Genomic DNA, 72,089 nt, shown 5'->3' with positions numbered 1-72,089 from the left:
AAATCCCTGACATTGATAACAGACATTTGAGAAGTTCCCCCTAGCCAGACCAAGCCTGGGCTCACAAGCACAATTCCATTATTTCATCTGGATTTTATTACTGCAAGCAGCTTACCCAGCTGCATAGCAGGAATGTTTAACCAGGAACAAGACAAACTTCCATAAGCTGCTTAATTCAGACTTGGGACTGTTCCTTCAAATCAATTGATATTGAAATAATTACTTCTCAGAATCTGTAGAGGAAAAGGATGTAAAAAGAAAATTAAAATCTAATTACATGGAGGTAGGAAGCAGTGTCTGAGCAGACAAATCTTAAGCTTTAGCAAATTTTCAAAGGTTACATTATTCTTTTTGTCCCTAGAAGTCTTTTTACTTTTCTCTCCTCCTCTTGCATTTTTATCACTGTTTTTTTGAGCAACAAGGAAAGTTTTTTTTAAAAAAAATTAATTTATTTCCAGATTAAATTCATGTAAAATTATTTACATATAACATTTTCTTTTATTGGTATGTACAAAGAAAACATCATCCAACAGAATTGACTGAGCTACCCTGACAGTGTCAATGTCCTGAACAGAAGAATATAACACTGTTTTCCCAAGAGCAAGGGAAAATTTGTTTGTAGTGTTTGCAGCTAAATTTCAGCTTAGGCAACTGTTCTGCTTCCTCTAATTCCCTCTTTATAAACTGTGTAGTTGTTCTGCTCTTCACTATTAAACTGAAGGTAGCATTATAAATTCACTGTGGTGGATGAAGTAATTCATGTATAGCATGGGCTAAACTCCCTTCTTCTTTTCAATGATTTTATACTAATTTAACTGCCCACCTCAAAGGAATTTAAATGACAGAGCAGAGCTCATGATAATTTAGTGAGGCAAAAGAAGAAAAACAGCCATGTTGAAAGTGTATGTATGTAATATAAAAGTAAAAATACTAAAAGAGTTTGCTTTGTCTTGGCAGGGGGAGTTAAAGTAAAACTGATGCATTTTTAAGGGAAATGACACTGGAAATGTGGAAACTTGTTTGTTTGTTTCAGCACAAGTCTAGATTGAAAGCAGAGATATTGAAGTGCATAGGGTAGGAAATGGGGGTTGAACTTCCCCAAGGGAAAGTATTACAGGACAGAGGCAGAGGACCAGTTTATATTGGGGTCAGAGTGTTCAAAAGCAGTTTTCTGAAGTGAAGCACCTAATCACTAAGCCAACAAAAAATGAACAGGGGCCATGTACAAATACATGAGGAAGACTAAAAATGGGGCAAGCATATACAAGGCTTAACACACGTGTGCATGCTCTCTGAACCTCCCTCCTGCTTTATTCAGTACAGGGGATTTGCGAGTTCTGGTGTAGTTTTTCTGGTTATTCCAAATGTACCTATCCCCTAAACATTTGTCCCTTTTTTTCTTTGAACCCATATAAACGTTTTTGTATTCACAACTTTCTCCAACAAGATATTACAGGTTTACGCTACCCTGTGCCTTCCTTGCTACTTTGAACATGGCTCCCTGTAGGTTCATTTACTGGACTTCCTTGAAAAGATCATCTATCCCTGTCCAGCCTTTCCATGTCTTTTATGATTTTGCACACCTCTTATATTCTGCCTAAATCCCTGCCACTGCCTGAAATATTTTGCGTACCAATTGCCTACTTCATAGGGAAGCCACTCATTTTTTTTACTGTTTTGACATTTTTTTATCCTTGTTCCCCCTTCTGGTTTTTGGTTTTCTAATAGCAGATTATTTGCAAGCCAAGGGTTTCAACCCTACACACACCATTCTTATATATTTATGTTCAGTAAGATGAATTGGTGATTTAAACAGTGGCATAGTGACCTGTTCTGTTTATCCTTCTTTTGCTAATTCCAAACGTTTCCTTATTCATTTCACTGCTATTGAGTGCCTATTTGTTGCTTTGTGGAACCAGCTACTGGTACCTCCAATTCTTTCTCTGCTAATGGCCATGTATAAGATTAGGAGTAATTTTCTTTGCTTTGTGCTTATTTCGAATGGGTTTCACCTGCCAGGTGAGGTCCTTCAGGTTTCACAGTCCTTTCCCATCCTCACTCCTTTGAATGATCTTTCTATCAGTGGCACATTTCCTTGCCTTACCACTAACACTGCTTTCGAGGTTAAGTTGCAAAAAAATGAATAGCACAAACTCAAGAGTTTCCACTAATTACTTTCCTCCACTGCAATACTGAGCAATTATTCATATCATACCTCCTCCACCTTCCATCTTTTAGCCATTTGCTTCCTCATTCCTAAACATTGCTGACTGATTTCACTGCTACTTAGTTGTTTTAAAAACCTGGCAAGAGAGATTATAGAGAAAAAAAAACAAAAAACAAGAAAACAACAATTCAAAACTTTTGGTTCTATAACTGTTTTTCTGTTCAAGATTTCTTCCAATACTTCAATAATTTGATGAAATACAAGACTTCCCTCTGCAGAGCCTGTGCTGGTAACCATATCTGATACACAGCTCTAAGGAAGTCATGTCTTTGTAGTTGCCCACTAATTACATCTAGTGCAAATTGCTTTCTGTTTCTCATTTGATTTTCATCCTTTGTCCTATGATTCACATAAGGTAAAGAATTTTTGCATTTGCATAATAAGAAACACTATTCTGAAAGCGTGTTCTTTGCATTCATTCTGCTTTTTCTAACTCATTAGTTTCAAAGTTCACTCATAGTCTTTGTTTAAAGTATTGCAGCTTGGTCCCCCCGTAGTTCAGATGAAGTCCATCCCTCTTCTGCAGGCTTTTTTCAGATGTGTACCTAGGTATTGTTACAAATTGTAGAAAATAGACTTTTGGAGCTTCATGCTTCAGATAAATTTGTACTGGCTTCACACTGCAGCTATATCAAATACACATCTTGAAGGAAAAGATACATTTTAATCACAAAAGGATGACTTTTGTTTTAACACTAGGAAGAGAAGTTGTCCCAGTGAAAAACATTTGAAAGTGGGTTTTGCATTTAATGGTTTGATGGAGAGATCTCATACAGCAAATATATCCTAAATTCTGTTAATTTGTTTGTGGAAACATTGGGGTTTTTTTCTTCTCAAAAACAGCATTATAATGGACCAGCAAATTTATCCAACTTCTGCTTGTGAATATTCCAAATATTAATGAATATATTGAGCTGATGATGGGGTTAGTGATGCATTGTAGAAATGTTAAAGTTTCATATAGTTCTGCTTCATTCCTATAGCTATAATGAAGAAGGCTGTATTGTGGATAATTTAGATAATCTGCAGGGGAACTAAAGCAATGACTGTGAAGGAGAATGTGGCATGTCATCCCCCTAGGCCATGGAGCACTCCATTTGCTGGAATAGCTTCTAACTGCTATTTAGTGGGCAGCTAGTGGAAAATAAAATTGCTTCAGGCAAGTGCGAATCTTATTCTGTATTATTAATGTTTGCAGTCTGGGTGAGGAATAGGATAAACTAACTCCATTTCTAATAGGGGGAGAAAACTGGAGGCTAAAGGAAAGGGAGGAGAAGATCAATATCTTCTTTTAGCAAGATTTCTTTTGAAGGATTGTTTGTGTTGTGCTGAGTTTTTGCTGAGGGTGGAGGGAGGTAGGAGTAGTAGGTTAGACACCTGTAGCTTCTTCTGGAGGCAGTGATTTCTCTTATCTAATGGTTATCCACAAGTGACTTGTTGACGAAGTTGGTAATCTCTGGTTTGCAAGAGCTCAGACATTTCTGAAAAACTGCAAGTAAGAGAGGCGCATTATGTGAGAGAATCATTTCACACCCTGAAAGCTGGGTGAGTTCACTATAGTGTGCTGAAATCCTCAGGGGAAATGAGAATGTAGATTAGGGGTGCTAACAAGTGTTGAGATTTCCACTAAGAAAATCTGAAAAATTTCAAATTCTCCAAGTCTGTGTTTTGGTTGTTTAATTGGTTTTGGTTTGTTTAGTTTTTTTTTTGTTTTGGTTTGGTTTTGAGTAAATCAGCTAAAGTAAAGCCAGCTTTATGGTATTGAGATGATGAAATATTACTAATCTATATAAATTGGCTCCAGTGGAGCTTGTTCCTCTGGGAATCTGTGTATCCATTTATACCAAAAACTATTGAAGTCTAGGAGGATTGTGGAAAGAGCCCATCAGAAAACCTTCCAAGTTTTCCACATACTAGCCCTAGAGGAGACTTTCATCTTTATAAAGTAGATTTCCCAGAATGGTGTCATCTGTGAACTGGCTGCCCTCAGGATACAGAGAAGAATGCTTCAGAGATGATACAATGTTTTCAGCAGGATGGTATGATGATCTCACCTCAGGCAAGATTTACTTTTCCTTCCCACTTAGATTTTCTGTCAACTCTTTTCTCAGTGCGCCACCTGCTCTCCTGTGGACTGGATGTTAGACACAGGAACTGCATGTGGTGTACCTCTTTTGGGAAATATTGTCCAAACTGCCCATGGCTTTCTTTCCTCATGTCTCCTAGTTCTTGACCAGGTTGAGTAGGGATGTGCATGACTTCATCAAGAGAAGAAAGCAGTGTGTTCCAGAACATATTGCCTAAAACACGAATGCGACATAAACGAGTGAGTGAACTGGGTGCTACTCCAGTCTAACATTCAGATAAACTCTAATACCCATATTCAGTGCTTACATTTCTTTCCTGAAGAAAGAAATCATGCTGTAATCACTGTGCTGGGACGGATGGTGGTGCCTCTTTCTCGCATGCCAAAAAAAAAAAAACAAAAAACCACACATCTGGCAGACCAGATGTGAAGATTTTGCATGATCAGCATAAATCTTTTGAGATCTTGTTGATTGCTGTGTCTGGAGTGAATCCATAACTACCAAGTTCAGAGTTCACTTCTAAACTCTATAAAATTAATTTTAATTTTAAATACAGTGGGTTGAGTGGACATGTGCAAATGTTGAAATTCCTATTAGCAGATGGGAGTCATAAAACATGAAATGAAGGTTAGTAGTAATTCAAAGCCTTCAATCTGCGTTGGGATTGCTGAGAAGCACCAAGCAGCAAACTGCAACTTCTAACATTCTGAGTGGTTTAGATTTTGACTGTGAAAATGTAGATGGGGAAGATGAGAAGGACTCTACATATAAAGCTATCAAGAGAAAAATAACTACCTGTCAAGTGAAATAAAAACTATGTGATATGAGATTTTCATTAGTTTTTCACTGGATCAGTTTTGAAGCATCATAGGTAACAGCTATCAAACAAATGTCCAACTATGATGCAAACAGTAATTTGTGTGGGTTTTTTTCCCCTTCAAACCCTTCCCAGAACAGAAGCAAGGCTGTACTGCTTAATTATTCATTTGCCACTTCCTTTTCCATTTGTGTGATTTCCCTTGGTGCATTGGCTATGGTACATTGTGCTATCCTACGATACCTTGTTTGTTGTGTAAGTTTAAAAGTAGTTAATGTTGGAGTAGGAAGGGCTAGCATGATAGTAATAATTCAATTCATCCTTGATTTCCAGTATTTATTTGCTGAACTTACTGCAGGATAGTTTATTTCTTAAAGCCAGCACTGATTTTTTTTTTTTTTTCCCCTTCCATTAAGATATATGGCTGTACTTTTAGCATATACTATTTGGGGGTTTTGGGGATTTTTTTATGAGAACAGAAATGTAGTAGAATAATGCAGCATAATTCTGATCTTAGGCTTCAGGGAGGCTCAGAAACCAAGATTTTTCTCCTGTCCATCTCCTGAGCACCAAGCTATGGTGTGCTGTGTGTCCAGTCAGATGAAGAGCTGCTGAGAATCCCTTGGACCCTAAAAAAAAAGCAGCAGACATAGCTAATAGTGATTCAATAAGAAATTAATGCACTGTCTGCTGATAGATTTACCTCATCCTTTTTCTTCAGTGAAAAGTTGATCCCTGACGCTCTTGAAGCCCCTGTGTCTCTAAGAGCAGATTGCTGTGGACGTGTAGGAGTCAGTGCTGATGGACACAGTGGTTGCATGCACACTGACTGTCCCATATCTCTAATGTGCTGCAAGGACAGGAGTGCTATGGAAAATGGGAAATAAACAGCCTCGCTATTTGACTTAGCTTTCATTTTATAGGTTAACTTACACAGAAATTTTTGTTTTCTGGTTTTGTTTTAAATTGAAAGCTGAGGTATTCCTTCAAACTTCTAAATCACAAATTCAATATTAGATGGGCAAAGAACACTTTTACTCACCTCAAGTATTTATTAGCCATTCTCTCCTTTCACAAAATCACAGAATAGTTGAGATTGGAAAAAATCTCATGGGACTGCCTAGTCCAACCTCCCTCCCTCAAGGGGAGTCAGCTGGAGCAGGTTGTTCAGGACAGTGTGCAGTAAGACAACATCTCTGAGGATGGAAACTTTACAGGCAATGTTTTAGTGTCTGACCGCCTTTGTAGCAAAAAAATTGTTCTGTGTTCAGATGGAATTTCATGTGCATCATTTTGAACCCATTGCCTGTAGTTCTGTCTTGTGGCTCTGAGACAACTCTGACTCCATTTAGTCCCTCTCAGACATTTATGTACCTTCCTCTGCCAAAACTCCTCTTCAGGCTGAAGAGTCCCAGCTCTCTCTCAGCCTTTCCTCATGTGAGGACGCAGTCCCTTTGCTAAGTGACGCTTTCCTGCACTCGTCCCAGAAAGTCTTGAGCTGGAGCACCCAGAACTAAGAGCCAATACTCCAGGTGAGGCTTCACCAGCACTGAGCAGAGAGGACAACACCTTCCTCAACCTGCTGACAATGTTTTTCCTAATTCAGAATATTGTTTTACCTCATACCTGAACAATTCTCATTTCTAATCTTATAAATAGGGAATGCTTAAATATATTTTTTTTTAAAAAGTAACCACTAAACAGTACTTCACATTATGGATTAAGGGAAGAATATTTAAGCTTCTATGTAATCACCATGTCAGTAATGCCTAATGAGACGTGACTCCTTGCAGTGTCCTACTTTTTTCTGAAATCATTGGGTAAAAGAAAAATTGTGACAAAATAAGTTAAAATGGTGTTTCTTCTCCCTTGCTTCTGCTCCCCTTCATTCTTCAAGCTATTAAGAAAAAAATAATTTGTGAGAGAACTTTGATTTCATCAATATATTCCTCTTATGATTGATAGGAAAAACACCAGGTGAGACCTTCAGCACTCACTATTTGGAAACCAAGAGCAAGATCTGTGTTGTTTATCTAGACCTGGTCCACTAGTTGAGGAGGTGTGTGAGATGTGCACTTGCTGCATCCTTTTAGAAGCAGGGATGAAAATGGTCTGCTTCTTGGGTGCTCTGTGAAAATGTACTGCATTTTAGCACTGGCATATTAGAAATGGGGGAGTGATCTGAGGGAAGGGCAGGGGGCAATATGCAGTTCTAAAACTTGTGATTGTCATCCCAGAGCTGAATTTGCATTGGGCATTCATAAGCTCAGATAGACAGCACTTCTCAGGATATCACAAAAGGAGCTCATGTAAGATAGGACATTTTTCATCAGTCAGAATTTAAAAACCTCTCCTGGAGAGCCTGGTAAAACTGGCAGTCAGCCTACAAAGGCTTTGTTATCTCAGAAGTACAAATTCTCCTAGGATTCCTTGCGGGATACCACACAATTAAAATCACCCAAACTTCCCTTGATTCTAGCCTACTTTGAGACTTATCTTGAGAACAGGGGGGTTCTTAGGCCAGTACAGTCCCATTACACCTGCCAGTCACGGTGAAGATTCAGGAGGTGGGTACTGATGGACAAAATTCAAGTACAGAGAAGTGAGGTCTGTGGTCTATATGTTTTTATGAAGCACTGCTCAAAAACTTCCCTGTCTGACCATTCAGGAGCACTCTGGCAGTCCTGCTCGCACCACCAGACACTCCCACTGCTGGTGCCTTTGCAACAGGCAGCTCCAGGGACCCAACAGGACCCTGGGTTTGCTCCCTGCACACCCCCCACTCTCACAGTGAGAGTGTGGTTTCCTCAGGGCTCAACCCTGGGTTTTTCATAGAAGGGTCTCAGACTCAGTCTGGATTTCTTGAAGTAATTTTACATGGTGCCCAACGGAATAGCAGCTGGAGCTGGTGCATCCATAGAGGGACCATGAACAAGAGAAACCCTGGACTTTTGTGCTCTCACAGTCTGAGGTCTTCCAGCTGAGTGATCAGCTCCTGAGTACCTCCAAGTGTCCATCAGCTGGCTGGACCACAGGTCCCCACTCTAGTGCAAAGGGTCAGGATCTTGCCTCAGGCTCCCACCACGCAAAGCTCAACGTGCATCTGGCACTGCACCTCACACTGCATTCCTCAGCAACGTGGTATGTAAAGTTTGAGTGTGTTCTTTCTTTTTGTTGCTTAAATGATGCCTAAGAACAGCTGTCATGAGGTACAATTGTCCCTTCTTGTTAGGGCTACCAAGTCTTTTACTCTGTCCGCATTATGAGGTGCGAAGTCTCCTTGTTAGAGAGAGCAGTACCATCATTACAAGATGACCATACAGCAAAATTATGCAAGAGCACTCCCAAACAGATGGTGTCCTGGTACAGTGCAGCACTCCTATTTGCGTTTCTTAAGCTCTTACATACAGAATGTTATCCCTGCATCAACAAAAACATCAGAAAAAAATTCTTTAAAATATTATCCTCCAGAAGAGCCTTGCTGAGAGCAGGTAATAGCCAAGAGACTTTGGCTAGATGATCTGTTACTTTTAGGCAGCATGAAGTCACTAATCCACTGGGCTTTATGGGTCTATTTAAATTAGATATATGCGGGGAGTGCATTATTTATAACCAAAAGCATGAATAATTCAACATGCCCACTCTCAGCAGGTATCCAGCTTGTGCCAGAAGCCTCCACTAGATCCTTGCTTTCAGAATAATGAAGAGACTATTAGATAAGTCTCTTTGCTTGCATGCTCCAGTTTGCTCTGTCTGCTCTTCCTTTTGTATTTCTAGTTTGGCTCTTTTGTCAGTGAAGAAGAATAGATGATGTATTCTCTACATTATTCCCTTCATCTGGAGATGACATACTATGTCTAAAACAAATTATGTAAATCCGTTTAGGATGAATGCATTAATTTCATTTCTGTTTCATTGTGATGGAGACAGTGGCGTGTTCAAGACAAGGGACTTAAAGACAGCATGGCTTAGGGAAAGCACAATGCTCCTGGCCTAACAAATCTGGTCTGCTACACTCTGCTGAACAGCTTGGGCTCAGCTGTGTCCCAAGACTAGTTGTGCCTGCTCAGCCGTGTTGGAAAGTGTCTGTTGTATCACCCTCATTCTCAAATCCGGAGGCTGGAAAAGAGTTCATACTACCTGCTCCCTGCTCTCTGGCCTTGGCTTCTTATTATAAGTGGTCTGAGTTAGGGTCTTCTAGTAGGAGGGTTGCTACTGCTTGTTCCTCTCTGAAATCTGGACACCAAATCCAGAGCAAGCAATACAGTAAAATAAACTTGTCTATCCATTCTAAAAGAGCTTAGAGTGCTATTGCTTGTTTCTGCCCAAGCCCAAGAGTAACCTGGTATTACAGTTAGATTTTAAAACACTGGACAACCTGAACAATTTGGAGAAGAAATAAAAATTCTTCAGAACATGTGCTGGGTTGTTACACACACAAGTTAATGAAGCAGAGACCTCAAAGTTCCCTACAGCTGAAAACAGAATACTAGTGCTTTACCAATAAGCTTTGTTATTAAATACTTAGTGGTTTGGTACTGAATCAGTGAAGAATTGTTTAAGTATTTTTCTAGGAAATAAAATACATTGATTCAAGCTCTCTCTGTCTGTGTGACTACAGATGAGCCATTATTTTCTGTACCTCAGGTCCTCATTTATATATCTGCATAATAGCTCCCTAATCATTGCAGTAATGTGAAGGGGAAAATGCACCAAAGATAGTGAGCTCTTGAGAGTCATGGTTTGGAAGGCAAGTAGAGTTAAGTAAATATTATAAATACAGTTCTTCTCCTACAACAGCCCAAGAGAGATTGCTTTTGCACTCACAAAAACACAGCAGTTAGAGAGTACAGCCATTTTATACAGGAGTACAGCAGTATTACACAAATTTAGGTAAAAGCCATGATTAAAACATCCTGCAAAGTTGCTGCTTAGAATTCATAGCCTAGATGATTATAAGAGCTCTATGTGGAAAACTGCAAATCTTCAAATCTTGAGGTACATCATAGGGTCTTCAACAACATAGGACTTTAGTGGAGTGTTGAAATTGATAATGTTCTTGGGTGTCATTGCTTCAGAAATTAGAAACAGAGAACATGCTGTGATCAGATATTATATCATTATTTGTACCTGGTTGAATTTTGACTTCCACACTCCCTGCCAATATTTCTTATAAAAGCACTGACCTTAGCCAGCATGGCTTAACAAAAAAGAATCTAACCGAATCACATAAACAGTAGAAAGTCCAAAAGTAGAAAAAAAGATACTCCCTGGCAATATAATGGTATCCTTAACTGGGATTAAGCAGTAAGATCTATTTCAAATGCTGTGTAAAAAAAATCCATACTAGTGTGAATTCTTTTTGATTTCTTTTTCTTGGTTTAGCATCTTAATGACTGGTTATAATTCCCCTCTGACTGTGCAGTGATTCAATGACAGAATCATTTCACAATATTGCAGTTTTGTTCCAATAGGAAAGACAGGTTCTCTGCTCCAAAGGGGGAACTTGGCTCGTTGTAGCAAAAAGACACTCAGAAGATAAAAGCCTCACAGAGCTGCAGGATGATCTGGAAAAAAATCTTAATGGTGGCTAAGAAAGGGAGATTCTTCCCAAATGTAATAAATGATCAAAGAGCTATGTCCACTTCATGCTGTGTGATTTCAAGCTGTGGTGGCACACACACATAAAAGGTTTATAGTAAGGATGAGAAATAAAGGGTGCAGCAAATAACTCTGATTGGTCTTCAGTGACCTCAGTGGTTCTACTAATGGTTCTGCTGTAAGATCCCCTGTTGTCCTACCAGGTGAACCAATAAGGGGGAGACATTCTATTCCAATGATAGCTTGCATATGAAATTTATGAATCTCAGAAGCAGAATCTGAAAGTCTTTAAGGGAGGAGAGCTTGAGCTTTCATTAAACCTTGCTACAAGTTCAAGATGGCCAGTTGCAGCTGAAACATTGGTGTGATTCTTTGCCCTCATAGATCTGTGATCATAGAAGAGCTCTGGAAGTCAAATTTCAGGTAACTCAAAACTTTATTTTCATCTGCTGCATGTTTTCTTTTAAGGTACTACTGGAAAACATAAAATATAAGTTATATACAACTGATGAAGGAATTGGAATCTAAAAGCTGCTTTGTTTGCAGCTACTCCCCACAAACTTTGCTTCTGCATCACAGCCAGTGTCTGTCATTACTTGTTTGCAGGGGAGAGAGTGTTTTCCTTAAGCTGTACTAGCAAGATATTCACTGCTCCAACTCCTGCTTGTTACAGGTGCTTGGACCCCAGTAGCACACTGTGATGGATTTTTATATCAATGTTGCCACCATAAGTAAAGAATAAGGTGTTGTAAGAAAGTGAGAAGGGAAGAGATAGGAAATCAAATGTGTGTATGCATTGGTCTGGTTTAGACCAGGTTAATTTAGCATTCTCTGATCATTACAGAATCAAAACAGTTTTTAAAAAATGGGGTATTTATTCACACAAAATCCTATCTGTAGAAGTGAGATAGTGCTCTTCTGTTTATCTGGGGAAACAAGGCACAGCAAGATTAATGCAGAATTTCATTCCATGTAAAGAGCCTGGTTTTAGGATGTGTTTCCAGGGCAGGCTTCTCAGAATAGGAGCTATCTAGAAGGCACTGCAGGGAGAGAGTTGTGTGAGGCCCAGTAAAAAGCAGGCACCAACTTCTGCAACTTTTGCCATTGGTCAGGTTACAATTGGGAGTAAGCAAGTTGAAAGTTATGTATTACTAAATGTAAATAAATGAAAGAGAAATGTATCTAGATGATTAATAGCTTGAAATCAGTAAATATTTTATAATAAAAACACTACCAATTTGAGAAACACTGAGGAGGGGAAGACAGAATAAAACTCTCCAAAATGCTGGTATCAGTTGTTAGTAGCAACTTAATTGTTCATCCAAGAAGCTGTTGTGTATCTCTCAAGAGCAGGGAGGACACACTCCTTTTCTGCCTGTGCCCCTCAGCGACCCTTGGCTGGCCACAGGGCTTGCCAGAGCTTTGCTGATCCCACTGTATGTGCTACTTCCACCTTAAACTAAATGAGAGATGTAATCTCTTCAGTGCTGCAGAGTATGGGTGTCACCAGTAATTCCCTTGAGGGCTCAGAAAATAGGGCAAGGTAGAGGAAGGATTTCCATTCATTTAATGCACTGATGATCTGCAGTTTGCAGGAGCACATCTCAGATTCTGCAATTTGACGCAAAAAATCTATTACTGGATTGAAGGCAGCAGCTCTGTGTTTTGATGCCAGAGCAGGGCCACCTGCCCACTACCTTCACTACAGCTCTGTGAATGTTCCAGTGATGATAATTCTGTTCAGCTTCTAGCAGAGTAGAATTTCCAAGAGATCAGTTGTTGACAGATGCTGCAGAGACAGAGGTCTTGAATTCCTTCTTTAGTCTTAAATATCCTCCATCAGGACCTCCAAAGAAATGCAGAAGGTCTGCAATTACACCATCTCTGGCATATCTTCCTCTTTGATAAATTTAGGGCTTCATTTCTCAGGGCTATCAATTTGGCAACTTCTTACCCAGTGCTAATTTTACTTGAAGGTTGAAGGAAGTTTCTAACCATAATATTTGGATTTATGAACTCTTCCTTGTAAGACATGTTCTCTTTGAGTATCATTGACGAGGAAATAAGCTAAATGAAGATGTAATCCTGCAGCATGTCCTCTTTCTGAAAGAGTGCACAGGCTGGAATTGCTCTTACCTTGGGCAATGACATGGAGTTTCAGCCTGAACATTCTTTCATGTGTTCCTCCCCAGTTTCAACACCCACCACCCCCTCCCCAATATACATTCCCTCCTTTCCTTCATTGCAGTTTTTCACCTAACTACCTACTTTTCAATCCTTATGACACTTTGAGGCTGAATAAGTTTCCCTTGGACCAGTGATTACCTCAGAGCCTCTTTTACTCTTGCTGCAGTTCACCCTGTCTGATCCTTCTGGATCCTTCCTGGAGCCTCCTGCATAGCACAGTGATTCAGCAAACTCTGCATCGGATTTCTTTTTGACAACTAGAACTGGTTTGAATAGGATAGGATGAGAAAGCTAGAGATTGCAGATATTACTGTATCACATATTCCTGCATCAAAGTTGTTTGAAGTTGTTGGATAAAAAAAATCTAAAGCAAAGTATCAGCTGAAGCAAAATAGTTTATTTAAACTTTAACTGCTTCAGTTTCAAAGCAATCACTGTAAACAAAGAGAATTATTCATTTTCAAAAATGTAAAGTTTTTAGATTACTTTGAAATGCTTTCAAGATGCAAATTAAAAAAAACATTGGAGTGCAGCCATCCTCACACACACAAAAAAACCACCAACCAAACCAAACACAAACAACAACAACAAAACAACAACACCCTCAAAGAACCTCTGAATGTCGGTGAATTTCCATGAAACATTCAATGGAAACACTTTCTGACCAGCATTATGAAACTTTAAGTCTCCTCACTTTCTCCTGTGATGCTAATCGTGGACCAGTATAACCATATAGCTTCAGTTGTGCCTGATTAATTCCATTCTACAACAAACTCTGTGGATGAACCACATTGGGTGCATTGATGCAGCTCCTGAGAGGCCAAGCAGAACTGCCTGTGCTGGTCCAGAAAGAGCAGCAGAGTTGTGTTAGCCCTGAGTTGAGCTGAGCTGAGTTCTGCCTGCTGAGCTCAGTGCACAGCATCTGGGTACAGTGCCAAGCTAACAGAGGGAGCTTGCTCCTGATACCCCAGCTGGGTTATTCAAAACCAGGTGATGTGCAGATACTGAATACTCAGTTGTTCAGTGTTGGTAAATCCTTTCTTTGTGTAGTGGAACACAGCTGAATCACAGCTTTGTAGGGTCACAGGTATGAGGAAAGTCTGAACTGAAATCAAGTACTGCTCTGGCTTCCCATGTTTCAACAGGCAGTCTGCTTAGCACACTTTGAATTTCTTGTTATATGTCAGACAGAATAAACAATTCTATTTCCCTGCTCTGCCAGGTGTTTTGTAGGCTCACAGTACAGTAAAAACCATGCTCAACAGACTGAGACAAACATAATTTTAAATGAAGAATTACTGTCTCATGCTTTGAGCGAAGTGCTGGGGAACCTCCACCTCAGAGGAAGCAGGGACCAGGCGGAATAGAACAGAATGATTGTTCTTTAGCAAATACCAAAGACTGATTCTGCGCTTGGTACACAACAAAAATCATGCAGAGGTACCTGTCAGCCCTGGGTCCTTGGAGGGTTGGAGTGCAGCAGGAGGACGGGCCATTTTCAGTAGGGTTTTCAGTGTCAGAAAAAACTGCAGTAGACTGCAGTGAAATACATTTTTGCTGGGAGTTGAATTCTGACTGGACGACTAAAATGTAGCATTATTTTCCTGTGTTTATCCAAGACAGACTGAAGCTTTTTAAATTGCCTTCTTGTCTGCTGGCAGCACCTATTGAGAGCTGAAAAGGCTGAAATGTCTAAAGAGGGAGCTGATGAATAAAAATTATTCAGTCGTCTATCGCTCAGTGGGCTAGCAGACTCCCTGCTCATATCTCACCAAATGACCAAAAGTGAGAAAGGCAAGATACTGAAGACACTCCTGGGGTCTCAGTGTGGCACAGTGGAGGCTATGCATTGGGAAGGCACAGAGACATTACTCAAAACTAACACCAATGTCTGTTTCTTTGCAGCAATAGTGCTCCACTATTCCAGTCACCTTATCTGACTGATGTTTGTGACTGCAGGGATTTTTTTCTGTTGGGGTGGTCTTTTTAGTTACACTATGATGCCAAATACCTTCTTTGTGGGCGCAGCAACCTGTCTGGCAAACCTCTGTGTTCTGGTGTTTTGTGTTTCTCTTTGTCAAGTAAGGTGGGAAGAATGGAGTACTGGAAAAACAACCTTAAAAGGAATTGGAAGGTGATGTTAAAAAAAAAAGTCTTGATTTGGCATATTTTCCTCCTATTCCTTCCTTCCATTTCTCCTGCACTCTGTCTTACTAGTGGAGGCACACTGGCATAAACGCAAAGCAGATTAAACTGAGGTTTTTTTACTTGTATGCAAAGTTTAGTTGCTTTAAATAGAGATTTTGTCACAGGGAGGCTGGTTCTTGCCCATTTGTCCCTTGAGGTAACCTGAATAGCTGCAGCTCATTGATATCTGTTTTTGCTCTTACATTGAAGTGAATTATGGATTAGGCCTCATACTACAACAGTTTGTGTTCCCTGGGATACCCACAGGATGAAGTACCAGATGCTCAGCATCTTGTAGGTCAGGGAATGTTAGATGCTGACACTGGCTTGAAATGGCCAAAGACTGGATTTTTAGTCCACAAACACCTCTCTTTCTCTGTTACCATTGTTCTACCTGGACTAAGATATGTACCAAAGTACTTGGCATGACATGAAGGCAAACCAGGGTGGAAATGAGGAAAATGGCCGAATTTCCTTTTTTGTTTTCTGCTCTTTGTTGGTTTCCCTGGCTTTATTCATTATTCCAGACCTCTGCAAGAAGACACAGAGCCCCATGTAAAAATTGATGTAACAAACACAATTTCAATTTACAGCTTCCTTCAGTTACTTTAACCCACGGCTCAAAAAAAGTCAAAGTGATTTCTTATTACTATGACTTGGCAAATTTTTGTATGTACGTTTTATGTACTGCTGCTGCACATTGTTTAGTTGAGTGGTACCCTTGTCCTTAGGCTCAAGCCCTGGGAACAGTGATGATGGAAATGCCAGTACTGCCTAAATATGTCACTTCACATTGGTCTCCTGAGACAAGAAGGCCACTTATTTCCAGAAAGGCACAATAATTTGTGTCAGCTCGTTAAGCCGGCATACTGCTGATTCAGGCACTGAACTCTAACAAAGCACTTTGTCCCAGCTCCGTAATGGCCTGTCCCTTGCATTGCCTTGGGGATAACTGGGAGAAGTTCCTGGAGGGAAAGGTCAAAGAACTCAGGAAAGATTGTTATTGTCAATCTGAATTAAAACTGATGCTGGAAATATAATATTTGAATAGTGTGTTGAATAACAGGAAGGGAAAAATATCTCAGAGAGTATGTGTAAGTGTTAAACTCCAGACAGAATAGAGCTGCTGCCTGTGTATAAAGTCTCTGGAAAGGAAGGAAGGATTTAATAGATTAGGAGTGGGACTTGGTCATGGCTTTATTAATTCATTTCCAAGACTGAGGGAGGAAATCTTTATCAAAAATACCATAAGGAGAAAACGCTAAGTGACCAATGCAAGACAGGCCAAATAATTGTGCAAGAGGCAGGCAGTAGTATGAGATTATTCAAGGAGGTCAAACAGGACAAGTTTATGAAGGATTTTTCTTTGGTTTTGGGCAATGAGTGATACTAAGCTGTTCCTGACAGAACTATTTAGATGTTTGGGAGGGTGGATCCTGGAGTGCACTTCTTTATGGAACTAAGACTGGGTGCAGTGTTTTGTTTGCACTTTGTATCTGCTTGGGTTGATTTAATCTGGATCTTTTCGGAATCCTGCTAGGGGAGTGTCAGAAGTGAGAGAGCATGCTCATTCCTTCTGAGCTGAAACAGCAGCTCAAGAAATGTGGACAAGGCTGTTCAATTTTGCAGAGGTGTCATTTTGTTGGGGGGACAGGGCAAGGAGCCAGGTGGAGATCTGCTTTACAGTGAAATTCCTTTTGGTCTCTTGATATTAAGTAAGCTAATTTTTTTCAGATGAAATCTGCAGCACCAGTTTATGTGCTTAATTGGAGGAAGGACTTTAATATAGCTCTAATTTTTATAGCCTCTGTCCCATGCATGCTTCACCTGCCTCTTCACTCGCCTTTCCTTTGTGCTTTAAATAGTTACAAATATTGCTAGATAACCTGAAAATGCTCTCACCATTCAGTCTTCCTATTAACTGGCAAATGAGAAAACTCTTTCATTTTCTATGTGCTGTATTTTGCTGACTGCTTGCTTTGATTTCGTAGTTTAAAAACAGCTACGTAAAACCCTATTTTCATTTGCCTAAGATGTAACTATTGAGTCACATTTCTATTTTCCTATATCAAACAAAAAGCTGAGGGAGTAAAAAAACATTTGGTTTTGGGGAACTTGTTCAAAAAACAGGCTCTTTGGAGGACACTAAATTTTTTTGCAGAATCTTGCAAAAAATTAGTTGAAACTGAATAACCCATTCAGTCAAAAAGGTAGACCTATTGCTCAAATTTTTAAAACAAATCAGGATTGATTTTATTTTTGAGGTATATGGCCCCCTACTTCTGCTTTCTGTGACAACAACCATCACTATGATTTCACTTACACCTGAAAAATGCCAAGCCTGATTTTTCTGGGACAAGAAAATACAAAACATCATCAGAAAATGCGAGCTTGATAAAATTTTCTAACTTCTTGACAGAGATACACATGACGGTTGGGAAATCTGAAACAATACATCCTCAAAATAATGCATTTGAGATTTCGTGGTTAATTGTTCTAAAAACACTCATTAAAGTTAGTGGCAGTTATCTCCATCTGTCTTGAAATACCGATAAATTTTATGATTACCATATGAAAGTTTGGATAGATTACTAAACTGGATTTTTATCTTTGTCTCCACAACCAGAAAGAATTGCTTTTGGTAGACCTTGATTGCCACAGCAGCATCATTAAATCTTCTTCAGATTATTTCTGACAGCAATATTGGATATGGAAGGGCTTCCAAGTGCTGTAAATTTTCTTAGAGTGAATGCAGCTGGAATCCCTGAAGAAATACAGTGCTGTTTAAACCTCTTTTTGATTCCTACCCCAGTCTCTTTCTCTCCCTACTTCTCAACATAAGAATCGACTCAGATGTTTCCCACACATTTTATATTTAAAAGCTATTAGTGACATTTCTTACTGTGTGTTTCATTTAGATGCTGTTTTATACAGCAGCTTCTGGCTTGGCAGAAGGAAGATGACATTGTGAACTTGCAGAAAGAATCAAGTCAGTGATAGGGGTGTCTGCTAATATACTTTCTAGGCATTTGCATTACTTAGCTGCATTAAGTAGGTTCATTTAATAGATGTGTTCAACACTTTGTTTCTGAATGAACCAAATTCATATCTCTTCTGCTCTTCATTTTACTCTACATTTCTTTATTTTTAGTAGTGTACATCTATATGAGCCCTCAAGTAGCCTTCAATTGTTGCAGCAGTTTATGGAGAGCTTCTAATAAGTTTGTAGTAGCTTTTAATCTCTGAATTCAGGCATGAAGTGGACTTAATGAGCAAATACTGAAAGTGAATGTATGCTTGGTGAATACTGACTGCCCTTAGCAAAGTGATAAGGAGGCCTTCCTGGTTCCAGCACCAGCTCCCTCTAAAACAAGCCTGTTTTCACCCACATGTCTTGAGGAGGGGAACACTCCACAAAAGCTGTAGGAAGTGATGCTAATGCATGCCTAATGCCATAATCCAAAAAATGCCAACAAGACAGTGTTTTGTGCACTACAGAAGTATATATTAACCATGGTTTTCTGCCCAGTAATTGCAGTGACTGAAGAAACCAGAAAAACGAAGAGGGTTTTCTGATAGGTTCTCTGGTTCGCAAACTGTTCTGGCATATATTCACTTAAATATATATATGTAGTTATAGTTATAGATTTTTTTTTCTTTTCTTTCTCCCTCCTATTTTCATTTGAGGTGACTTATTTATAAACTTTTCTTATAGACAGAGAATAGTATCCTTTAAACTCTGTTATATTTATTTCATGCTGTGAGATGCTCATCACAGCATGATCAGGTGATCTCACGTAGCACATTTTGATCTGTCATAAATCAGTATACATTAGCATGTTCTTAAGGTTGAGCAGGATTTTGCTGGGAGCATCTGCTCCTTACTCCAGAGAACTGTAATTACAGTTCCAAGTAAGAGTCTAATAGATGCAATGCTGCAGAAGACTACAAAGACTTTTCACCAGGGCCATTCTCTGAATGTCTCTCTAGCTGGGGTTGAGTTATTTAATAACGAGATTAAAACCATCATAAAGCCTTGCAATGGGAAACACTTTATGTTCAGACACTGGATATAACATAACTTTCTTCATGTTGGAATAGACAGCATGATGCAGATAAGCAGCATTACTCTGTTGAAAGGTAGCAAGCATATGACAAAATTTCTCTTCTGTCTCATTTTGAAAAATCTTGTGTTTAAGGGAGATGATTATGGAAGCCTGCCAGTGACAGACAATATGTGCAGCTCAGTTCTGTCACTTACAGGTTTCTTAAAGTGGTTAAGGTATCAACAGTCTGTTTTTAGCCACAAAATTAGTCTACAAATACAGATCACAGGCCAAACCAATGTGTCTGGGCAGGGTCCTCTATCTAAAACTGTGTTTGAATATAGCTGAATATTCCAGAAAGGGCTGGAATTATTATTAGCAGGAACATATGCCACTAATGCTGGTAGCATGTAAAATCTACTTTCTAAATCATGTGTGCCTATGTAAATAAAATATGCTCATGTCTCTGTGCCACATTCTTCATTTTTCTAGAGTGAAATCAGACAGATGAATAAATTTAATTAAGGCATCAGAGAAAGGACTAGTTGGTTTTGCTAGTACAAATTAGTTTGAAAGCAAAGAACTTCCATTATTCTCTTTGCTTGTTAGGATAGACAGATTGATTTTATAATTTCCTTGAGACATAGAACTAACATAGTTTTTAAGAAGGGAGTGGAATACAGAGTGTGTAATAGTTGCATATCCAAGAGGTAACAAAAATGTTCTGTTAGAGTAAGGAAAAAAGATCTTATAAAAGTGGGTGTATTTGTGGAGGCTGAGGAAAAATATGCAGCATATCTGAGCAAGAATTGCTGAGTTTCTTTCTCCATGGGCTAAATAAGATCCAGTTATTTAGAGTTCCTCAGGGTTGCTCACATATTTGTGAAGCTAGGAGTATTTTGTATGAAACTCTTTTTTGTGTGAAACATTGTTCTTCACATGCCCTCAGCTTTGTCAGATTTGAGATGCGAAAGACACAGTGTAATTGAAATTCAGATAAATTGGATGTGTGCCTCTGACTTTAAGCCTCATTCTCAACACATTGCTCAGAAGTGGAGGAATTAAAGTGAGATTTTTTTCCCCCCGGATTTTTTTCTACAGATTAGTATTGTTCAAATATTGGTGGAATTACACAGTCCCCAGAGATTTTAAAAGAATCAAACAAAGCTTTGGGTTTATCCTCCATCTACATTCTAAGATTAAACTGGATTTTAAACATACTGAGACATCCAGAATCTCCTGGGTTCTCAGCTTGTATCATGGCAGCCTTCATGACAGGAGGTGGGGAGGTACAGCAGGGGAGCCCAGAAAAAGTGCTCTGTAGTCTGAGATGGAACAAATAAGTATTTGCTGCAGAGGGGCTGTGCTGCCTTACACTCACTGAGGATTTTGTGCATTAAAAAACTTTCCTTTAAGACAAATATACTCCATCAGATGTCAAGTCCCGTTTTTCTTCAGGTCAAATAAGAACTACAAAACTAACTTTTTCCCATATCCTTTTGCTGCTGAGCTCACCTAGCAATCTTGAATAGCAAAAGCACCAAACTTGACCCAGATGAAATAGCTACAAATCAAGATTGTGCTCTGCAATGTGGAAAACAACATCAAGGTTTTGATTGTTTTATTTATTTATGTATTTATGCAAATTAAGAAAAACATTTGGGTTGCACAGCTTCATCATTAGAATAATGCTACTTAGTCATGCAGGCATGTCGTTTTACAGTGACTGTGGGAGCTCCATTTTTTAATGTAAGCCTATTAAGAGCTCAGGGTAACTTTTAAGGGTATCATATAAGAAGGCAGAATACTCATTGGATTCAAGAACTAGAAAATTCCCCAGGAACCTTTCTAATCATGTTTTCTTGAACCACTCTTTCCAGGCCCAGGCATCTAACCTCGAGGTTCAGGGAAATATCCCACCAACTTTATAGTCCTTTCATCAAATAAAAAAGAGAGATGAACACCAGTGCCACACTTAGACTTAACGTATTTTCAGTGAGAGGCAAAAATTAAATTTTTTCTCTCCTTGATTTGATACCAAGTTAGATGCATTACCCAGGAGACAGTACCCTGCCCCGAAATACCTTATAGTTGCTGGCTGAATCTGTCTCTAGTTTGATTTGACAAGATACAACAAGTCAAGAATACTTCACTCTAGTACAGCTGATCCAAGACTTGTTTTGAAGATCCCATTGCTTATCAGTCCCTATTTCAGTATTTTATGGCAAGTGAAAGAATTTCTACAGAGGGTGTTGAGATCCCAGCTGAATACCCTGAAAGTTAGTACACTGGTGAAGCAGGCTCACATCTTTACTTGAGGCTGGGCAGACTTGTACTTGTGCCTCCTGTGTGGAGAAGGAAAACATTCTATTTCGGTACAAACTCTAAGGTGGGGCGCTTTATTTCTCTGCTGCCTGTGAGGGGAAGATGTGCTCTGAGAATGCCAAAACTTGCAGAGAAGTGTGACACATTGCACACTCCTACCAGGGCTTAGCAGCAAGATGAGATCAATTTGTGACATGCTGTGTGGCGACTATCAAAAAGAAAGAAAATGAGGGACATGGGGACATGCAGGGCCAGTGAAAAAGAAAACTGTAGTGGCACCTAACATAAAAGCTTTGCCATTTGCAACCATAGTCCTGTGTACCTTTCCTCTGTTCTCTTCTTTCTAAGCGTATCTAAAAGGGGAATTTTGTGTTGGTTATTAAATTATAAGACCCCCTCTGTACTGTAAACTCTTGCTAGCACGGTGTTTTGTATCAAAAACTGGCCATATGGTATGTAACTCAGAGCTGTGTTAGCAACAAAACCCTAATACTTCTGCTTCTTATTTGGAAAAAAAAGAGTAGACCACAAGTTCCTATTGCTTGTCCATCACTTGAAGTATGGTAGGAGTTCCAGGGCTATAAAAAAAGGCTGGTTTTGGGATAAACTTGGTTATGAAGGCTGTACTTTAATTTGAAATTTTTGTGGCTATAACAAAGTGACAGATATTACGCTTAGGCTGAGTTAATTTAATTGAATAAAAATAAGCTTATTTCTAAATGGTTGTTTATATGGTTGTCCAGTATGTACTAAATGCAAAGTTTGGAAATGCAGCTTGGCTCTCTCCTGAGCTTTCCCCATAAGGAAATTACCTCAATTGTTCTGCGTTAAAGTGCTTAGCAAAAACTGGTGTCCTGTTTCTGGACAGCTCCAAGACAAATACTGTAATAAATAAGATTAATTGTAAAGATGGAGAATTAATGAAAGCTGGACTTTTTACAAGTGACAGGACAAGGAGGAATGGCCATCAACTGAAAGAAGGTGGCTTTAGAATGGATATTAGAAAGAATTTCTTCACTGTAAGGGTGGTGAGACACTTACACTGAGACACTGGAACAGGTTGCCTAAAAACCTTGTGGATGCCCTAGCCCTGGACCTCTTGAAGGTTGAATGGTCTAGAGAAAGATGTCTCTGCCCATGACAGTGGGTTTGGAACTGGGTGATCTTCAAGGTCCCAAGCCATTCTATGATTCTATGAAAATAAAAGAGCAAAACAAGATATCTGCGCTCCTGACTCCTAATCAGAAGTTCATACTCCTTTCCCAGTTACATCAATGTTTCCGGCATGATGGTGTTTCTGGGTGTACTTGGCAAGATATCCATCTTTTAAGTGGAAAGCAAATGCAAAAAAAAAAAAAAAAAAAAAAAAAAAAAAAAAAAAAAAAAAAAAAAAAAAAAAAAGAGGAAAATCCATGATCACTGTACACTTTCATTTTGATTTCCTGGATAATTTCTCTGCAAGTATTCTTAATGAGAGCTCCTGTGGCATGGAGCACAATTACACAGTTACGACAGAAGTGTGTATTCTGCTATAGGAGCAGGAATACAGTTGTGTGTATGCAACCTGATTTGAGATTTCATCTAGTTATGATTCAGTTGTGGCACTTAATTACTGCATCCTCGGGTCTTCTGTAATAGATGTGTTTTCTTAACCTCCAACCTCCAAGTCTCCCAGCTGCTAGACCAAGAATTCTTTTATAATTGAAAAGCTATTTGGGAATACTCCAATCTTTTTTTGAAGTGAAAACCACAGCACAGCATACTAAGAAAGCAATTTATTCGAAGTCAGAGGGGCAGGTCGCTCTGTTTCAAATTGTCAGTGTGTTTTCAGTAGGTTTGGGTCTTTTTGATTAGGACTGGGGCAGGAGGGGAGTTGATTGGACTTTGTTGAATAGACTCCAGGTTGTGAGTTATTTCCTCTGAAATACTCTTCACACAGCAGTTGATTTGCAGCATGTAAGGTACATGATAACTTCTCATACAGAATCCATATAACCTAAACATCAGGATAAATCAAAAAGTGCTGTGCATTGTGATCCACTCTATTTTGTCTCCTCTAAGAGTCAAGAAAACACTGAAAAACAGTTTGTATGCCCTTGGGATATGAATTCACTACTCTTGTCTAGAAGCATTATCAAACCTGTAGCTTTGGGAAAGACACTCTAGCATATAAACAGGTTTTATCTTCCTTTCACCTCTTAGACTTCTGAGCAAGAATCTATAAAATTAAATACTGTTATTCAAGTTAAAATTGAATAGCTTTCCTTTTTTAAACAATGAAATCCATATAAGTACAATTTAACCTGTACAATTTAACCTGTTCCAAAACTAATTAGAACCTTACTGGGGGAAGACTGGGGGAAATTCCAAGTTTCATTTATAAAATGAGTTGTGTCAAATGCATTAATGCTACAATATGCCTGATAGACTCTTTAAATAGAATATAGGGATGTGCATATTTAATGAGAATAAGGAAAAGCAGAAATCTTGCTAAGCTTGCTTAGTGGTTTACATGCTAAGAGGTAATGGTTGGGTCTATTTTACTGGAGTTGTCTGAATGTTGTCACCTGATGTACTGCCTGTTGCAAGTGGCTAGGAATCATAGACTTCAATGATGGAGGCACTGGATAAAAGGAAAACAACCCCCCCAGCACTTGTGTTCTGGGGAGTCAAAGGCAAGTGGAGTAGTTGAACCACAAATGTCTAATTGGGTCATTATTTTTTAAGCCAGGAAGAGAAACGTGTCAGGTGGAGGATGCCCAGGAACTATACCCCAAGCAGCTTAATCACCACCAGGACTCATTGTGCCTGTCTAGTGGAAAACACACAGTGGCACACGATTTAGTTATCTCCAAAGTGACAGCTGGACAGGGGTGCTGAAGATCTCAGCTGTGGGTTTATTTCTTTAAAGTGATACTTAAATACTTGGGTCCCTGTGTGAACCTAGCTGATAGCACATTACAGACTTTGGAAATGTACACATTACAGCCTTGATAGTTCAGCATTTGACATAATTTTTCCTTCTAACTGAGCTAGTTTTATATGCTAGGGAAGCAGAGAAATAGATAATGTGTGGTGACCATTTTTTTCCCCTTAAATTAACTCCTCTGTTATCCCCTTATTTATAAAAAATTGAACAAAAGCCTGGTATAATCTATTTTTATAAGCTATGATAGTCATTATGTGATTTTTACATTTAGTTTGCCTAGTTTTCTATTTATGCAGTGAAAAGAGAGATTAAGTAGTGTCACTAGAACTTCCAACTGGGCTCTGGAATTACAGCTGTCCAGCTGGCTCTGACTCATTTCAACAAATAAAAGTGCTAAAATCTGAAGTCTAATAAGATATGTTGCTGCTGCATGTAAGACAGAGGGGGTTGCCCATCTTGCATTTTTTTAATATACTTTTAACCTGCAGCTTCTCTTCAGACAAACAAATTTTCCTAGCTAGCAGGAATATAGTTAATCTGAACAGAAAAAAGACTGCAGCCTTGTAAAATGGAGAGACATTCAAGAGTAATAATGGGTCTTTATATTCTGCAATTCCAGGAATTCTAAATTCAGCTAGAAAATAATTAGATTATTCAACACCTGGAAAGATATAAGAAGTGCAGATTTAAAAAAATATATACCTGTAGGTACTCAATTATGGGATATTTCTGATTAATTGTTACAATAATGATGATTTATAATAATTTATATTTGTTACAGTAGGTTTTTGAAACAGCAATCTAATGACATAAATTCAATATCTTTTGGTATGAAAGAAATGAGAATTAACTACAGTCTTTTTGTTTCGTGAAAAGTTTTGTCATCTCTAAATAATATATTTTCTTATGCTTCAAACAAAAGAAGTCATTCTAGGTTTACTGTAAAATGAAATTCATGTATAAAAGCTGTGAGGTAATTGTTCTGGCTTCAATTAAAATCAAAACCTGTCACCCTAATTTGACTTCCTATGAATTTAGTGAAACTTTTAAAACCAGTTCAATTTAGACATGATGTTTTGGAGCAAAATCAAAATGCTCTATTCTCAAAAAAGTCAAACAAGATGCTTAAAATATTTCACCTGTGTTTCCAAAATGAAATTTCTTTGAAATAGCTTAAATGTAAAGATGGATGAAAATGTTTCCCATAGGAAAAACAAAACTGGTAAATCCTTAAACCAGTTCTCTTTAGAAATAAGGCGTTAGCCTTGCACTATTCTTCAGCACATCTTTAAGGTCATATCTAATACCATAGAGAACGAAAAATAATATGGGGGTTGCGAATTAGGACTTAGTAAAACAGTTCCACAGCAAAACTAAAAATTATTTTAGGGTGCACTTCAAAGAGCTTCTCGTAATGTGTGAGAGTGCATTTTCAAGGCTCTTCACCATCTAGGCAAAAAAATAATTTTGTCTCGTTGTACATAAGTCCATCTACTATAGCTAGAAAAATTCAGTTTGGCAGTGATGACAGGATGATTTCTGGGAATGGGAGGTAAAGCACCTCTCTACCCTCTCTACCTTGCCTACACCCCTCCTTGTAAGCCATATAACTTCACTGGTGGGAAAGTTTACAGTAGGATTTCCACTCCAGGGATAACAATCAGAGCATGGCATAAGCCCATGCACAGCTTGCCTTCCATTGACAGGTAGCACAGAATTACTGTGGATGGGAGGAACTTCTGGAGATCAGCTAGTTCAACCATTCCTGATTAAATCAGGGCAAATTAGAGCAAGCTGCCCAGGACCATGTCTGTGGGTTTTGAATACCTCCCAGGAAGAAGACTCCACAGTCTTTCAGGACAAGCTGTTATAGAATCACAGAATCCTGAAATGGTTTAGGTTGGCAGGATCCTTCAGATGTCATCCAGTACAAACCCTTGCAGGGAGCAGGGACATCTTCTACTCTGAGATTGCTCAGAGTCGAGTCCAACCCAGCCTGGAGCATTGCAGGGATGGGACATCCACCGCCTCTCTGGGAAGCCTGTTACAATGTTTCACTGCTCTCTTCTTGAAAACATTCTTCTTTACAGCTAGTCTGCATCTACCCTCTTTTAATTTAAAATCGTTGCCACTTGTCCTACCATAAGAGGGCATACTAAAAGGTCTGTTCCCATCTGTTTTGTAGGCTCCCTTTTAGCATTGAAAAGCAACAATCAGGTCTCCCTGGAGCCTTCTCTTCGCCAGGCTGAATGACCCCAAGTCCCAGCCTGTCCTCACAGGAGAGGTGCTCCAGCCCTCTGATCATTTTTGTGGCCCTCCTCCGGACCCACTTCAACATCCCACATCTTTCTTGTACTGAGAAACACTGTTCAGGTGTTTAACCACCATCACAGCTAAAGAAGTGTTTCTCTGGTTTTCAGTTTGTTCCCACTGCCTCTCATGCTCCCGCTAGGCACCACTGAGAAGATTCTGAGCCTGTCATCTTAACACCCTCCCGTCAGGTATTTATACACATTTAATAAGACCCTCACTGAGACTTCTCTAGGATAAGCATTCCCAGCTCTCTCAGTCTCTCCTTGCATGACAGCTGTTCCAGTACCTTTCTCTCCAGGAAGTCAATGTCTTTCTCATTTTGAGGCACCCAAAACTGGAGACATCACTCAGGCTGCAGCCTCACCCTTGCTAAGGAGAGATGAATGATGTCCTGCCTCAACACAGCCTGAATATTATAATTATAAACGGCTGGTTAAAGCTAAATTGTGCTAGGGTGAATGACTGAAGCCCACACAAGTCTGACAAACGTCAGTCTTGGAGTGGATGCCTTTCCTCTTAAACAGATCAGTCCAGTTGTGCTGATGAAGAACATAGTTTCAACCTCCTTCACTGAACTCCTGGCACATGTAGATTACCCTGAGGTTTGGGTCCAGCACCCCACATTGTCTAGGGCAATTACACCTAAACCAAATCAGACTTAAGGTAATGATTTTGCTAGTACCATAAAAATACCCCTTCTTCAAAGTTTAAAACAACACAGGCACAAAAAGAAAAAAAAAAATCAGTCTACATATCAGTCACGAAATCTGAATGCACAGTCAGATTGAGACTTTGATTGGTAACAGTGCATGCAAAGGCAAAAACCTGGTATCAAGTCTTCACTTAAACAGACTGAGCCACCAATTATCACACACAGTTCAAATACCAAGCTTAACATCAAGTTAGGGCTCACACACTTTAAAGGAGGTTAAATACAGGTATTTTTTGCTTATTATTTGACATTTCAAAACAGAGAAAAAATCAGTTTGCTATTTTTGGCTCCAGAACTAAAGTTAAAATTTGTCCTCCTGCCTGTCCATCTATATTTCCTCTCCTTTCGCTAAGGGAATGAGAGCCAAAGTCTGCCTTGAACCAAGCGGATTTCCACGTAAATTTTAAAATGCAAATGGCATGAAATAAAAATGAACACTTTGTTAAACATTTCCTCAGGACTGTTCTGAAGTTATTCATAGGTATAGTATCCAAATGTAGTCTGAACGTTTTTGATGTTGGTGGAAGTTTGAGCTCAGTGTTAGAGCTGCATTTGAAATGCAGTTTAGCTCACTGATGCATGGACCTAACTTGTGGAGATTTTGGTCTGAGGTAGTTTCCAGCTTACAAACTGATTTTCTAAGACTGTTTGTGGCTTACTCTAGTAATACCAAAGTTGGCTCACAAACTTGCACCAAAAACATAAAACCTTATGGCTTATTGTGAGGACCTTTTCTGAAATCCAAGCCATGTTGCTTTCAGCTGAGTTTTGCTTTCAGATTTGGATTTGTTTGTAACAAAGACTAGAGTGTGAAATACAGGCAGAGTGCATTTGAGAGAACTGCTCCTAGTGTGAGGATAGCAGCTCAAAAACAAAGGAAGACCTGCACAAGGTGGGGAGTGGGCAAATGCCTTTTAAGTATGAAGATTAGTCTGTAAAAACAGAATAATAAACTGCAAATAAGTAATATGCAAAACATGATTCAATTTGTATTTGACAAATTTTATTATTATACGTATATAAATATAGACATTCAATTTTATTATTAAAATTTTCTATCCTCTACAGATTTTTGCCACCAAGAAGAAAGCCCCAAAATCTAGAAAAATAGCATCATTAAGCAAGTAAATGCAATTTTTATGTATTTCCAACTGCAAATCAGTTTGAGGAATATGAAACGAAGTAGAGTGGCTCATTTTTCCGTGGAAGAATCAGCCCATGAGATAATACCACACTAATCAGACAAAGTGACAGTGTCTTCTGTGCTGACAAGGGACAGAGCCAGAAGAATTTGCAGCTGCCAGGATAAAGCTATATCATTGCATCTGAGGCTTGTAACATTGATCCTCATGCAGTGCTTTGTGCTGACTCCATTTCACATATGAAATCATCATGGCTGCTTCAGAAGACTAATTACCTTTTGGGTTTCTTTCCTATCTTTTTCCATGGCTCTGGTTTTGGTTTTGGGTTTTTCCCCAGTATATCTGTGCTAGCTTGACTTGAGCAGCTCCTAATGTGGGAAGGAAAGGAAGGGTTTTATTATGAACTATGGATATTGATACAGTCATAGAAAACTCTATCATAGGAACACATTAGTCCTAGTAACAAATTGTCCTGATTTAGTCGCTATGCTGTTGCAATTATGATAATCAAGTCAGCAATTTAAATGCTGTGGATCACTAATAAGTAACAGTAAAGGTTATAATTAATCAACTTATTTTCTTCCGGTTGTCAAGGTCCAATCAGTCATCAGCTCCTAAGAATATTTTTGAAACAGTGGATCTTGGGCCAGATTTAGACCAATTCTCATGAGCTTTTAAATTTTTATATTTGACAAAGCTGCAAAACGGAAGAGGAGCAGATTCTCTGAAGGCAGGGTGCATACAATATTCACTTTGTAGAGCATATCAGAAGAAATTGCATATCATCACAGAATTTAGTTTTACTATAATTCTCCCCAAATTCTTGTATTTTCATCCCAAGTATCAGCTCATGTTACTGTATCCTTTGGGAGATATTTATAATCCAGCCAGGCAATTAGGCACAGCTGGATCACTCCTAATTGCCCTGGCCTAAAAGTTAATTTGTAAATGTGGGTAATTCACTCAGAAGGTCATGTGTAGGGCTGGGAGAATTTGTCCATTCTGATAGTTTTGGAATTTTTAACCAGATAAACAAATGTTCGCCAGTGAATCTATGGGCAGTGTGGTTCTCTAGTAAAAAAAGAAAAGGCTGATGATAATGCTAAAGTTGAGACAATAGGCTGAAATTACCTTCAGTGAGATTGGACAGAAACCACCGTGTAGAATACTGAATAAATGGCAGGTCAGAAGCACAGTGAGGGCAGTTCTGCAACAGTGTCACATCCACAGTCCTCAGCTCCAGGCAAAGTATTTCTGACTTGTAGGATGAGGACTGTAGCCATCTCCTCTTCCCCCACAGTCACCCTTGCTTGGCTTTTTGTTTCTAGTTTTGTTCGTTTTGTTTTGGGTTGTTTTGGTTGTTTTTGTTTTTCCTAGTGACTAAGCATTTAAATTGAATCAGCTGAGGGAGAGGAGAGGATTGAAGGTAAAGTAGTGCTTTTTATTATTCAGGGTGTCGTTAATTGCTGTTTTCAGTTCACAACATTTAAATGAAATATTCACGCAATTGGGCCAGTTGTAATTCAATCAGAAACCCATCCAACTACCCTGAGGAATCCCATCAGGGCTCCTTACACAGCAAGAAAGAATTTTAATTAGAAATTTGAAATAAGCTTTCCTCCAGTTTTGCCAGAAACAAAATGGGCTGGTGCTTAGTGCTTCCATTTGGGGAATTAAAGCCTTTGCAATAAAAATCAGCATTTAAAGAAACATGTAGAATTTGAGAGTGTGATAAATGGGTCTCTATTTGCAATTTCTGGTAAGTCCCAGTGAGGAATATGAATGTCTGGCAAACACATTTTTAGGGTGCAAAATACACCACCACTTCCCCTGTATCTGTATTCTTAAAAGGACTATCTTATACTAAAAAATTATGAATTATTTAGTTACACAAAGCTGTCTTTGAAAATGCAGATACTAAAAAATAGGAGGTAGAGAGCATTTTGAATGGCAAATTACTATAAAAGCAGTTTCAATAGGTCACATGGTATTAGCCATGAGAGGTGTTTTGAATTTCTAGAAGAGCTGCAGTAAGTGCTTGCTCCAACCACAGGGTAACAGGTGTAGCAACAGGATCAATTTTTATAATTCATAAATCATGATTCTTAAACCACTCAGTAATTTTGAGGTGTATGTCTCACCTTTAAAAACTTGGGGAGAGTAGCAGGGGGGAAGTTACTTGACTCTGCCTGAGTAAGACAATTTAGCAATCTATTCTTTAGTAATTTTTCCAGCTGCAGACCTGTTCTGGTAGCTGTGCAGCATTTGGCCTCTATTGTAAATGTGAGACCAGCAGCAGGTTTGACTCCATGACAGCAGGATTTAGCACCCACTCTAGACACAGAGTGATACAGCCCCTGGGTGGCAGAGGAGCAGCAAGGTGGGGGATTTGGGGTTATGGTCATTCGGTATCTGCTTGTTTTCTGTGGTTTTGGTTGGGTTTTTTGCATGTTTTGGATCTCATTGCACGTTAAGGGGGGTTTTGTGTGTTTTGGGTTGTGGGTTTTTTTATGGGTGGTTTCTTTCTTTTCTTTTTGCTTGTTCGGTGGGGTTTAGGCTGGCATTTAGGTTTTTTTTTTTTTGGGAGGTAGAAATTTTGGGTTGGTTTGGTGGGCTTTTTGCTCTAGCTTAACTTTTTTAAGAGTTTAAAATAGCCACATCACCTTAAGCAGCTTTTCCTTTTGCTTTCTAACCCTATGTCCATGCCTTGTTTCTCTTCTGCTAGTCTCTTACCTAAAACCTCCTCTCAAAAATACAGGGCTGAACACAGAAGGCTTTTCCTCAGCATAAAATGTAGAAGCCTAAAACTGACACGTGCAGACATGGCCCAGATCATTTTGACATGCTTTTCTCCTAGTTTTTCTACCCTGGAAACATAGTGCTTTTTGTATATATCCTTTGCATTCAATTAGAAGCACAAGCACAGGGAGACTATTTTGGAGGCCTCCCAAGACTGTTTGCTCAAGGCTGTTCAGTTTTTCAGTGGGATCCAGGACTTGCTCCTCCCCATTCTGCACCTGCACCAAAGCCATCAGTTGCTTCAGACCCTTGGAAGGGCAGGTGGGAGAGAAGAATGCAGGACTGTAGGCAGCATCCTTTACTTAGGTAAATTGGCAGCAGCTGCATTGACTGGACTTACACTGCCAGCTGATGATCCATGATATTTAGATGCTGTTTCCTAAGAAATACCCTGCTGTCCCACCCTTACCCCTTAAACAAGTGTCTTTCTCTGTACTGCAAAACTGTTAAGTGGACAAAAGCGAACTTCCACTCTGTGTTTTCATTCTGCCGCTTAAAATCCCTAGAGCTCAGCTAGGGGTAAAATGAGCCTGATTATATGCAGGGTGAGTCTGAACATACAGCTAAAATATAAAAGGTCATACCATTATTTAGTTCAGTCTAAGTAAGGGCTTGGTCATAAATATTTCTGCTGCATTTTTGGCATTTTTTCCCCCTTCTCCATGCTTTCTGAGACTTAGGATATGTGTCTTAATGAAAGTCAGGAGCAAGGTTTTGTGTTAAAGCATGAGTTACTCTTGCTTTCATATTTAGAAAGACGACTGTCTAGTAAAAGTGGATAATATATTTGGCTATAGGTGACATAATTTTTTTTCCTGGCTGAAAGTATTCTCATTTCACAAGGATTATGCAATTTGGTCTTGCATGGAAACAATATTAGCTAGAAAACAGTTAATCTCTTGACATAGGAAACTAATGTATTTTTATGGCAAAAGCATTTATTAAGAGAATAAATTTTCCTTCAGGGGCATCTCACTGATTTTACAACCAGTTTCACATTTAATTCCAGTTCTTTGGAGCATGATATCTCAGATATTTCATGCAAATGACTTCAAAATGTTTAGTAAGTTGTGCTTGCAAATAAGCCTGTTTAGTTCACCTAATTTCAAAAAGACATATGATCATGTTTAAACTGTATTTAAAGGATAACATTCTTTATAGCCCTCTGAACTAGATCAGGTGCCCCAGTTCAGTGTGTGGAGCAGAAGATCAGGTTATAATCACTATTCTATTCCAAAGGTTAGTTTTAATTTACAAGAGCAAAGTGGTTTTTAATGAAAAGGGGAAAGTTTATTTAAACAAAAGCTCTTACTTTTAAAAGGGTTCAGACTTTATAATCACAAGGGAGTTCTGCTTAAAAGTTCTTGAGGAAATAATGAAGAGAAGAACAAAAGGTTGAGGGTTTAAGGAAATCTGCTGAAACTGAGCAGTCAGTAGAAGAAAAGAAGTTTTAGTCATGGAAATGCAAGTTCTCTACCTGCTCTCCCTTGGCTGAGGACCTCTGGCTGTTTTTTCTAAAGTGCCTTTGTGTTCCTTTGTGTTCCCTGCAGGGGCTCTCTAGATTGTCTTAATGGAAATTCAATGAGCACAACCTGCCATCATAATCGTCAGTCCCTGTCAATTATATTGGTGATTTAAGGAAAAAATAATCCTTACAAATGATCTCTGACTAAGGGAATTCAACACTCAGCTAAAAAAAAAAAACCCAAAAAAAACCAAACCAAAAGAAAACCAAAACCCTCACATCAATCTGAAACTAGGATTTTTTTTTTCCTTAACATTTTTAGCTACAGTATGAAATGGTAGCACACAATACTACAGTTAAAAACACTGTAGCTTCTATGGGTATCTTATCAATCCTCAGACATCAGTGATTTTTCTTTCATACAAGAGGGATAAATTCAAAGTTTAGCCTATATTTTAAGCTACATGATTTAACTACAAAAAAGGTAAACATTATTGCCTCTCTTGGATCACTGCTTATCTTCAGACAATATGATGGGACAAGTACTTTCTTTATATTCAGAGAAAATGCCATTTGAAGTCTTTATCCACATACTAATTCTGGGCTGGACATTAGCTGCAGTAGCAAAAACATCTTTTAGGCTGAATATGAAATCTTTTGTCTGCTTAGGCAGGGACAAGGTTGTCAGTTCTTACTTTCCTCAATATGTGCAAAGAAATAGTAGTGATATGCCTAGAGATTATCATACAGAGTTTTCTCTGACAGCTGGGAGCAGCTGCACTATAAACAGAGGAGATGCAGAAACAAGGCTGTCTAGCAGACCAGTGCACATTGTGTGTTCCCTGGAGAAACTAATCTCTTCTGCTCCTTCCCATTGCTCAGCTTACCCAGCACATCTCAAGCCATGTCTAATTACCATTCCTACCTTTCAGTCAGTCCAAAGAGGCATTATTATATCAGACAAAATATGCATGCTATTTCTGTGTTAGTTATGTATTACTTCTCCCTTTCCCCTGCCACCTGAGCTTTTACCAAATCTGTTCTTTCAGCTGTACCTTACTTGACTCACAACTTTACATGTGACGGCACATTTCCAACTCACTGAAGTGGCCTTTAGTGTTTCCTGATGCTTTTTTTATCACTTTTAGTATACATTTACTATTTAAGTTTCTGTTAATTCTTCCTACTTTATCTATTTCTATCATCTAAGCTTTTTTTTTTTTTCTCTCTCCTGGTTTTCTGTCACTGATTTACAGACACTGTAGGTGCGAAAACTTGATCTTTTCCATTTCTCTTGGAGCTATGCTATTTATGTGTACCCTGCTTAGGTGTACACAAACAACAGCACTTAGGAAACATGATGAGTAGTTCTCCAAGTCAATCTAAATAATGCAAAGTAATATTTTCTGGTTATACTCTAGTTACTAAACTCACTCATCTTTGCAAAACAGTATACTTGATTTTCCAAGATATTTGTTTGAGAACTCGCTGATGTGGAGCACAGCACAAGGCTGGGATAACTGAGTTTTGAGGTCTTGAGCCACCAAAGCTAATCTAGTTACTGCTTCTATATGAACCTGCAGTTATCTCCTGTGAGTGAAATATATACACAGGGGGGAGCACCTCTTGGCATGTCAACTGCTTTGAATCATTCTGGCACTTGGCCTGAGCCACCTTTCATCACCGTGAATTATACACTGGCAAATCTGAAACCTTAAAGACTGGAATAAAAAGTTCTGTCATTGTCATTGAAAAGAAATGGTCATTTTTCTTTTCCTTTAGAATTGCAGAGGTACCTTCAATATTCTGTTTTAGTTGTAATTGGGAGAGAAGTCAGTAAGGAGTATCAAGAAGAAAGTGGAATGAAAATAATCACATGATTTCAAAGAGCCACTGGCTCTGTAAAGATTTTGCTCTGCATTACTACCAGGAGGCAAATCCATAATGTATAATTGAAGTACCAGATTTCCCATATTGGAATATCTCCTATCTTCTCCATATCCAATGCTTTCTGAAAAAATGAAAAGGGAACATTCTTATAATGAAATTTTTAGGATGTGAGCCTCCTTTTCCTGAAGCCAATCAGGAACCCTGCAAAATATGGATGAAACCTTTTGACCTTTTCAGGGAAGTAAGAGCTTCACTTAGTTCAGCACTATAATATTTATCTGTAAGATATCTCTGGATTGTCCTCAATAAAATCGAAAATGCTAGATCTTGTTGTCAGTTTCTAGCAAATTTTTACTGCAGTCTGATTAGGGCTCGGTGGTTCTTGAGTATTAGAAAGTTTTAATCCAAGGAAAATGAAGATCATGCATGCCAGTTTCATACATACATGTATGTATTACAGCTTTGGCTCAACAGCTGTTCAAAGTTTTTATTTTGTATATTAGTGTGTTGATAAATCCTGTGGACTGCAATTATGTTCTTTTAGTCCTATTTGGCTATGGTCTTTCCTAAAAATATTGTCTCAGAGACAGGGACTCTATCTTGCCAGTCATGGAGGAGTCTGAAATGTTCACTGACGTGGGAAATTTTAGAAAATTCTCTAAATGTGTACTTTTCATTTATCTTAATGTTCAAGGAGTGTCTTGAATTGATCTAGTTGATGAGAATGAAATTGATGGTGGCTACCTGATTTCCAAAGATAGCTGTTCTTTAAGCTACAGTTGATTTCAAAAAGGATGGTACGAACTGCGATCTCGAATAATCCCATGAAAGGAAGGGAAATCAAGACAAACAGATTAAGGTAAGGAGACTCTTTTCTAGATGGATGCTTATCCCCATTGAGGCCAAATGTGGTTAAAACAGCATGTGACACAAAAGACACTGAAGACCAGATAGCAGAGGCCATGCTTGTTCTGGCAATCCCTAGAGGGAACCAAATTAGTAAAACTTTAGAAGGGAATGTACATATGAAGTTTGTATGTTATCTAAACTTTAAAAAGAATTGCTTCTTCCCTCATTTCAAAGGGCTGACTCTTCAGTTATTATAAGATTATTTTTAAAAATAAAGTAGAGAGAACTAATGCAAATTATAAAGTTCTGCCTTTAGTGGTGCCATAGCACTAAACAGTATTTGCAGGCTTGTGCTTTCCCTACACACATGCATTCTCTGTGCCATTCCCCTTCACAGCACCATGGGTTCTCTCAGGCTGGGGAGGACCAAGTTCTAGAAAACTTTTCACTGGGGTAAGGTGGAGGGTTTTTTATGTATAAGATTTGAGTTTGGTTGGCTTTATTCCTTTCAGTTGTACAGATTAGTCCCTACTGGTAGCTATGCATAATAACAGAAGTTATTTTGTTCTTTAGTTCTGAATAGATTAGATAGATGTATTAATTTTGTGATTCAAACACCCAGGTAAAGGTGTGGCGTTGGCCCTCTACTCCCCAATGTCCTAAACATATTAATAACAAGCAAAAAAAGACACAGCCAGCAGAAAAAATTATGGACTACAAGGGAGTACAATGTCTACAGCAAATATCCTGTATTACAGTTTCTTTCCCTAAGCCAGGAATAAAAGGGACATGAAAAATTACAACTATTTTTTTCATGTTATTGTACTCCCTTCTGGATTCTGTAAAGCTGTAGATGGGTCTGTTAAGTCTGTTAAGTTTGACAAGATGAACTGTTTTTATCTTTTAAGTTTGTGGCCACTAGGTGTGTAAAAGAAGTACGTAATTCCTCAGAATCCAATTGCTCTAAATGAAAATAGCATTATCTTATTAGCAGATACTTTGATTCATTTAAATATTACTTCCTACTGGAGCAGCCTGGAACTGAAGCCCAGCTGGTTTTGTGTGTTTCCAGTTACTGGCTGTTTGTGTTGTTGATTAACCAGTAAGATTAAGACATTCATGAGTAAATTCACAAATCACTCCTGTATCAGTCAATAAACACAGGGAAAGCTGGGACAGGCACTGCTGAAATGGAAATCTCTTCGAGGAAATAAAATGGAGATGTATTTTGACACAGAAAAGAGGCAGAAATGTGTATGACACAGAAGTCTCACTTTGGATGAGAATAGTAAGACTTTCAGGGTATTTTCCTCTCCTTTCCCGTCTCTGTTGATCAGCTGTCCCTTGATGCAAAGTAAACTTAGGGTGGATTTCCATTAGTATGTGTTGCTAAAATGAGCAATTGCTGGAGCAAACATCTGTCTCTTGCATGCTGGAAGGTAGCATTTTAAGTCCTTACTTAACTTCATATATTGAAAACATAATGCTCACAACAATATTTAGGAAAACTACTTTCTTTTTCATCTGAGACTTGTTCAAACTACCTGTGTTTTGTGGGGTTTTTTTCCCCCCAAAAAACTTGATTTTAAAGTAAAATTGATACAGGCATTTGACAGCACAGTTTGGATCTTCCTCTGCACTAAAATGCATTTTCTGCCACAGTTTCCTGCTCTGGAAAGAAGAGTCAATTACAGAAGGAAATTAGAAGCTGACATAAAGGTCAGAGAGTAGGTGAACAGGGGAAGAGAAGTTCTGCAATTACACAGCTATTGCAATTAAGGTCTGATAGTCCTTCTTCTATGGGTCATAGGATCTGTGGCAGTTTTGATAAATGTTTTAACTTTTACAACAGATTTATCAAGGATAGCAGTGGAAGAGGAAAATGTTCTTTTTACAAAATCACTTACAAGAAATGAGTAAAAAAATTCCTCCAGCTTCCTTAACCTTACTGAATCTGGGTAATTCTACTGTCACCTTTACCCTCAAAAGTTCTTGTTCTAGCAGTACAAACATTTGCAAAACTACCAGCTAAATCTATATATATTTACTGTCAAATTTGACAGAAGATTTAAAGTTTCAGATTCCAGCATAAGTAACCTTTGATTTAGGATGCAAAATCATGAAAGAATATATCACACTAGATTTCACCTAGGACTGATTTAATGAAGATTGAACCCTACTGAAATTCTAAGCATACTTCACGTTCAAAATTACTGTGTTTTAAGAGTTTGCTCTGTAGAATATTCTCTGAGTTCAAAACAAAGCACTGGTTTTGCTTTATATGGAAGCAGGTAAAGTCACATCAAAAGAGAAAACTGCTGTGATGGTAAACAAGGCAGTGAGACCAAAAGCCTGAACAATAAAAAGGAGTTTACAATAACAGCAATCTTACACTATTAGGATGGCTATAATAACCCCCTGTTATATCTATATTAACCCCCCTAATTTTGCATTCATATTACTACTGAAAGGAACAAGTTGCTGGATCATATAAGAAATTATGTTTTTGCATTATTACAAAGCTCCCAGCTGGAACTGAACTCTGGAGTTATTTCTGAATGAGAAAAAGAGGCAAGGGGTGGGAAAAAGGGGATTACAGTTAAATAAGTTCTCCATTTTCCTTGCAGTTGTACAGAATAATCTGAGCATTTTTATAGTGGCTGTACTCAGTGTTGCAGGATTGGTGAGTGGAAGATCACTTCCTTACAGCATTGGAGGAAACTACAGCACAGCAAATTCTAGGTCTGGATGTTTACAAATCAGTTAACCAATAAAAAGTAAAAAAGTAAACCGTGTCAAGCCCAGACAAAGCATGGAGTGTATTTTAAGAACAACTAAGGAAAAGATCCTGAAGACAGGACAGAGAGGGCACAGAGTGGTTGCAGTACTATATTTTTTTTTCTTAGGCATCAGAATTCAGTGTCAGTGGAAAAATTATAAAATGAAACCAAAGTCTTTAGAAAACACCAAGCATGAAAGGCAATGGCTAATTTGAATAAGTAGATAAAATTCCTGAACATAGAAACAAAGTACAACCACTCAACTTCCCCCTCAAGATAAACCTTACAGAACAGAAGAAATTGGATCCATAAGAGCATAAACTTGGAGGAGGAACCCAACTGAAATGCTTTGCTGTCTCCAAGAAAAAATGTTTTAGTCAAATAAGAATTTAGGACAAGTGCAGAGTCAATTGCCTGACTATACTGGTCAAGCCCATTTCTTATACATCTCCTGTGGCTGACACCAGATCAGAATTCAAGAAACAGCACTTAATAAATAATGTATAATTTTAGGAATATTGCCACTATTCTTAACCTACATTTTTCATACAGTTCTCCACTATGTACTGTAAGAAGAAATAATGAAGAATTAATCCTGTAGCCTTATAAGACTATCATTCCAAGTGAGTATGTGTAAAAGTAATCAGACATAATTTTTTTAGGGAAAAAATTAGGAATTTGAGTTGGACATTATTTCCTTCCACTTTTTAGTATATCTTTACATGCTATGGCACAAGAAGAACATTTAATTTGTCCTCATCTGTATGATCTGTCTGTACTTTTTCTTGCATCTGTCTTAGATGTGTACAGTGATAGAGAAGAAAAATGTTTCCTACATAAGAAATATGTTAGAAATATAAGAAAAGTCTTTCCTTTGACCTACAAGCAATTAATACATAAAACAATAATCTCTCTTGACATTTAGTTATACATTCAATTATTATTTAGTCATTATAACTAATATTAAGCAAAAGCACACTACAGGTTTTACTTTCAAGAAAACAAACAAGCAACAATGACAATAAAAAGCTCAGACCCAAATAACCAAAAAACATTTATCTGAGCAGGATGCATCAACAATTCTCAAACAAGAGTTGTTCATTGGATATAATCACTGCTTGTAACTTTGTGGTTATAGTCTGTGATTAAATAGGACTGGAATAAGGTCACTGTCTTACCAATTGGATACTGTATGCACCTTCCCTTTTCCTTATGGTCTGATAAGGTCTACTCTGACATTGTCTTTTCACTGGGCCCCTCTCTGTGCCCATGCTGAGGCTTCCACAGGGGACCACTATGCAATATTTTACACAGAAATAATGGACCATCCACCAGGACAATCCAGATGCATCGACTTTGACAAGGAGTCTTGAGACTCATCATTTAAATTCTGGAATCTCTTTCAAAATTGTATGATATTCCATGGAAGAGGGAATGAGTTGGGGTTTTTTTGGGTTTTTTTTTTTTTTTTGTATGTTTGCTTATACAGAGCACTATCCTCTGAAGCAGAATCTCGAGCTGATTAAACACAAGTGCCCCAATTCCTTGTAGCAAAGCCTGAAAAGTGCATTTTCCCCACACCTTCTGCAGAAGTCAGCAGAAGGCAGAGTGCTCATCTTCATGAGCAGTTAAAATTCCGATGCACAAAAGAGCTAAAAAGCACTTTACAGCTCATTCAGAAGTTCAGCTGTCAAGTCTGTGGAGACTCTTCCTGCTCACTATAACTTCTTGGTGTTTTTCTTCTCTGACAGGTAGCACACAGTATTTAAAAGCCTTCTCTCCCTCTCTCTCGCCATCAGTCTAGCATGTCTGTCCCTAGAGTCCTGTCCCCTCAGGAAGATGGCAACAGCTTGCTGAAGCCCTCAGAGCACATCAGAGCAGGTGAGATTAAATACACCCAGTGCATGATAAAGCCAGGGGCAGGAGGAGGGCACCTTCTGCCAGAGGAGCCCAGAGTGCTCCAATAAGGGCTCAAACTGGGCAGCAACACAAGAAACAAACATTTCACTGAGACTCACAAAGATAGGAACAGCTGCAAACAGCGCAGAGAAGGAGGCACAGCAGAGGTGGTAATTGCTGTAAAAATTAAATTGAGCTCTAGGGGACAGATGAGAGTTGAACCAAAATACATTTGTGAACCAAAATCTTGGATAAAGCAAAAAATCAGGGCTGAATAATTCTTCACAGGACTGCCCCCTCTTCCCAGGACACACATGCAAAAATATCTGAGTTATGTAATGAAGAATTAGAGGGGAGTTTCAGAACCAGACTAGCAAGATCATATCCCACGCTGCTGCTGTAGACAGATATACTCACTGTAACAGGAATGTGGAGGCATGAGAGAAAGTGCTACAAAGGCACAGCTGAAATCACATCTAGAGAACAGGTCAGATTTCCCATGGGGGTCAGTCAGATATTTTTCCTTCTGTGTTGGAACAGAACAATTTCTGCACAAAGTCCTAATCCTACATTTTGCTATTTATTCATGGCCATGATACCTCAGCCCCCAAACTTGTCAACAAGATATTAAACATAGAATCATTTCTGCACCAGAATATTACATATTAACTAGGTACCAAGTACTTTCTGTAGTTCCCTAGCACCTACATCAACATTGTACGTGTGATAAATACATAGCTCCTCATATTAGATGTATCCTTTTCCAAGAGTTAACTCTGACAAGTTCTTAATTACTATGTAGTCAGAAGAAATAAGCAGTTAAATAAAAAGCACTTTGCCTATTAATGGATTAGTATTCAGAGACACACATGTGGTATCACAGTGTGTGGTCAGTGAATTTTCCTCTCCATCACTCTCTCTCAAACTCCCACAGCCCCTTACTTGGATTTAACTTTAACTTTGAAGTATGGCAATTTTATTTCAAACTTTAAAGCACTGATCCTGTGCAATTAGAAGTGGTTAAACAGCAGTGATTACTTTGCTGGCCCAGGACCAGAGAGTGACTTCTCATCCCAGCTGAGTACAGAGTAGCACACTTCTTCAGCTCTGTAATTTCAATTAAGATTTATAGATATTAGTGACAATAGGAATAGGATGAGGGGACAAAAGTACTCAAACTACTTTGGGAGCCTCTTAACCAAGCTCTAAATACACCCATGATCCCATAAAAGCATTTAATTTACTGATTAAATTAATTTTCATATAGGGTGCTAATTTATGATTTAAAAAAAGCTTCCAGAGAGGAAGCACTGGAAATGCTTTGTGCGCTGTGCATTCTGGAGAGGTGGGAAACCTGCTGAGGTCTGTATAAAGCACTTAGCCTTACCAGGAATAAAGTTGCTTTCTATGGTGGTATTGGCTGTCCTCCAGTTTTAGATGGGAGTGGGATATACTTGACTCAAAAGTTTGAAATTTCAATCAACATAAAACATGGGCTTGATCATGACTATGCAACGGCAACAATAAAATTTTCCATGAGTTATACAAGAGTAGACATCTCTATTGAATGAACAAACTCAGAAGAGAAGAAGAAATGTGAAGCAAAAAATATTTTGCTCTTTGGTTAGAAGTAATGTCATTGTGCATGCAAGTTTTCACAATGGGGAGCACAGCAGAATAGACAGGTGCAGTTGAGACAACTGTAATATTTGATTAATACTGCAATTCCAAATGAATAAAACAATTAGAATTACTAAATTAGTTTCAGTAGATCAGGAGCCAGCAAAAATAAAGTACAAACACAGTTTTATGAATGCTGGCAGGAACCCATAACGTGTGCATTTCTAGCCATCCATGGATGTGATCACACAAATCTGTGATGAGGTCTGCCCCAAATAAATCTTATGAAGCTCATTATGTGCCAAAAAAAAAGAAGAAACAGATCTCTCTGAAAAGGAGGAGCATAAGGAGACTGATGCACGTTCTTGGGAATAATGTCTAGTATGCCATGAAAATAAGACAGCAGACAAGACACCGTGGTCAATGAGTAAGTGCTGCACAAGGGAAAGGAGGAGGGTGAAAGCGCGAGAAACATGAGCACTGCAGCAGCCTGTTCTGCCGTGGCAGGGGAATAAATGAGGAATGATGTTACATGTCTGACTGCACCTTGGACCCGGTCAGTCTGTCCTGAGCACACCCACCAGGTGTGCCACAGCCAGATCCTCTGTGCCTCCCTTGCCTGACGACATGGTCCTGCTTCATTTGTCAGATGTTACGATCTGGCAAGCAAGATGACACATACACCATATTTAAACTCTTTCTGTGGAAACCTGAGCAATATTAACTACCTGAGCAAAACTTCAGCTTCATTTAAAAACAGAATTCATTCAATGATCAAAAGGATCCTTACATTCTGGATGTTAGCTTAACACAAAGGATCTTAATACAAAATTACATACAGAAACTCAGTCTAATGATAATTTGGATAAGATCTCCTGACTTCCATCTTTGGGTTGGGTCAGACAGATTCTTCCTGATGTTTTATTTCTTTATCAGCTTTAATTGGCTCACAACCTGTTCTCTTACCTTCTTGCTTCAATCACCATTTTTAGTCACTAGGATTCCTCCATCCGGAGTTTCATGTAGAAATTATGGAAAGTCAGGAAAGGCCGTTCCAAATCAATACTTCTCCTGTTGTTTTCTAGAGCCTTGCTATCCAGTTCCATGTGATTTTCTACCATCATTCCTGTCTGCCAAATGGATCAGAATGAGATACAAAAACATGGTCCTTTTTAAGTGTATATAACTTAATTTCCCCATAGAGGTCAAAAAGTTTGGACAGTAACATATCAAACCTGCAGGCAGCAGAGCAGAGTATAGGTTTCTGCATACTCTGAAGAAAACAAGAATTTATATTTGCAACTGTTAAGCGTACCAAAATTCTCTTCCCTACAATGTTGTTATAACCCATCCACCTTAGTTGCATTTGCTTGGGGAGAGAGATGTTACTTTGTCAAGCTTAACAAAACTCCGCGCTTTCTCAGCTGGGGCTCTTAAAAGGAAGCATTAAATGGATTTTGGCATGTAGGGTTTTATGAAGAGTGGCTCTCTTTGCAATCCCATTTAGCACACATCGGTTGTTCTGAATGCCACTGGGATTATACTGACTTCCAGAAGTGTTTCAATAGGAGCTGTATGATCTTCTGTAGCAGAGTAACTGAAGGAAAAATTGTATTTTTCTGGTGTGCAGGAACCACACTAAACAAAAAATAAACAACAACAACAATTGAAGTTTTTCACAACAAAAAAAAAATGAGCAAAGAAATATAAAAATATAGAAAAAATTCCAAATAAATAAATGCCAGAGAAAATACCGTTCACTGTGACATTTGCTGATGTCCAAATCTTGCAACTTATATAGGCAAAGCCAAAGTCACTCCTCTTCCATTCTCAAATTGTGGTCAGCTCTTACCCCTCTGGAGATACTCTGACTGTAAACAAATGAAGTATTCATTATTCAAAGAGAAACAATCCGTACAAACTTTGCATTTTTTGAAGAAGGTTGCCTTTTAAGACAACTAGCTACAGGAAACTCCATTAGAACAGGAGTGACCAAGACTACAAAAAGTATTTTTAAGAAATAAAGGAACAGTACAAATACTTCAGTAATAAAATCTGAAATGGTATAACCCAAAAAAAGGCTGTTCTTTAAACAGGATAGGAACAGTGCCACTGGAGTATCTGCTAGCATCTACTATCTATATCATGCTAGAAACAGAATTAAAATTATTAATCACAGTGAAAATCTGTACAAACTGGAAATAGACCTTGTATCAGTACCATTTAGGAGAAGCATTTAACCAAAAACTTATGGCTGAATTAAAGAAAAATACTTTTTAAAAAAGTAAACAATTGAGAACAAGATGAAGTCCCTTCTCTGTTTAGAAGCTTCAAAGAGCATGAAATGGATACTCCTATATAAACAGCAATATGAAGCAGGGAGCAGTACTGTTCAAGCAAAAACATTTATTGATTACCTGCTATTTTTTGTGCATGATTCAAGCTTTTGGTTTGCCTAGCTCTGTATCCTATAGCTGACAAACAACACCAAACACTGAAGAAAGGAGATAAAAAAAATATAAAAATAGTACACAGTAAATGCAAATGTAAAGATAGTAAATAGTAAATGTAAAAATATTAATAGTAAAAATAAGATTTTCCATCCCTGATGCAAGTCTCAGCCTACTCCCTCATTATTAAGAACAGGTTTAGACTGCTACCAACTACAGTGTCTCACTGGTTGACAATTAGCAATGAAAGAAGCAGAAACATAAGCATAAATCTTGCTCTACTTTTCCCAAATCCTCTATATTCTTTTTAACTACAGCATATTATGGACACAGCAATAAAATGCCCAGCTCAATATGCTACACAGGTTTTTTTCTTTCCTTGAACTGGTATTTTTATTTTAGGCTCCTGTAAGAAACCCTAATAGTAGGTCACAGATCAGAGAGTCATCAAGCAAACACAAAGCTCTGAAGAAAATTACAGCACATTTATTATTACAGTTGTGTCAGTTCTGGTTCTGCAAGAAACTGAAAATATCATCAGCATTTTCCACATGAATCATGTAAGGACCATCCCTGCAAATATTTACCCATTTTAACCTCAATCTACTTACAACAAATCATGGTTTCTCTCTTCTTAACCATAAAAATGTAACAAGTAGCATCATAGCTTAGACATAGTTCTGATTACATGATTAACTCTGCCAGGCTGTTTATAATGGAATACTTATATACAATTCACACCACATGAAGATAGGCAGCAGAACAGTTAAGATTATTTATGGCATCTACTCCATATTTTGTCAGTCTGCAATTCTCTCCAGTTGTCTATCCAGTCTCATGTGATTCAAAGTTAACTGAAATTAGACCAAAATACCAAACATCCACCTTTTCTAGACTATTTTCAGATTTTGATTCAACAGCAAAAATTTTCACAGTGGAAGGGGACAAGGGGGGTAAGGGGTGTGTGTTGGGTTTTTGCTTGTTAGTTTAGGGTTTTTTTTAGGAATACAGTGGCTGTGAAAACATAACAAAAATATTTCTATATCATTTAGACTTTAATTTTGATTATTAAAAATAATAATTTTGATTATATTATCTTCTACTGAGATGTGCTTACTGTCTGTCCTTTCTTATTGCTCCCTATCAAAATGACAGAGGCCTAACTTTTGTAAATAGGTAGAATTCTAATAAGGGTTAATAAATGGGGCAGAGAGGAGGGAGGGAGCCTGGAAGGAAAGTTCAGCACTGACATGAAAAATCTGCTGTTGGAGAGAAGGTAATTGAAGGGTTAGATGTACAGTGAAGCTCTGATTTATGAGCACAAACAGTTGTGGATAAACTCCAAGCATCTCTTCTTACTGTAATCAGTCCCAAGGAGGCACACTATGTCCTAGAACCATTTAGTAAATCATGCTTACTTGACTCATAACAAAGAGAAATAAAAAAATTATTTAAAAAACATTTTCCATCCACCTTTCAGTTGTTTTATGTGATAGACTCCTCTACAGAGGGGGCAGCCAGGGTCTGTCCTACCACAGAGCATCCACCATCTCTGAATATTCCTGTGGTTTTGTACACAGCACCAGTTCACTCTGGTGGTCCATGCCAGGCTTTCCAAGTGTATCATTTTGATGTTTCATATTCTTACCTCAAAAGGGAGGGAGAGTTAAAATGAGATGAAAGAATGAATAAATAAATAAAGTTCATGGGAGATTAGAGGTTCCACAGGATTTCTGAAAAATAGCTCTGCTGAAAAATTTCATTTTCTTGTCTACATATTGCCAGTATGCTGCTCCCAAGACAGATTTTATTGGCAGTGCATAGAAATGCACATACTGATGCACATGCCTGGGCATTTCCTATTTCAGGCCTTAGATGCTAGAGATGCTATAGCAAGGTAAAAATAAAAATTCCAGAAGATTTGATTCAAGTACTACCTGTGCCACAGACAATGCACTACAACAGGTGTCTTCTAGAGTTTATGCCTCAGTTTGTCCATCACCTAATTAAAACCAAAACCAAATAACCTCTTACCAACCTTGCAAAATAGGAGAAATATCCACTAATATTTCCAAGCTGAACTCTGAGGACACAGGCTTAGCTTTTAGATGTATTTTCTTTGTGTAGTGACTATTAGGCTTATTGATTTTAGTGCACTGATTTTAGTGATTTTTAGGCTTATTCATTTAAGGCTACCACTGGCTTCTATTGTGATACCGATTCAAAGCCAATACAGCTAAGGGAGGTAAATTAAAGTAAGTTCTTTTTCGCCTTAAATCAATATGGCTGTTTGCTTTCAGGCAATGGAGTGACACTGGTGTACCACTGCTGTTGCTTTTACTGGCAAAAAAAAGTGTCTTTTCAGAGGATCAGAGTTTTTAAGTTTCTTCTAAATCTCTAATTTACAGAGATATATGAAAATATATTTTTTCCACAGAAGAACTATTGAAAATGAACACTGGACAACCTGTGGATTTCACTCAGCTAGCTAAATGCACCTGAGCTGTTAACAACTTTTTCTACTTTGAGCTTTTAACATAAACAAAAATTAGATGAAACTATAAGAAAACCTCATAGCTGTTCAACAAATGTACACATATCTTTAGAGGGTCTAAATCTAGGGCAGTATGCCTTTGTAACAGGTGGAAGCCAGAGAAAATGTTCAGCTTGAACATTCAAAGAAACTGCAGGACAATGAACCTTCTTTTACTTCTAAACTGAGCACATTTTTTGAGGAATAAGAGACACAGAAACTTTAAAGCCCTTCTAACTTCTTTTCAGAGAACAGCCAAACTTTGAAGTTTCCTCCAGAGAAAGTATATGAAGAAAATATGATGTGGCCTGGGGTGGCAAGTCACCCTGCCTTGACACTGTGGGATTATTCTGTGACTGTCACAACAGGTCTCTTGCTGACACAGATCTGCTTTTCTGAGGGATATTTAAGGGAGCCCCACAGCAGTGGTAGGGACTGTTGCTGCCCCATTTGTAGCCCCATCCTGAGCACGAGCAGAACAAAACCTGATTGATTCTCCAAGACCCTCTTTGAAACTTCGTCATACAATCCCTCTTTGCAGGGAAGCAAAAGTGTGAAGAAAAGGAGAACCCCCACACGACAAACCTCATAGACCTTCCTGCTTGCTGCTCCTCATCAAATTCCATACTAGCTACTGTTAAAATTTTGACTTACCAATGAACTCATTGAACAGTTGGGGTTGGAAGAACCTTAAAGATCATCTCATTCCAACCCCTCTGCCACGGGTTTTGCTAATTCCTAGATGCTGTAATCTCATAACTCTCTCTCCTAAGAAAAATTCCAATGGTCTTCCAGTTCCTTCCCTGCGCCCAGATCCTGCATCCACCTTGAGCACTTCTGAGTCCTCCTTGCCTCTCCTCCAGCCAGCCTCAGCACCCCACTTCCTCAGCTGCCCTTGGGATGGCAAACCTGGGTGTTGCTGACCCTACTGAAAAACCTTGTGCCAACTCTGGCTTCATCCTCTATATATTTCTTCTTCTCTATGTATTTCTTTAACTAAGTCTCTTTATGTTGAAGGACAGCTGCAGAAGGCAATGCATTTATAATGAAGGGTAGAAAATTGACAATCTGAAAATACAGCTACAACAAATATTTTACTTTTTGCCTCACAGAAGCACTAATGTAGCTGGTTTTACATCTATGTAATCATTGATACACCAAGTAGAAAGAATTATGTGTCAGAGAAAACAATATTGAAAATTTGACAAATTATTGTAGGTTTACAAATCTTTCTCTCCACACTATTTGTATGAAAGGAAGATAAGACAAAGATACAGAGAAATCTGCATTTTATGGAAGAGCAAATGGACTATGGAAGAGCAGAAGTCCCTGGACTGTAGTTGCCCTAGAGCCAGCTCTTTACATTTTTGCAAATATATCATCCTGGACTTCAGTAGAGACCATATGTACTTGCATCAGCTGCAGGTCTGGTCCCTGACTTTCTGTGCTAAGCCAGATTTCCTTCACAATTGTACCAGCATAGCTGTTAACTTTACTGGAAATGGATTTCTGTAGCCGAGCATACTAGGGGGTCCTACTGAATTTATTTTTCCACCGTGAGAAAAACATTTTTATTTATTCCCTCAAGTCTTTTTCCAAAGCTATTTTGTTTTTGCTGTTCTTTTTTTCCCAGTTATCTAGCTAGAACATGAGGTTCCAAATGTAACTTGGCTCCACTTCATAGGTGCATGGTGAGTCTGTGGTTGTTTCCAAGGGTTTTGGAACGGAACTAAAGTGCTTTGTCCAGCTGTCACCTTTACCTGTCAGCAGTCACCTGCTTACCTTTGACCGTATTCAAACAACCATGTTCAAATATAAAATTGTGTCTTACTTTAAACAAAGAAAGAAAAAATACATGAGGCAAACACAAGTTACCAGGCTGCTGCTGCCTGTCCTCCTGGGCCAAGCAGAGTGCAATTCCATTTGTTAGATACACAGATGCAGCTAATGGGGAGATGGTGTTTGAACCTAAAAGCTGATCACAATTAGATCTGCCACACAATACAGCTCCACAGTTATCCTCCTGCTGCATGGAAGCTCAGCCTAGTTACAAGACAGTGCAGGATTTGGATGGAGACACATGGGGACCATTGATAGTAATTTATTGCCTTCTTTATGAACTAAATAAGCCTTGGCAATTCACTTGTGTAGAAGACAGATTTGCTATTTATTATAAATAAATATTTAAGAGAGCAAAATATTTCCTTTTAGCTTATCCCACCTCCTGGCTGTGGGGCCCATGCCCAGAGAGGTTTTCCCTGCAGAACGCATGCCCAGCAGAGGGTGGTTCTGTTCTCCCTGATTAACCAGATTTGCAAGAGAGGAGGAGTTAAGAAGAGCGGCTGCTTTCCTGCCACCGTCACTCAATCATCTGGAAATCTAATTTGTATCTTATTTGGCAGGCAAGCAGCCATCTGCTCCAAGGATATGCTCCAAGGGCAGTTGCCAAATACAGAACAGGCTTTCTGCCATGGGGAAAACTAATTGCCTTTATTGGACTAATACAGGTTGAAAGCTAATGATATAGGATGCTTCACCACAAAAGAAATAAAAGCAGGGGTTTTTAAAATATACTTTAACTTCCATAAAAGCTGAGTCTTCTGAATGAGTAACATCCATTCACATGGGTTTGTGACTCAGAGTTATATGGGCCAGAGCAGCAAATGAGAAAGTTGTCAGTCCCACAGGACTATTTCTGCCCTATAAAAGGTAACATGTGTGTGCAGATGGACTATGCTTAATCTGCAGCCATGATGCCAATGGAAATGGATTAGCTGCACACAGAACAAGCAGCTTGAAAATATCACATCCCATGAGAGCATTATGTCGTCCACGTCACATATCACATTCTTGCAGGATTTCCAGCTTCAACCAGATCAGAGAGGAAAATTTTCTTGGCATAGCAAGGACATTTTTGGAGAATTTTTAAAGTGGACAGTGCTAGACCTTTAAAAAGAAGAGGAAAAGTGGTGGGTGGTGGGAGAAACTTCTCTAAATTAGGCAATACATATTATCATATGCACTGAGCATGCAAAACTCAAGCAATTATTCTAGTAAATTATCTCAAATCCTCCTTTACAATTCATCCTGGTTTTGAAAATGTTCTTGGTAAGTTTGATCGGGTCTGATACATTTCCAGAAATTTCTAGTTGTGATGAATGGAATATTTTTTCAAGGAAACTGCAGGGAGAAGCAGGAGAAGGGAAAGGATACAGGGGAAATAGCCAGTTTTAATCAGAACACAAACAATCCTGTCTGTTTATGTTTAGGGAAGACACCCACGAGGCCACTTGCCACTGCTTTTTCTGCAAATGCTGCTTCATTGCTTACATGCCATCAGCCTTCCCCTCACTTTTTCCAAACACAGCAACCGCTGCCCTCATGACTCAGGAGCTGTTGAGAGATAATCAATCTAACAATCAGGATAACTGAAAAAATTTTCTCTGCATTTGCTCAGCTGTGACTGATGCAGCTTGGAATAGGTAGGGACCAGATTACAGACTAAACTGTTTATAAAACACCCTTCTCTTTGACAATTCCTTCCAAATTAATACTGTCTAAAGATCTGGTTATGCAGTTCTAGGATCTGCCTTCTTTTACTCATCCATGGAAAGAAATATAACAGTTATTTGTGGTGCACTTGCAAAGTATACAGGCAATTTGTAATAGAAACAGACACAAAGATAAAAAGAATGCCATTCATTTCACAAGTCCATTGACATTTAGTCCACCTTTTAAAAGAGGCCAGGTATGTCACTCATGACAAATCTAATCCCAGCAATTTCTGTCCAGAAAGACCGAGACAGGGTGTGATCTTTTTCCTGTACAAGCCCTAAAACCAGCAGGTTTTCTGCATAGCTGACCTGGAGTAAGTTTGAAGCTCACAAATAAAGGACTCTTCCTATCTATCTTTCCTATATACCTTTCCCCTAATTCCCTCAAAGATTCAGATGCATCAAATGATAGAAGGGCTACTAACCCTCAAACCTCTAACTACAAGTTTTAGAAATATAAGCACATGTTCTCTTGGTATGATTCCATCCTAGCACAGTCTGTGCTCATCAGTCACCTCTGGTTCTCCACTGACAAAGGAGGATAACTAAATGTAACCTTTCAGCATAATGCATCTCCACACAATATTTTCATTTACTGAAATAAAGAAAGGAAAGGTGTAGGAAGGAGGGGGAAAGGGTAATTGGGGAACAAGGAGAAAATCCTGAAGTTGTTAAAATCCCCACAAAATTATTTGCCAGGAGTAGGTTTGTGTAAATGGACAGAAGGGAAGAAAGATTGGTAAGAGTTAAGCCAACATGCTGTGCAACTCCAAGCATGAAAACAAAAACCACTATCACAAAAAGGATTCCTATTCTCCATTTTAAGATGCCTTTACCACATTGACAGCAATAGCTGAGTGCGTATCCTGCTCAAGCCCATATGAAGCATACAAAGATGTATGGAAGGATTCACTTTGCTGTTACGATGACATTGAGTTGTCATCATTGTCACTTGGCGGTGATTTGAATATCAGCCTTTTGCAGAAAGAGAATTTCTGCTCAAAGGATATCGAGATAGCATAGGAAGGTCACACATAGTCTAGCAGCAGCACAAAGCAGCTGATATTAATGGGAAACATGAAACCAGAGAAGATGAAAAGGCTATAAAGGTCTAAGAAATCTTAAGGATGTCAGCTGGCTGTTTATACCAATAAGTCTTGGAAATGTGCGCTGAGGTTGATGGGCTCTTCTCCTGTGCTGAAAGTTTTTCTCAATGGCAGTGATACCAGAACCTCATGGAGGATGATTTTGTTTTAACAAGTCACTGACAGGTAAGGACATGCACTCTAGAAAACACAGAACAGAAAAGCTAGGAGAAGAACCGACCACAAATTGTGGAGGGAGGAATAAAACAGTAGTTCCAAAGACGATAAGAAAGCAGAGAACAGCATGCTGCAGGTAACTGTCTTTTCTGTAGGCACACTTGGCAGGAAATTTATATCCACATCCATTAATATTTTTTTCAACTAATTTCTTACATTACAATGATCTTTTTCTTGTACATATTTATTATTTTTAGGTTCATTTCATCTCAAGGTCCTTTAGTGGAGGAGTACATTGCAACTACAATATGAAGCAGTTCCTTCTTTATGGAATGTTGCAAGTCACATGGCAAAAAATCATGAGCAAGACTCCCTTAAATGATCACTACATTTAATTTAGGGTTCTGATTTGTAGCCCTCATTTTTCTTCTTCAGGATGCCATATTGTCAACTGTTTTGTCAAATAGTTTACATTAAATTTTAAAAAAATAACCAAACATATGCTATTATGATACACTTCTATGACTCAATTAAAATGTCAAGACCACTGCCAAAATAGTGTGAAAAAGCAACACTAAAATTTATGTGAATTCCTATTGTTCATGATACATAGATAAAATTTCAAACCCAAAACTGTGGATTCTCATTCCTCTATTTTATTCTCGGAAATCTGCTTTCTACTATTCATCTTCACAAGGCTCTTCATCCCACTCTTTCTAGACTTTAGCCTACAAATTAATCAATTTGCGTTACTTATGTGTTCTGTCTAAACAAAGGAGTAAAAAGATGCCAAGGTAAGAATAAGCATTTCATACACACTTACTGCTGTTTCTCTTATCTGCTCAGGTCCTTTGGTGGGGGCTAAAGTGTGGGATGTATTTCCTATTCTTGTTTTCCCTTGTTGTACCACATGTATTAAACCCTAAAACCTCAGGGCACTTTACTCTCTTTGCCATGGCTCTGCAAGACTCAATGGATGGTTCTTGAAAAACTCAGTGTAGGATCAGGGATCAAATTATAAAACCCTTTGAGTAACTATCTGGAAGTGTCTGTGAAATGCCATATGTCTTCTGTAACACTCGCGATAAAAATAAAACCACTGCTCAGAGGAGGAAAGGCAAGTATCAGCTATCCCTCTGAAGCAGCTGATATCTCAGTCTCAAAAAAGGTTAAGTCAGGATACAGGTTAAAAAAAAACAAACAACAAACAACAGTAAATGCCACAGTGGTATTTCCTGGAAGAGTCATGTAAATGTTATTTATTGTGCCAGATACATTTTCAAAGCAGATGTCTTCCACAATCTATTTCACTCAGCTACATCAAATCCAAATAGTTGCAGTTTGAGCCTTCTAGGCAGTATTACCATTCACAGGTCTCTGTAAGGCCAGTTCATCCCTGCATGAGAAGAGCAATTCAGCTCTTCAGTTCCTCTGTGCTGCCTTTCAGCCTTCACTGGGCTGTACTACCTAGACGATAGTCTGGGACAGTGTGGCTGATGGGACACCCTGACCTGTGCCTGACCTAGGCAAAGACTTCTCTAAAATGTTTGGCATCCTAGACTCTTCAATCAGAGGTACTTGGGCTTGCTCTGCCTTTTCCTTCAGCATTTCCATGTCTGCTTTGCTTGTAGGCAAGCTTTGAATGGTTTGGGGTTTGGCCCAAAAGCTTTGGCATTGTATTTGGGCTTATGCGGCAAGGTTTTGGAAACGGGGGCTACAGAGGTGGCTTTTATCAGAAGCTGCCAGAAGCTTCCCCTATGTCAAACAGAGCCAACACCAGCTGGCTCCAAGGGACACCTGCTTCTCTCCAGGGCCAAGCCCATCAGTGACAGCAGTAGCACCTCTGGGATAAAATATTTAAGGGAAAAAAACATTATTGCGCAGAACCAAATAGCAACCAGAGAGGAGAGAAGTGAGAATGCATGAAATGAACAGCCCTGCAGACACCAAGGTTCATGAAAAAGATGGAAGGAGCAGAGATTCCCCTGAAGCCCATGGTGCAGGCCATGATGAAGCAGCTGCGCCCCTGCAGCCCATGGGGGTCCCCAGTGGAGCAAAGATCCACCTGCAGCCCATGGAGGAGCCTACACTGAAGCTGGTGGATGCCCAAAGGAGCCCATGGGAGGCCTGATCTGGAGCAGGCTCCTGGCAGGACTCTGAACCTCCAGGGAAAGGAGCCCATGATGGGGCAGGTTTGCTGGCAGGACTGGTGACCCCATGGAGGACTCACACTGGAGCAGTTAATGAAGAACTGCATCCCTTGGGAGAGACCCCTGAGGAGGAAGGAGTGGCAGAAACAACATGTGATGAACTGACCATAATCCCCACTCCCATTCTCCTGTACCACTGGTGGGGCAAAGGTAACAAATTGGAAATAAGATTAAGAATGGGATGAAGGGAGGGGTGGGGGAAAGGCATGTTTAAGATTTGGATTTGCTCCTCATTGTCCTATTCTGATTTCACTGGTAATAAATTCAATTCAATTGCCCAAGTTGAGTCAGTTTTGCCAGTGATGGTAACTGCTGAGTGATCTCTCCCTGCCCTTGTCTCAACCCACAAGCCTTTTCTTATATTTTCTCTTCTGTGCCCAGCTGGGCATGGGAGTGATAGAGCGGCTTTGGTGGGCACCTGGCATCCAGCCACAGTCAACCCACCACAGACATCAAATGTAGAAATTTGTAAAAACAACATGAAGTTTCAAATAGAAGTGTTTTGTTTATCTGACAAAGATGTGACAGACAACTACCAGATTAATTTCTTTGCTTTGTGGCTCCTTTTAACCCCTACCACTTATCTAATTATATATTTAGACTTTGTCTACCTTAGAAATTGACCACTTTTATAGGGCCCTGAGATAGCTAAGTTTGAGTGACAGAGCAGGCTGAAGAATTTTTCAGTAAAAAATATACTTCTTCAGGGAAATTTTCTGCAGGAACATTTTGAAAGGTGCACAGATCTACAACTTTCCTCCAGTAAAGCCTAAACAAAAAAATTTGAGCCAACCTGATACAAAGCATAAAAACTTCAATTTTTTTCAAATAAGGTCAGCTATTCTGTTTTGGATAAGTTCAACATTAATTTACATTTGTTTGAACATGCTCTCTCAGTGACAGATGACCTTAGCCATCTTAGGGTCCTGTTTCTTCTCTGCCCAGAAATCTTGCACAACATCTCCTATTCCACTTCCCTCCTGAGCAGGCACAAGATAAAAGGGAGATGCCACAGTTACAGGGCACCCTTTTGGAGGTGTTCCCTCACTACTGAGACCAAACTTTACAGCTGAGAGAGCTCAGCAAGCTGAATACCAAACGCTTGATATTTTACATTTACATTTCAAGTTGGTCCAAGAGTTAAAAAGTACAAACAAACCTCTAAAACTAGTCTCTCACCAAGAGTTTAATTTAATTTACAAATAGTCCTGTTATAGTAATGATGAAGCTACAGGATCTCACCTGGCAGAACACATTACTGCCCTGTGTGCCATTAATACATTACAGCCTCTCAACTGCTGATGTTTGTCTTTTTGTCTGAAATCCCATTGGTACATACATCTGAAACCCATTAAGCTTTGAAATTGAATTCAGAGAGCACCACCAATAATAATAAGAAGTTCGTTTGTCCAGAGCTAAGAAGCTTCAGGATTTGTTGCATTTGCAAGAACCTGAGTTAAACTGCGCACCACTCAATAATCTCTTAGCCTGAGTAAAGGTCCTCACGGCCAGTGTCAGCACATTGGAGCCTGGAGCTGTTAGAGCACCAGAGAGCACCACTGCACAGGGATCTGTGGGGTTGTCACCACTTTAACAGAGCTGCTTTGATCTACAAAGTTGAGAAAGAGCTGAGTAGGTCTGGTGTCCTCCCGGGGGCAGCCTGTATGGCACATTCCCAAAGATTAGATCCTTGTTGCCTTGCCTCATGCCTCCCCTATTTTTTAAATACAATAGCAACCCACACACAGTGCAAAGAAGTCCCAGCACAGCAAGGCACACAGCTATATCTTTTTAATTGTATGCAGCACTGGATACAAAGCCTCCTTCAATCTGATTAGACTGTTTTTCAGTCTTTGCCCTGCAAATGCCTCCTCTCTATTTTTATATTTTTCTCTTGAGCTTTGCTCAAGCCTGTTAGTTTACACTATGATTTCCAAAACAGAAAATATATATCATGACTTTAGCTCTAGGGAAAGATTAATGGCTTCAGAGACTCAACTCCTCTGTTTAGAGTCTGAGCTACACAACTACATAACACCCACACACAAGGCTTCTCACATGCCCATTGGTGCTCCTGTTGGAGAGGGAAAAAGGAGAGGGGAAGAGAACAAAAGTTCTTTCTACAGGCAGTTCAGTCCTTTAGCACAGGGTGTTGTATTTGAGCTGTCTGGGTTTTAAGGAGGTTTCTGTAACGTAGGGACCACTGCAGCCCTAGTTGGGCTCAGGTTATCCAATCAATTCACAGACACCACAGAGCTGCCATCACAAGGCAATACAGATAATGCTAAAGAATGCAGGTATGCATCACACTAATCGAGCACATTCATTGATTTAAAATGTTGTCAGTCAGAAACAGCTAATTTCAGTTCAGTCAGAAGGGCACTACCACAGCACATCATTGTGTCATATAGAAATATCAAAGAAAATTTCCCACCCCCTCCCAAAACCTACTTAATTCCCTCTAGTTCTCTCTTTCATTTTATTAATGAAATTAATTAATTTATCTTTCTTAAGTGGTAATAGATCTTATTTAATTTCACAATCCTGCACATAACATGCACAGTTAGAAACTGAATGTATGATTTTTAGATGAGTGAGAAGTGGCAAAAGAACCCCTCTGAACATCTTTTCTTGATTGACCTCCAAGTTAGCTGCACATTTCACGTCAAGAGCTATGCTAGTACAAGGAAAGCTTATTCCTCACAATCATTGACCTAGCATGCAGTCAGGGAGGACTTAGAGATGTCCTTGCATGTCACTTAGGTGGTTTGTCACCACAAGCAGGCTAACTTAAAAGAAATCTTAAGCATTCTGGAATTTGCATCTCCATGCTGTGCCTAGCCTGTGCAAGCAAAGTGAACATAGTCAAAGGTTTAAATAGGTGATCTGTACTGAACAGTGTATTCCTCCTTCATGCAAAAGAAACTTTCTTTAGATTCTCTGTGCAAGGTAAAAGTGTTTAAATGATCTTATAAAGCAGTGAAATTCTACAGATCTGCTGCTGACTAGTTTCACAAAACTCAGATTTGAATAAATTTGCTCGGGCTGAAGAAATTACCTTCATTATATCACATGCTAAAGTCAAGATCCACAGTACTGAAATGAAAAGTTGAATAGATGTGGATCTACAACCCTGCTCAACTCCATCTTGCATAAGAAGTTCCACAGAAGAAAGATTAAACTCCACTGAAGAAAAATTTTCTATTGCACAGGATCTCTCCCATCACTAATAGAATGGGCTAAAAGAATATCAGAACAATCTAGTTCACACCAACTCTCAGAAAGCAGATCACGTGAAAGCATTATATGCTTTTGTCAAATCAATGCAGACAACGTTGAGATGTTTATGCTCCTCACTACAGCATTTCCTCAATTGGTCCATGAATACTGCACAGCTAAGCTATTGTCCTCAAGAGTTTTCAGGCAGAACCATGGCCAGGGCATACAGGCAGCTGAGTATGATCTGAGTTAGCAGTTTCCCAGGAAGAGGTAAGAGAGAAATGTCAATGTCTGTCACAAAATAAAATCCTCCTTTGTCAACAAAACGTGTGCTCACAGTCCCCTTAAAACATGAGGGACTCCCATTGCTCCAAGGATTTGAGAGAATACAAAACAATAATAGGTGACAGCAATTCACTTAAAAAAGTAAGAGTTTTAGCACGGCTTCCCTCTTGGTTGGATTACACTGAAGCTATTTTAGAAGTTCACTGTCTTAATTAGTTAATAAAGGATTACTTAGAGCCACGATAAATGGCTTCAGCTCAGTCACATCAATGACAGCAAATACACGTGGATAACAGATAATTAAATGAAGAAGGAAAATGTTCCATTTACCTAGCAAGACTGAGGCTACATTCTGTAAGAAGTGTTCTACCCAAGATTTGCAAAATTCCCTAGAAGTGCACACAGATCTGATCTCCCAAAGAAGTGCTTGGGAGTGTTTCATATGCAGATATCAACTCAGCCTTCCACTTGAATTGCATCTGGTTCTATGATGTTCATGTTTCTGGACATCAGAAGCATCACTGTGAAGTCTAACATCTTTATCAGAGTAAATGTTAATCTTTATATTATTTGTATCCAGTCTGTCTTAACATCTGGATCTGAGAAAGGTAATTGCTGCTCTGAATGAGGCAGTAAGACACATTTAAGACTATGTCCTTCATTTTCCCTTGCCACCATTTTCAAAGCTCAGACCTTATTCCTGTTGACATTGATGATGACAATTAATGCAGCAGTTTCTCTAGCAGCTTAGAGCAATCTCGTTAATGAGCCTGACAGTGCCAAGGCTTGACAGTGCCTGACCACCACAACAAACTATCCAGAACCCTGAACTAATGCACTGTTTTATTTGATGGGGTTTAATACAAATTGGACACGAGAATTTGTGGATAACATTTTACATAAGTCCATTTCTTACGCCAGCTTTGAGTAAATAATCACTTGGAAGCAGACACCAAGAATTAAACAGCAAAAGGTTTTAACCACAGAATAAAGTATTACAAGGATTCTTGCAAATTCTTGATGAGGGCCTGAGAACTACAGTGCACCCCTGCACAGCTTGTCAACACAAACCCAAAAACCTGTTGGAAAGAGCTGACAGTAGTCATTGCTTTTTATTTCACATATTCATTAGAATTACTGAGCCTCTCAGACAGGGGTTGACTAGGAGTCAAATGCTTTTCAGAATATGGGAAGCAGATAATGGATATAATATTTGATGTGTTTATACCAACCAACCAACCAATACTAAAGATTTATTTTCTGGTAAAGAATATCACTTATACATTAAAGAGGCACACGTCATAACTTCCCTATGTTGCAAGCAGCTGTAACATGCTAAATTATATCTTCATCAGCATTGAATCCACAGTGAGGGGAATTTTGATTTAGTCAGCTTACATTGGAATTCTCAAAAGAATAAAACCAAAACACATCTACACCCTATAGTGCAAGACATGAGGATGACAATTTCCTAGGCAAACTATTTTTATTTGAATACTACATCTGTTCCCATTAAAGTCACTGGCTGATGAAGTTCATGCCATTGTATTTACTTTCTGACCACTCATTCAAAAGAGATATTTAAGGTTTCCCTGGAATGAGAAGGAAAATGTGCCTGAAAGTCTGTACAGACACCTATTACAGGTGAATTTATTACAGGTAAAGTTGAGGTCAACTTATTTCAAGATTACCTGAGCCTTTCTTTTGCCTACAATCGACAGAATCCAACTACTTGGCTTGAAGAAATTTTTTTCCCCTCAAGCTGAATTATTTTGGAAGTTTTCAGTCACACTGTTCCATCCATTTCTGAGAACACCACTAGTGGAACAGCTGTTTTGTTCCTATTAAAATCCAAGACGAGATATGAATGTAAATTTCTGCTTTCCTGTATCACTGTAAAAAGCCTGCAAGACACACAAAGTTATTTTTCTATTACACTTAGCATTGATAAGACCTCATTAGGAATATTTCATTTGGTGGAAGACATTTCTAGAGTAATAAAATTCAGTTAAAGAGCATGTAGGTGAGAGAAATTAAAATGATAGCTAAAACACATCACCTACAAGAAGCAGATTAGAGAGATAAGCACCATACAGCCTTAAAAGGCTGAGGGAAGGCAAAGTCTCCAAATATGAAAAAGGCTGCTACTACAAGATAAACCAAACCCCACCAAACCCCCTACAATAGTATGATCTCAATATCCTCTTAAATCTGTTTTTCTTGTCCTATCCATTACTGCAAGATTAATATTCAAGATAAAACACTTGGAATTTTATTTTTTTGTAATAAACACTGCAGTAGCATGCTGAAGCTGCTTGCTTGGAGGATTTGTCACCCCAGATTTTAAGAAAAAGTTAGACAAATATCTCTAAGACTCATAAACGTATGGTTGAGTCCACCATGTGATGCAAGCCAACTCTTTCATTTTCTTGCCCTATATCTGTCTATAGATTCCAGCTACATCTCTATATAGTCTCTGCTTCTGCGAGTCAACTTATAGGTGAAAAACACTAAAAGATTAATCACCTGTGATGAAGCATAACTGAAAGGAAAGGCTTTGTATAGCACAAATACAGTAGTTGAGTGGTGTTGTCCAGGACAGTGTTTAAACCATGGAATCAATTATTTGGGTTGGAAGAGACACTTAAAGATCTTTTATCACTCAGTTTCTTTTAGTTTAAAACATTTACCCCTTGTTCTATTGCAACAGACCCTGCTAAACTTTTGTCACTATTTGTTTTTGTAGGCCCCCTTTAGCTACTGAAAGATGTCCCTGCAGTCTTCACTGCTCCGGGCTGAACTATGCCGAACCTCCCAGGCTGTCTTCACACAGGCTGGAAGGTGTTCCAGCCTTCAGATCACCTTCCTGGTCCTCCTCCAGACTCACTCCAACAGGCCCTCATCCTTCCCATGCTGGAGAGCCCACAGCTGGCTGCAGTACTCCAGATGGAGTCTCAAGGGCAAAGGAGAGGGGGAGAATCTGCTCCCTTGACCTGCTGACCACCAGCTGGCTTCTTTGGGCACAGCCCAGGGTACAGCTGGCTTTCTGGGCTGTCAGTGCACATTGCCAGCTCATGTCCAGCTTTTCATCCACCAGTACCACCAAAGTCCGCTTGGCAGGGCTGCTCTCCATCCCTTCAACCCTCAGCTTGTATTGATACCAGGGCTTTCCCTGACCCAGGTTCAGCATCATGCACTCGGCCTTGTTGAACCTCATGAGGTTCCTGTGGTCCCACTTCTTGATTTCTCAAGTTTGTCCAGGTCCCTCTGGATGGCATCCCCTTTCTCAGGTGTGTCAACCCCCCCAGTCAGCTTGATGCCATCTGCAGGTCTGCTGAGAGTGCACTCAATCCCACTATCTGTGTCCTTGCTGAAGGCACTGAGCAGTGCTGGTGCTGAGACACACCCTTTCCTCTGTACACTTTGCTCGCCTGCAGTAGCAGTGCTCCTTTCCTGCTCCTACCTCATCCCTTTGTTGGATAGCTGCTGTGCAGGGGCTGATGCAATACCATACTGGGGAACCACAAATGAGAGATGCAATTAGGGATTACGCTGTGAAGGAGACATGCTTACAGATGAATAAAGGCTGTATGGCCATGCTTCATGCTGGAAATACTTGAGACAGGCTTGGCCATGCATCCTTAACAATTATGATTAATATTAGTATTTAGTAATATTAACATTAGGCCACATGTTTGAGCTACTTAACCTTAATTAACTAGCTGCATGTTCCTGCTACTGTTACCATGCAGCCCATTTACTGTTCCTGCCCTTCTCTGGCTGATTGGAAACTTTCTAATTCTGGCGGAAGAGAGAGAAATTCATCTGCTTCCCAGCTCCAGGATTATTTGCTTGAAGGGTAACCTGGCCTCTCCTGTGGCCTGTTCTTTACCAAGGAGCACAGATGATACCCAGAGAATTGTGTTGGCAATGCTCAGTGGTTTATAGGATTTTGCAAGATTTTACACAGTGATTTCCTGTCCTCCTTCCCAGAAAAGTTATTGATTTCTTTTCCCTCTCCTCCACAGAAGGATTTGAGAGAGTAATTTCTGAAAGGGCTATGGCTAAAATTCTTTATGTTTGAGAACACAGTTTATTTAAGACAGAGAGATGAAACATTTGCCTTAGAAACCAGATGCAAATGAAAACAACAGTGTTTAAACCTCTGACACACCAAAAAGAAGAGCTGGGACTGCAGATTTTTTGATAAGGAAGGGAACTCTGCAATTATTTATGGAAGAATCTTTGCCAAGCCCAGCAAGCAAAAGGGACGAGTGAAAATGGGGCAGGGGTGAGGGAGAGAGAGACAGAATGAGAGAAGGATCAAGGAGAGAGAAGTTGTGTAGGACAGGAGGACATCTCCTAATGAGGGAGTTAGCTACCAGCAGAGCTGGCTAGAGCTGAAAATAGGCTGAGGGTTAAACAGTGAAGCCAGTTGTCAGCAGGACTGTGACAGAAGCAAAGACAACCACAGCAGTAACAAGCTCTAGACATGTTGGTGCTCCAGAGGCAGCAGTACAGAGGCACCCCAACACCATTGTCATTGCCAGAAATGGGCTACATTACAAATGTCCATAGTTTTGTCTTAAATGGGCACCCCACAAAAGTTAAAAAACAAGGAATGATACATTTAGTTCTCTATTGGACTTCTCTCTCCAGACAAAGCAAGACTGAACTGCAGTACTAAAGCCCCTATCACTGTAGGATTTGGGGTGAGATGGGGGTTACAGGTAATAACAACAAAACCAGACAGGAGCACAATTATTTCTTTAACCAATAATTTGAGTTGTTATTTGCAATTAATTAAGAGCAAGGATCAATATCTTCTAGAGGCTGGAGCATCCACTGTGCCCATCTCCCTTTTCATGGTTTGCAGACCTTGTAAGAACAGCGATTCCCTCTGGTTCTAACAAAACAGCAAGGAGATGCTGCTAGGTAGGGAGCCAGCACACAGTTTCAAAAGCAGCTATGAATATGAAATACAGAGCTCAGGGATGACCATCAGCACCTAAGGGTATTCATACAGGATGTATTGTTCCAAGTATCTCACAGGCTCCAAAGACCAGAACAATCTAAAATTTTCAAACACAGGGCACAACTGTTAAGGTTGTATCAAAGAGCAAACAACAAACCTCCAGCCAGCAGAGAGAAATCATACACATGGCAGTCATGCATATTTTGTGCTTTCTAGATCAAAAAGAACACAAACCTTAATTGAAACTTATTTCACCCATTAAGGAAGAACAAAACAAAGCACACCATTTCCAAATCCTGCTCTGGTGACACACAGGCTTGTGTTTCCTTTATTCCAGTAGAGGGCAAGAGCTACACAAGGAAGCATATTTGAGAAGGCAATTAGGTCTGAGTAAAGGGAAAGGTAAAAGAAAAGATTTTCCAGACTCTTGTCACCTAAATGTCATTTTTAATAGCATTAAATAGAATTTTTTGCAGGTTTCTTTCAGCTGTTACAATAACATGCAGTACAACAACTAAAGTTTCTCTTCATGCCTTTAAAAAAATCTAATAACATCACAGCAGTTCACTCATCGCTTTGATGACACATAATTCCCATCCCTTCAGACTGCATGCACTCATTTGTTCCACTAAGCTTACAGTGAGCTGTTTGGAAAGATGATCTGAACTGACAACAATTCCATTGCACAAATTGACAATGCTGTACTTCAATGTGTAACACACACACCCCTGAAAAGCTCATACAGGAGAAAGATGCACAGGTTCCTTCAGTTTAACTCTTGATAAATAGCAATATAAATGTAAAGTGGCAATCTGGTTCTGTTTACTGGACAAATACACAGAAACACTAAGACTGCACAATTATCAGGGGATGTGGCCCTGTTTAGCCATGAAGGAGGTAGTGAAGTGTTGATTGAGCTCTTGAGCATTGCTAGATAATCTATGTGTCACTTTTGTATAAATATTCCTATGCCCAAAGCAATAGCAATGATAATCATACTACTCTTTGGCACAGCTCTTTTCAATACACAGTGTTACAGTGAAATACTTTGTCACTATGCTTTTGTCTGAAAGAGTCAGGCATTTAGATACAATTCAGTTCATATTTGATAGCATATGTTAGAATTTAAAAAAAATTAAAAGAATTTTTTTAAAATTAGAATTTAAAAAAAATATAAAGGATCAGAAACTACATACAGAGTGCATCAGTTAAATTTTAAATTTACACAGTATTTAATTATGAGGCTAATTCAAACTTATACTTTTATATCAATGTGAGTGAAATTAAGAAAAATAGAATGCAATATGAACATCAGAAGACAGCATTGCAAGAGTAGGAAGAGATGGTGATATCTTCCCTCACTAATTCTTTTAAAATTAAGCTGGACAAGCCCTGGGAAGTCACTGAGTGAAGGGCAGAGGAATCCTGTAATAAACTGTAGAAATGGGCTGACATGATCTGCCCAGACCAATCCTTTTTGTCTTTGATTGAGGGAATTCGGTGGATGTAGGCATTGTTGGTCTGGTAATTAACATATGAATATTTGGCTCTGACATTTCTTATCAGCTAAGTATAAATTTCTGCCAGGTCGCTTCCTGCTACATTTGGCAAATGAACCCGTTTTGATTAGAAGGTAATTTATTGCATACTGGAGTTCGGTGGGTGTGATCATTGAAAATGACAGATTAACAATTGACAGTTTGGGGAAATAGTAGGAACAGCAACATATTTACACACAGAGATGAAGATGACATCTCTAATGTAAACACTTGCAAGCAGTTTTTCATAACTACACAAATCACAATGACTGATAAAGCCAGGGGCCAACACTCAGCAGCAGGATTGCAGAGATAGGCAGACTCCTAATCCCACAGGCAGCTTGCTACTCCAGTGAACAGAGTTCCCCAAATACCAAGTAAGCATTCTTCTGCTGAGAAAGGTTTAGGCTGCCTATAATACAACCCAATCCAGAGTTAAAGTAGCTCATTTGGGCAGTGGTAGCTATGCAGTTATAAAAGGAAGAACTGCAAAATCAACATAAACTGAATAAATCCTTAGGGAAGTGGTCCAGCATGGCTGCAGCTGATTTAACACCAAGCATAAACATTTGTATAAGCCTAGCTTTTGAAATGCATTTACAAGCTGAGAACCTCAGTCTAGGCTGATTTTCAGAGCACCACATCAACCTGAGGAAGCTGCCAATGGGCAAGAGATGTCTCATGACTTTGAAAAAAATATGTCAACAAATGAAAATTCTGGTTGTGTCAGCAATTTGTTATGCTTCCTTTGAGTAATTTTGGGTTTTACTATAATTGGGGTTCTTCTGTATAAAACATATTCCTACTTCAAACAGAATTGCTTTTAGAAGTTAACTTTGCCCAGTGAGCAGTCTGCAAGTGAAAAGCATTTTGCTGCTGTTTAAGCACAACTATTGAAATTTGCTGGGAGGAAAAAATAAACTTGCACAAACATTGCTAGAGACCTTCACGGTTCACAAATGCACACAAACTTTGAAGAAAGAATCACTTATAAAACCACCCAGAAGACAGCAGACTGCTCAAGCAATGGCTGTCAGATAATGCAACTAACTGATGCTGCAGACTCATCATAAATTTAGCAGGAGACAAATGCACTTCCTATTGACCCTTGCTAAATCTTTAAACAAATGTCTTTACAATCTCTTCCAACCCCCTTCAGAGAAACTCATTCCTTTCACTGTTGCACCAACAAAGATGAGTATGACCAAAGGCAAAAGGTGTTCAACAAGACCAAAGGAATAACAGTGCCCAAGATAGACAAGCCTGGAATATGGCCCAGAAGCTGTTAGCTAGCCTACAGGTTAGGCATGAGCAATTTCAGTTTATATGAACAACCTAGAATTTAATAAGAAGCAAGCAACACCATTTTTATTTATATTTCAGCTTTCTAGATATTAAATAAAAAAATCCAAAGGATCCAAAGACTACTTAAAATTTCTCCCCATTTGCCCCTATTAAGCTAAGAAATAAACCTAAAAGTAAAACAATTGAGATGCATTGATACACTCAGATATGAAATCACCAAAAATGTCTTTAGACATTGGATACTGCAAAGAGGATTCCCATGGCTGTATTTTATTTGATGGGAGCCTAAATTAAGACATAGGTGTCTAACAAGCTGTAACCAGATCCAACAGGCATTCAAGTCAGAAGAGTCAGGCTTTTCTTTAATTCCAGTGAAACTAGTCTTGACTGTCACTGGAGAAAAGCTTATAAGCAGAGCTGAGTTAAGAATTCTTAGCAATGTAAGCACCACCAAAGGATAAAATATGGCCAGGTTATTATTGCTACCAGGTGGGAAGAAAAGCAGAGTTAAACATTTCAAAGGAAAAATTTTTCTTCCATTGATTTTTCATTACCTTTTTCCCTCAGCCAAACGTTGCTATCAGCCTCCATATCCCAGCACCTCTCCTGGCAGGTCTAACACTGGCACAGAGCCAACTAAGCAGCCACAGTGCATTTTGTCTATGCCTAAAATTAGGGGTAGGAATAAGCAGAAGAAAAACACAGATATAATTGCATTATTAAGGAAATAAATGGAAAAAGGAGGTGGGAGGAGGAATAAGAAAATAAAAGAAAATAAAAGGAAAGGACAAAAAGAAAGGAAAAAATAGACTTGAAACCCTAAGCTTTGCCTTTTGGAGTAATTGAGCAGTGAATCAGGTTCACTCTCAGGCCTTGTTGAAGCCAGTATTTAATTTCCAGCTGAGCCTAAATGAAGCCAGGATTTCTGGTTCTCTTATGATTTCTTATATGCATATTTTTCATACAAAATATAAACTTCTCCTTGATCAAGGTAGAAACAGTTTTCTTCAAGACAAGCCTTTGAATTCCAGGTCAGACAAATGGAACATGACACTGGAAATGCCTGTTTGCCAGGACCGACATATCAGGTCTGCCCAAAGAGAAATTCAATGGCTTAGTGCCTCCTGTAATGCAAAGCAGACACAAGATAGTCACTTAAAACAGGATTATGCATCACAGCACCTGTTCAAAACAGCCACACCACATTAGCAAATTCTTATCATCTAGAGGAGAGAAAAGAATTCAGAATTCATTCCTACTTTAGTACCATCACTATACAAGTACCTGTCCCAGGAGACAGAGCACCTCGAGGCACTCACAGGATCAAGAGAAAAGAAACTTTGATTAAAAGAACATGCTGACAGACACAGCACCTCTCTGCAAAACATATAAACAGTAAACAAATACCGTACTTCAAACACTGTCCAGCGCTGCCTTACATTACAGCCGCTGCATGATCAGGTCAGGTGTTTAACTTCATCCTGCCAAGAGAGCTCAGGATCACCCATGCCTGGAACTGAAGGAGGCAGAGAAATGCACATGAGGTGCATGAGAAGCAGGTGTAGACAATGTGAGGTCCCCATCAGAGGCTAGAGAAGGCAGGTTCCCATTTTCACTTGGTTTATGGGTAATTGGTCACCTGCTGGGAGAAGGGGCTTTATTGTTTGCACCTGAAGGTTGACTAAAACCCTCCTCAGCCCCTGCTCCAGGTGCATTGTGCACCTTGGATCTGTCTTCTCCCTGTCTCCACGAGAGATGTGTTATATATTTGCTTTCCTGATATTGATCTGAGAGTATTTGTGCATTTGTGTTTCCGGAGTCCCTAGAGGAGAGTTTCTTGCAATTTGTATAGTTATTGCTTTTGCTTTTAATGATTTTTTTGGGATGCATGTTTTCATCTGCAGCCTCTTCCTATGTTATACTGTTCTGCTTTCCAACCAACATTTCTAAACAGAGCATGTGGTGGTTTTTACTTGCCTTATGCAAATTGCATATTCAAACTTGAGCTGAACAGGAAAGCAGTGCCATGAGGTCAGTGCTCTTAGAGAGTGCTGTAAAGATGACAGATAAGAAATATTCAAAGAAAATCCAAGGAACTGATGATTATTCTCAGCAAGAAAACTTTAAAAGGTGACCGAGCATAGCAGAATAAACAGGGAACACATACTCAGGACTAGTTTTAGGTCCTCAAGTACCAAAAATAATTTTATAAAAGTTTCTGAGGTCTCATTAAGTATTGGCCACTTAAATAAAAGTGGAAATTGAGATAAAGCATGGCTTTTTAGGGACCAACTCTCCATGATTTTTCATGGCTTTCAAAGGGAAAGTCCCCACACATGTAGGCAGTTTCACCTTATGAGAATATAGCAAATGTCAGTGGGTTTAAAGGAGGGTACAGCACCTCTGCATGGTGACTGACCTGCTCCTTTTCCTGAGATTGTGACGTGCATTCAGATTCCCAGCTCTGGATAAACCTTTCCATTTCAGCAGACAGGCCATCAAAATCCCCTGGAGAAGGGTAACAGTTTTACACAAACTGCACAGAGGCTGATCATCTGTAGCACCTGGGAACAGGAAATCAGACCTGTGCACCTCAGCCTGGCGTTTGTTACTGCCCTGCAGGCAGCAACCCAGTGATCCAGGGCTTTTTTGAACTGCAGAGGGCATGAGCATCTCCCAAGTTCCCCACCTGGAGGAGTTTGTAAGACAGCACTGCAAGGCAGGAGCACAGCCATGAAGGTAGAACAGCATAAAGTATCCCCTCCTTGGTTTTTGAAAGTGTCCTAGTCCCTTTGCAGACAGAAAATGTCCATTTACAAAGCCTGCAGGAACTCAGCAGGACCCACACTGCTGGAGAGCACAGTGAGCCACACCGGCTCCCCAGCAGAGAAACAGAGAAATCACTGAGCCTCTGGGGTGGCTTCTGCTGCTGCTTCAAGCCGCATGATTGTTCAAGCCTCCCCCACTGTGTGTCAGGCTCTGTCAGACCCCACTGAGTCCTGAACTCACCATCAGATGGAAGTCCTTGCCTCTTATCACACTTTGATTCTGTCAGTAGCAACTGCTCTTATTTCCCAACTTTTGCTGAGTCCAGACGGACTAGGTTACCCATTTCTTGTCTGTTTGAGGTCTCCTCATCACTGCCGACCTCTCTAGCCTGCAGCTCTGCAGGTGAGATTCTGCTGACCTGGGAACCATTTTGCATATTTTCAGTGCAACTCTCAGTTTTCTAAAAAGTGTAGCCCATTGCTTGTCTTTCCTCCTGTACATCTAAAAGCACAACTCACTGATGTATCGCACAGCTAAGAGTTATGAATAAAACAGTGTTATGAACCTACGACTTGGTTACACCTATGACTCATTTCAAAAGCCTCTCAAGTGGAGTGGCCCAATTAGCAGGTACCTGTGCAGTTTCCTATAGCTCACATCTGTTAGACACTTTTGAAAAGTAGAGTCTTGCTGCAATGTCATCAGTTGGAGTCTGATTTTCTGTCCTTGAAACACAGTATCTTCTGCCTCCTCTATGCAGTGTCACACGCTTCTCCCTAACATGGATTTTGTCCTACTACTGAGTCAAGCAGATGTGAGAGCCTCATGCAACTTCGCAAAAAATCAAGAACAGCCACTTGTGTTGAAATAGCTGGAGTTTTATACGTGTTCTCAAGCAGGGTCCGCTCAGAGTCAGCGGGAAGAGCAGACAGGCTAATGCTGGTGCACAATTTACAACACTCATGTCACATTACTGCTGTTCCCAGAGCAGAAGATTCTCAAGGATACTGTGGGGTGTACACAATACCCATGACATGACACAAAGCAAAAAATCATTTCAAAGGTCATTAAAACTCTCAGCATTCAGGCATTTTTTTTTTCTTCATATGTAGTACATTTAGTAATTTCAAGAGATTTCACATATTTAAGTCTTTCAGGATCTGATTATTCTCTTCCTGAAAAGAAAGATGAGAAATCAACTTTGAGCAGGTCCAGTGGCAGCACTGGAGGAGAAAATTTGGCTTCCAAAACAGCAAGTAGGATTGCTTGCCTCCAAGCTCTTGTTCTTCCCCTTTGACATGAGCTGCACTGGAGATGGCATTCACTATTCAGGTGAACTAACTGCTAAAACACAACCAAAGAACAGTTTCCAAAAAGTCTCCTCTCTCAGGAACTGCCGTGACTACAGTCTCACTTGCTGCTCTTCCTATTCAGACAAATCCAGAAATCTCTGTCCATCTTTAACCCTTAACTGCACACCTAGAGCTGAATACCTTAAATCCTCAAAAGCCCTGGACTAGCTATGGTAGCATATCACTTTTCACAGGATTTGAAATCTTACATCTCCTCATGATGGCAGAAACATTTGCATTTTTTAGTGCCATGATACATTGTTTAGACAACCTCATTTACTATCAGGCAGTTCTCTTTATTATGAATAGTTTCTGAATCCGTCATTTTACTTTGATTCGAAGAGCTAGGGATGTGCCCCTAAATTATGCTAAAGCCCTATCTAATGCTCAGATTTTTCGGCCATCAAATCTTCATCAGTCTCAACCTCTTTGCTTTCTGAATCAGGATATAACCACAACACTCTGGAGAATGTAAGGTGAAGATTTATGTTAGGTGGCTTAGGTGCACAAGATAGTCTGCAAAACGCTCCTGAGAAACAAAGCAATCCCAGGCAGAATTCTCTGCAGCTACAGAATTCTCGGCAGCTTTCTTACTTATTTCTGTGGGCCAGTATTTTGCAGTGCAGATGTACTGGCAGTTCCAAGCAAAAACGCTTTGTGTACTGGGCCCAGGCTTTGTCTCTGTTCTGTGAGCTGTTGAATCCTTTGTGCATGCTTATATTCTCCATAAAATCCAGCCCTGCCCCTGGCTGGATGCTCCTCAGCTCTTATGGCAACTCCCCGCCTCTTCATCTGCTCCTTCTCTTCCCACTGCAGAGAGCTCTGATTACAGCGAGCCTCTCTCTTTGCAGGTGGCATTGCTCTAGTAAGATGGCTGCATGCAGAAAGTCATGTCCCCACATGTTCATACCTGCATCCTTAGCACTGTAACTCAGATAAGTTTTGTTTAGCCATACAGTGAACAGGAAGAGGCATAAGCTGAAATCTATAACATAGAAATACCAATTGGGTTTCACAAGTGCTACTATGTGTCCTTTGCCACAGGGACAAGAGAATTCTTTAGTAATTTATCCACACTTTCCTGGCTATCACAACTCAATTCCTCCTAATTTTGAACCTCTATGCAAAGATCTGGGACATTTAGAGACGTGCAATTATAAATAGTCAGCCCATCTTGACCTGAGCCAAACTCCCTTGAAGGGCAGCCACGGAGCAGAACTGATGGCTCTCATCAGTCACACACGCCTGTTACAGCAGAGCTGTGCAGAGCAGGAGGCTTTGCTCCAGCCTCCTGCACCCCTGCTGAACATCATCCTCGCTAACACACGTATTTGCAGGGAATGTCTTTTCAATGGTTAAAGTCACAGCTGTAAAGGCTCCTGACCGTGGAAATACATATCTGTCATGGTCTTTAATAGCCATGTTTTTACTATCTACCCTAAGATTTGAATTGCTTATGTACAATCCAAAATAATTTAAGTAATGTACAATTAAATATAAACTATTTTAATCCATTTGGGAGAGTAACCAAAAAAAATGTAATTATTATTTAAGTTTCAGGCAGTTAAATTGTTAAAGCTAGGTATGAACCTTTTGACAAATACTATTCTTAAAGGATTAAATTCTGTATTTATATTTATCAGTCTTGCAAAATAAGACATCAGTATAAGGTTATTTTCCATCTACTCAAAAAAATCTTATGTAGAAAAATTGTCAATTCATCTTTCTTCAAGACATTGCTCCCCCCTTTCAGTTATCCCCAGAACTCCCCTGGAGGGAAATAACACTTAGGTTCTGTCTTCTTAACTTGCCTGATTTACATAACTCTAATGATATTTAAGTGCCTTTGGCTGCACTTTCCTTCCTTTTCCTCGTTTCTTTACTCCCAAACTCTCAAGGCAGATGAAGTAACAGTTGGCAGCATCTTGCTCATTACAGCACTGCCTGCGCTGCTCTGAGTCACGCCACCATGGCTGCAGCTGGCTGAGCAGCGCCAGTCCTCCCAATAATTCCAGTGTTCCCTTGGAAAGACCCTTCTGATATGTGTCCTTTGCAAATGGGGGAAAAGAGCTCCTCTTTGGAGTCACATTGTTCTCCCAGGAGCACGGGCTGGAGGAAAGCAGAGAGGTGCAGAAGATCAGGGCAGTTCTGTCTCAAGCCTGACCTCTCCACTTGGATGAGTGGTGGGAACATCCTGTGAGCCTTTCATCTGCACAGTCTATGCCAGATATAGAAAACACAGACATCACTCTGCACAACAAGGCCAGAGAAGAGAAAAATTACAACTAACATGGATAAAAAATAACAGGACTGAAGAGATGCAGAAGAGGACAGATTTGAAATAGGGAGTTGAATTTGTAGTTTAGGGATGGGCAGACATGGTGTTGAAGAGTTCCTGCAGACAGGATGAAAGGAATCTTGTTAAAGATAAGAAATCTCTCACACTTGCTAAGGGTAAAGTGTGGGGTAGCCACCACAAATTGTGTCTTTTAGGGATGAACACATATTTCAATATTCATGGTCACCAACTGATAATTGACCTTCCTTGTTATTCACCTTTCCTTTCTTTTCCTATTTTGATTTTCTTTCTATTTTATTTTTTCTCTGCACAAAGAAACTTGAAGTATGGGAAACAGAAATAACTGCTTTTCTTCACTGCTCCTCTGATAGTCCATATGGGGAAGGAAAAATAGAAACCATTCCTGTCAGTCCCAAAGTTGTGCCGGCAGTCAGACATATACACAATTTCTGCTCTCCGTCTT

This window comes from Pyrgilauda ruficollis, unplaced genomic scaffold, assembly GCF_017590135.1.
Source record: "Pyrgilauda ruficollis isolate IOZ18807 unplaced genomic scaffold, ASM1759013v1 scaffold14, whole genome shotgun sequence".
NCBI classification, from domain to species: Eukaryota; Metazoa; Chordata; class Aves; order Passeriformes; family Passeridae; genus Pyrgilauda; species Pyrgilauda ruficollis.
This window is presented reverse-complemented; position numbering follows the sequence as displayed.